The sequence below is a fragment of the Phaethon aethereus genome (assembly GCF_964289735.1).
Source record: "Phaethon aethereus genome assembly, chromosome: 10".
Lineage (NCBI taxonomy): Eukaryota > Metazoa > Chordata > Aves > Phaethontiformes > Phaethontidae > Phaethon > Phaethon aethereus.
In genome coordinates, this window is record NC_138586.1 from 4,191,066 (window position 1) to 4,263,154 (window position 72,089).

The window sequence follows — 72,089 nt, forward strand, 5'->3', positions numbered from 1 at the left end:
TCAAACACAGGCATCTCCAAAGCATCAAGATCTGGTGGGACTTAGCCAGATAGATATTCATCCACAGCAGCTTAGAATTAAGTAGTCGATTTAAGGAAAGAAAAAAGAAAGATATCTGAATGAGTTATTGTTCCCCAACATCTTCAACCAGCTTCAAGAAAATACAGTAGAACCTCACTTTTTTGCATTTACGACTGGGAGATTAAGTGTACATCGTTTCACTGTGACCATTTTGCCACATTCAAGTGCTAAGAATTAAGCCAGGATGATGCACTTCAAGATGTGTTCTGTTCACATCACTGGAGTGTTGTAATTCAGCTTTATTTCCTATCCTCTGATATAAGTGTACTTATATTTAATGGAAAATAAGTCAAAACGAGGTAGCACTGCCACTCTTTGCTGGAATGTGGACAGATCCTGGCCTAATTTTAAATGGCAGCTTAGCAAGATTCTACTGTAATCTACACAAAATGTATAAAACACAAACCTTTTCCAGAATAAGGCCACAGACTTTGCCATTGGCAATAGGCAGTGAGAAACAGCAGTTAAAAAAAAAAACCTCACTTGATTATAGAGGTGTTTTTGAGGCAATAAACTGTGGGGAGAAGTATAAATGCATTGTCCTCTCATCCCTCCTCTTTGTTTTCCAGTATAAGTATCTCTGCTTCCTGTATATACTACTCCGTGGGGAGAAATTTCAGTCTATTTTCTTAGGTGGGAGCCTAAGCAAGTCCACGCTACATTTAAAGATGGGGACAGCACTGTAAAACAGTAGGATTACAAGCTTCCCATGAGTCATGGTCATGACAGTCTGATGTCCAGATGCCCAGATTCGATACCAGGGCCCATAAAAAGGATCTGAGACGGCTGGGCACAACATGTTGTTCAAATTCACTTCTGTAACCTGAGAAAGTGACAACAAATTTATAAATTAACAATATTTTTGTGTTGCACTGATTCAGACACCTAAAATGGTAATTTTGAAATTACCGTAATATTCAAAAATGTTTAGATGACAATCCTTTGTTCAACCCAAGTAGGGCAGCTTTCAGAAGGAAAGCAGATCCAAATTCAGTTGTGCATTTAATAGATGGATTTATGCAGGTACATAACCAATTTATGAAATATTTTACCGATGCTTGTGAGATATGAGATACAAATGTCCATTAGAACATGCAATTAAAAGTTTGCATGCAAGTAGTCTTATCCATATACATCTGGACACTTTGAAAAACTAGTCAGTGGTTTTACTTTGAATGTACTTGCAAGCTATCCATTTATTAACCTGTATTTACTTACCAATCCCAGAATCTGCAAGATGCTAAAATGATACACAAACATAAACCCCGTGGATAAAAGAGCCCACCAGAAATTGCAGAGTGGTTCTGGAGTGTAGATACCTTGAAAAGAAAGGAATACATTAGTATTCAGCTGAATTGCTGTGCCCATCAAACACTCATGAATAATCCTCTCTCCTCTGTGGATGTTAGGGCATCTGGCTTTAGCTGATAACCTACTCAATACCATTATAGTAATTAATATTTACCTCATTAAGCTTGCCTATTATTCACCAACACCAGTGATTTTTACCTCATTCTTCCTACTACCACAGAAGTACTAAATGATTTTAAAATACAGTAATGGTATACAATGAAACTTCAAAAATCAGGTTATTTATACTTAAACACCTGCTTCTTACGGGGGCTATGACTTCAGCATGCACAGACCTAACCTGGGTAGCGGCAGTTCCTGCACAGCACTGTATTAGAGCATAGCCTAATTGCCATTTCCTAATTCTATGGTTGTTTAACAACTATTAAAAAGTAACTTGCACAAGTAATGCCTAGGAACAGAAAAGCTCTACAAAGTAGACAATCCATTAATGACAGATTGTGCTTTTAAATGAAAACTGCTGTGGAGATATTTTCAGATATACACTACAAATAATTTTATAATCAGTAGATATCACAGACACTGTAAAACATTTTTTCTCCTTCAAATGAAGCAGGAGATATCACGTTATTCCTGGGTTCACCTCTTTCTCTCCTCCTGAAACTAGGTTTTGCCAATTTACTGACAAAACAAAATGTCACGTGATCTAGAATGTACCAAGGAAATCAGATCTAATAAAAGTACCCTTAGATACAAGACTATTCTTGGAATTAAATATTCAAACATCATACAGTGAGAACAAAAACAGTTTACAGAGTTGTCAAGACTATTACTAACACAAATGAAAACTTCAGTGTAAGATATAGGGAACAAAAATATTATTTTCTTTGTAATAATTTAACCTAGGGACGCAAAAGGAAAAGATGCACAGTGTCATGCTGCTCAGCTGCCACGAGAAGCTGTAGAGATTCAGATGATTATAAAAATACACTGGCATTTTTTAGCTGCCTTGGTCTGCTCTCTGATCCATTAGATATTAGGAAATATTTAGAATGTGTGTCCAGTACTCGAAGGATAGCTTACAGCACAGAGTGCAACATTCACATTAGCCTTTGCTAGCTAGCATACTCAGTAATTACCAGGAAGATTCAACAGTCTTCAGCATATACTGTACAAGGCTCCTGGGAACTCAAGTAACTACACACATAACTACACAGTAGCTAGCTATGACAGAACTCACCAGACTAAAGCTGGTATGAGTATGCCTATGTATGGTATTGTATGTAGATAAAGGCAAATGACTGCTGTTACTTGCTTTAGCACACCACCATATAATGATGCATCCTGTCTCAGGTCCCTAGAGGACTGGTTTCTCAATCCCTGGTGCCCTTTTACAATTCCTTTCTGCATAGTTCTCTGCCACAGTTTGTACCCACCATGCCAGTTCAGACTGATTTTGCAGTAGCTCCCTGAAATAATCTAATTTAAATATAATTTTGTGAATGTTACGAATTCAAAATTACTTACACTTTATTGTAAAAAACTGTACATCTGCTCATTGTCCAGTCAAAGTAAATAGCTTCTCTGTTGATAGTGAACAGAGAGTATGAGTTGATTGTATGCTTGAATGACAGCAGCACATATGCACCCCGTATATCGCTCACTGACTTTAATGAGCAACAGTATTAATGTAATTACCCAAGATACAACTGTACACCATGTTTTATTAAGCAAGCTGTGACTTGGTGCAACCATGATAAATATGAGCAGAGAAGCTACTTTGAAAGCATAAGGCAGCTTCTAAGATTTCTCAGCCAGTGTGTAGGTGAAGGTCAGAGGAAGTGTCTGAAATATAAGCAAAATCCAAAGGTAAAAGTGAACTCAACATCAGTAACTTAAGTGGAGAGATCTGCAGTTAAAGGGAAAAAAATCCCAACAGTCTAATTCTTTGAACATACTTAGCAAGCATGATCTAAGAGCTGCATCCTATTTAGAAAACAGTACAGGAGGCTTCACTTAAATAGCAATGATATTCATTAAACTCCACTGCCTGAAAACATCAGATACGTGATACCACCTTGAATATGGTTTTTCGTTACAGAGAACAAGAGAAGAAGCAACTAGCCTTGGTGTCAGAGTTCAGGAGACCATGGCTCTATTTTTGGCTGCACCAACATCAATAAGTGACCTGGTCAAGCTATACAGAAACTCTTTGTGCTCCCTCCTAAGCTGTAGGGTAAAGAAGACATCATTTGACTTGCAAAATTTTTTTGTATTGCCTTTGCAGTTTCAGGTGCATGTTTAACCTAGATGCAAAACCCAAAATAACATTTAAATAAGGTATCTAAAACAGGTCCCAGGAACTGGCAGAGCAGTGCTACACCAAATTTGGTTTCACATGAACACGCGTGGTTGGCAGTTGCCTGTGTTATTTCAGAAGTATTCCACAAAGCCTGAGAACAGATGGTAGTAGTCTAAAGAGGTAAACACTCGGAAAAGCTAGACTCCAGAGACCTTCCTATTTGGTGGGCTTACAGTGCAGGCAGCATATAAGCACTAAAATAGACAAGCGAACCCAGCTATGAAACAAGACTGGAGGGAGAAAGCAGTCATTAAAAGACTAAGGAAATTGCACAAGATGACAAAACAGATCAGTGGCATAATTTGGCTTTGAACCCAAGCTTCTCTCGTCCAGCTTCAATCTAGTCAGGGAATCATGTTTCAGAAGTCACTTAGGAGAGCTGTTCAGGTTCCTCCAGCAAAGAATTTCACACTGCTACATCCTCTCTCTCTCGCAAAACTTCAAAAAATACATTAGCAACTCTCACCCTCTACAGACTTTTGATTTCGCTATATAATAGAAAAATCCCTCCTTGCTAGACTTTGCAATCCTGAAAATAATAGTGTGATTTTCAGCAGTATCATTATTTGGACATCAAGGGACAAAAAGGAAACAATGACCTCCACATGAAAACATTTCAGAGAGCTCTGGATTCCCGAGTGTGCTTTGGGAAACTAATTTTAAATTCATACCTGGGATATTTTCTGTACATTTCCATTAGATTAATAATCACTATAGATTTTATTACTCTACAGTCCTGCTATTTGACAGATGACTGTTTAATGGAGCACTGTGGTCTATTTTTGTTAACAGAAACAGGAAAATTGAGACCCAGCTGAGTGGTGGTTTGAATGGCCTGTGTTGGCTTTGGCAAAAGCTACTTGCTGCTTACATAGGAAATCAATTTCAGTAGGTAGCAATGAGTTTCTCTCTCTATTCACTGAGGATCACAGACAACTCTTATATGTTAAGCACTTTCAAAAATTTAATCCAACTGCCAGTCTGGCACTAATCTCATTCTCAAAAATGCCCACACCCCAGACAGATGAGGCTGTTCCAAATCAGGATCATCCAAGTAGACTGTGTATTTGCTCTTGTATTGAAATAGCATGGCAGTGGATATTTCATTGCAAATTAAACTTCAGTATTTCAACAACATTGATAGGAAGGATTTCATATAGATTGAAGAGTTTGGGGTTCATCAACTGCTGCTGCAACAAGAATTCGTTGACCTTGAATATGCCAAGTGATTAATTTTGCCACCTAGGATATGGAAGCATAGCTTCAGAAATCTAAAGATCAACAAAGAGAATAAATTTTTTTTATACTGCTTCCCCACCCCTCCCACAAGGTTTTGTGCTAGTTCTAGTGTTCTTATGAACTATTATTTTTATTTAAAGTCTTCAGAACATAGGTTTGTAAAGATTTGAACACCACTTAATAGAAAGTAATACTCCTTTTGTATTTCTGTGAAAACATAATGCAGGAGAAAATTACTCCTCTGTTTGGAGAATTAGAACCTAAATATAGTACAATTTTTTAATTTAGTAGGGTGTTAAAATAATCTCTTTTCCTAATTAATGTCTTGCTTTTGTTCCCACTACATTTGATAGAGCTTTACCAGTTTTCCAGCCCAGCACACTCTCCTTCAGTAGTCTCACAATTACAGGTAGACCTGCTTAATCCAAGACTCAGAGCAACTATTACAATTCCTTCATTTTCAAGCTTATAAAAATGTGAGGCCAAATTTATTTCCATTTTATTTCCTTTGATCAAAGGGTTAATTCTAGCAGTGTGGCCTACTGAGCTAGCCTAGTGACCAAACTTCCTTTCCAAGGGGAAACAGGAAGAACGTTCTCCAGAGGATGAGCATGAAACCCACTGTTTCCCCTACAGCTGTTCTGAATCTATGTGTAGATTTCAAAATACTACCTTATGCCAGGAGATTTCTGTTTCCCTGAATGCCAGCTACTGTCATCAGAATCAGCTCAGACAGAGGTCTTTTACTACCTGCTCTTCTCAGGAACCATTTTTTATATTCCATAAAGAAGCAGCAGCTGTTCTTCCTCTTCCTTCATATAGTAGTAGTTCTTCCATATACTGGTACATACCCTTCTAAACTGACCTGGGCCTACTCAGAGAATGCCACATTAACTTCTTTGTTTAGTTTTAAGTGTTTCGTAATAGGCCACCATAGTTTCAAAGGAACTGTAACGGCCCAGTGCATAAAGCTCAGAGGGTCACACGACAGAGACATGACCCCTCCTCTTCCTCTCCAGCTCTCTTTAAATCATCAAACCAGATTATCCTGAAATGATCAAGCTATAAGAGAGCCTGCAGCATGAGCCTGCGGCCACAGCAACAGCACACACCTCCAGATGCTGAACAGTGCCACAGCTACCCTGCTGCTCGAGGTGCCATAGTACAAGCACAGCTGGACAGTGAACCAGGCATTTACATCTAATACATCAGATTCAGGAGGTAGAGAAAAGCTGGAATAGGAACATGGAAGCTGCCAGCAGGAAAGTTAGGAGAATAATACACAAGAATCAACAGGTCTCCAAGTAATTAAGAGTTTCAGTGAAAGAGCTGTACTGCACATTATCAAGTATTTCAATAAGGATGGAGATAAACTAGATTTATGACTACCTAACTATATTCAGATATATAGTGGGGGTTTTCCTGGATTACTACTAAGGTATATAATAAAGCCTACGTTATAACTCCATTTAAAAGCTAAGTAAAGATATAGCTAAATACAGGTAAGTGTCACAAAGTGGGGAAGTGGCTTGAGAAAGGGTACAGCAGTTAGAAATGTCTTTAAATATGGTAATTCCTCACTCTTGCCAGCAAGTCCTAACAGCCAACAGAAAGCACAAGTTTAGATCCCCAATTGCTTTAATTGCGCTTTCCTAGTTTACAGCCACAGGAAAAATGATCCTTTTGTCTGTACTTGGTATCAGTGTTCTACATCTTACAATTTAGCCCAGCTTCTCATTAGGTAAGAAACACTGCACTGCCCCTTAGAAAGCTGGCTATACAGAGATGCTTCTGTCCATCTTCTGAAGTGTGACAGAGGCATTCTCCATGAGAGAGGAAAAAAGAAAAAAATAAAATCATCAACTTCTACTGACTTTCTGATAATGCCACAGAACTTCATCTCTTCTGATGCCACTCCTGAAGACACTTGGATCAAAAAAGAAAAGGGCTTTATGACTTGAGTCAGCGAAATAGTTTCTTTATTGCTTATAAAGATGCAGCAGTTGCCTTATAAGCTGAAATTCTGACTCTACTCCTGGCAAACAACTCACCTACTTAATTATTTAGGGTGTATATGTCTGTACATTTGTGCACAGCTGTACAACTAAATCAGCTCTTGAAATACATGGTGCCAGACCACAGGACTGTCCAGAATTTGCAAGACCATTACTATCAGTTTTGGCTCCAAAAGAAGCCAAAAAAATACAGCCAAATCAATTTACTCTCTCCACAGCTTGGACAACCTGCATTCGAATTCTGAGTTTCGAGAATTTGCATAGCCTTTTTGACCGAGTGGATGCTGGAGACTATCTCCCCCTGCAGGCTAAAGTGTCAGAGCCACACAACCATTGAGGGACACCAATACAAAGGCCTCTGATGAAGCACACATGATATCCTGGAACTTCAGGTACAGCTGTTCATACATCAGATTGCTCCTTAAAGTGACAAAATCCTAAAACAACCTCAACATCAACATCCTTTTCTACTTCACCAAATTATTAAGTCAACTAAATAATGCTGAGGATCTCAAAACACAAGAAAGGTGATTTCCTGAACTCCTCTTCCTCTGCCAGGGAGCTGCTGTAAATTAACCCTTATTTCAAACTGTTGTGGAATTATATCATTTGCTCACTGCACTCAGGAAATAACAATTCCACTTTGATTAAATTTCAATACGATTTGAAGCTCTGAAATAAGGTACACATCTAATCTTGTTAAATCCATTCAAAAATGTGACCAAACTAGCTTAAGGACCAAGACAGTCAAGAACTGTGAGTCTCTAAGGCCGATGCAGTCAAAACTAAATTTTTTTTTATTATGTTAAAAGTTTACAGTTAGAAAAACCAGGTTGTCCTGAACACCACTGAAGGTCTCTAATACTTTGATCTTAGAAGGTCAGGTTCATGCACTGTTGAAATAGTTGTGGCCGTTTGAGACGTTATACTTCCTCAGCTGCCATCTGCCTAAGTCTTGTACCAACAATCTGTATCCCAGTAGCATAAAGTGTAATTATCTGAGCATATTCCTATGCTTCAGAAGACCAGTTTAGTTGTAGCTGAATGTGGTTTGAGGAGTTTTTCGATGAAGGGGTAGGTTCTGCAGTCTAAATCTGTGCTGCCGTGGTTACCACCTTCTTCCTTTCACCTTGGCAATTCATCCATTGCACCTCCCTTTTGCCAATCCTAGCACTCAGATGATGCAACAGTAAACCAATCCAGAAGCTACGAAAGCATTCATACATTTTTTCACAGGGAAGCAAGGGTCTCGCCTCCTAAGGACAAGAGAAAACTGACCTACAGCTCTGATTCAGTCTATCCAGCTGTTTCAGGAATGCTGTATCCTGCCCAGATGCATACTATAATTTTTGGCAGGGTTCACAGGTGATACAAGGTGAGATTCATCCCCCCAAAAAGTTGCCAACCGCAGATATACTTCATGTAAGAACTGCTTTGAGTTAGGAATCTTCTATGCTGGCCTGTTATATCTGCACTACATCTATTTTGTATGGGAGCCTCTTATTGCAGCCAAGAAAGATGTGAGCTATAGTGCATAAGCATTTATTTTGTCTAGCCTGGCATGCATGTGTACATATACAGGCATATGTGCACGTGGAAAGAAAATATGTTCAAAAGGGAAGTACAGAAATTTATGTTCCCTCAGTACAGACGGGAGGGAGAGGGAAGAGAGAGAAAGAGGTCTTAATCCCGAAGAGGGAATACATCCTTGAGCTTCCGTGAGTTCACTGTGCAACACTGAAGCCTGAGTTCTGAACATCTCATCAATTGGATCCTAAGCACAATAAAGCCCCCAGACTTACATGAGGGGGATGGGACATGAAGGTGATGCTGCCAGTGCAACACAACCTGTCTTCACCACTGTAATGAATAGCAGGAAGAGAAAGAAAATAAATTATTGCAGCCCTTGCTTACTGTCACCCAGTTTCCTTTCAAAAAGGAAATACTTCAACTGGTAATTCAATGTGTGTTTATGACTGGTATGATACTTGATTAGCATGTCAACAAATTTGGACACGCAATTCTGTGTAGAATGAGCCTCAAATCAACCCTGCTTCAGGTGTTCTGCTCAACCTTCCTTTAAGAAATGTTAATATTATGACTGAGATTATTAAGGCCATCAGTAATACTGACAGATTCCCACTAATGCTGAAGTAGTATATTTTTTCATACACAATCCATTCCTTTTCATTTTCCTAATTTTACCACCCTTCCCCCAATTACTTCCCCCAATCATAATCCATAGATTCACCAATGGAAACTTCTATTTAAAATACAGAAATAAAGCTGCATGCTGATCAACATCAGTGATGAAAAAGCAATTTTCACAAGATATAGTTAGGATAAAGGGTGTGATCTACTCAGAAAATACTTTAAACAAATGTGCTAGTGAAATGACAAAATATTAAAAAGTGTTTTCAGGCTGAGTAATTTTTCCATCAAAAATCATACATTAGGTCTCCTGTGGCACTAGCCATAACATACATAACATACAAAAGTCCATGGGCATTTGGCTAATGACGTTTTACAGACAGTCAAATGATCAGGAGCCAACTGCATAAGAAAAATCAACAGTTATTAGTTACACAGCCTAGGGCAATGGCAATTGATATATTTAACCAACAAAGTTCTTTTAGAATTTTCATTGCTATCATGTCAACATTAGATGGCAGCAAACACCTGTAAATTAATAAAGGACAAAAATTTAGAAAACTGCACTAGGGTGACACCTGTACAACACAAAGCCCTTCAAACTGCAGACATAGTTCTATCCACCCCCGAAAACAGGTGCTGAAGAACCCAGAGAAACTTTACTTCAAAACAAACAAAAAAAACAAATGAAACAAACAAACAAAAAGCAAAGGAACACATCAAGTGACATCCAAGGCCAAACTTTAAAGCAAAAGAAATACATGTCTTAAAATGACATGTACAACTGTACTGGAACTTTAGCATTCTATAACTAGAATTGTAGAAAAATTTCTACAACTCTACTGCACTTCAGCATTATTTGCCAGAATTTTAAGATATCAAAGATGGATTCAAATTAAATGTGGCTAGCATATTTCTCTGGTAAAAGAAAGAAACAGAATGATCTTCTTCCTTTGGGATCATTTTTATTTAGTTTCACTCAGCAGTGAAAAACACAAAGCTTACAAACCTGTAGTGAAGTAAGTGTGGAGGATTGTAACTGACTGGTATGAAATAGAAAAGATTCACCAGAACTGAAGAGGCTGATTATGCTTGTTCTAAGCATTTGCTAAATTGTATCCCATTGCTTGACATCACATTCTCAGCATTTTCCTTAAAGACTACTGAACATCTGGACCATAAATTATCATCGTTTATTTCCTGGATGAAACAATTTAGCTCTGCTAGAAAATGCAGCAGGAGGCATGTCAACGCTAGAGGGGGCAGAGCATCACACCATATGAATACAATACTGCATTCCCTTCTAAGGAGCAACAATTAGAAAGATCACTGGCCAGTGGAACAATTTGGGATTCCCAGCCTCACTGAACTATTACGGTATAAGCGATTGCAAGACCATAATCTTGTTAGATGAAATAAGAAGCAAGCTAGTTCATTCCACTAATATGTATCACTATGTTTCATTAGAGCTTCAAAATTTTAGGAATTTATCTAACCAGCCAACTAATATTTATATGGGGGATATAATAATAATTTTTTTTTCCCCGCTCATTTTAAGTTGCAATACTTCTCAAGAGACATCCAAGAAGGCAAAAGTCTTAAAAATACATCCCAACAACAACTTAGAATGTTGCAAGATGGCAGAGATACTGCTCAAGAAGACAGTGCACATTATGCCAATACATTCTTGGTATCACTTTGGACAAAAGATATTTTTTTTTAATTTGGTTACAACTCCAACATAACACCAGAAACTATTAAGTAACAACATTGAGAAAATAGGCAAAAAAGAGTAAGAGTGAAGGCTGTGGTAACCATTAAGCACAGATTTTCATTGCGTGGGACCAATTCAATATGTATAAAATAAATTGCCAACCTACCTCCTTTCCGCAGCAAATAGATGGGCACAACATAAAGCATCACATGCTGGATGTAATAAATTTCCATTTCAAATGGAAGCTGTAGAATAAGAAAAATACTTGTAAATGTCTTTCATCACGAACAACTGAGTTACAAGGAACCATTCTTACCACCAATGACAATCTCTTCAGTTCAGTTATTTTATCACCTATGTTTATTAACAAAGAGATGACATTAAAGGTCAGTGCTTCACAAGTGCAGCTAACCACCCATTCCATTCCCCTTGTCACAAATGCAATGCATTGCAACACTTCCAAGTAGACAATTCTCAAAGTTAGCTAGAAGCACACAACAAAGAAGGAATAACGTAAGATTTCTCTTTTCTCTTTCTTAGTTAGCATAAATTACCAATAACAATGCAAAACCCTGAAGTAATCAAACCAGAAACTATACAAACCCCATATGATAGTAGCCTCTTTAGAAAGAAAAGATAATTGCTACCTTGTGAGTGATAGAACTCTATAAATGAGGTCTTTTATATATGTAAGTATAAATATATGAAAGTAATTACTGAGAAGGCCTGTGCAAAAATGAAAAGACCTGATTTATAGCAATCTATATGCACCTATGAAACTGCTAAACTTCCCCAAATATAAAATAACCAGTATTTTATTGGTTTTAAAAGGAAGCTGCAGAAAGATGTATGTAAACAAGTCACCAGTTAGTAGTAAATCATGTATTTCTCATCTGCTGACAACTTTTGTGAAATTATAATTAGTCATTTTTGTGTTTAGTTGAATTCATGTTACTTCTTAGAGAAATCAGATAGACTGTGCTAAAATAATACTGTGCTAAAAATAACTTGAACCACAACTATGAGTTTGAGACCCTTAATCCAGACCCAACTAATTCTAGCTCTGTATCAGTTAGAAAAGATAATGCACTGTATTTGAAAGTTATTCCCATCTGTAAATACCTTTCCTATATCTATTTGTTAAACTACAGCAACACCTTTACAAGTGAGCAGTAGTAGGAAAGATTCAAACTCAAAATTCAGAATTCAACTTCTTGCTGCAGCTGATTTAAAAAGTTGAAAAGACATACTTTTCCATTATTTTTCAGAAGTGAAAGCTGGACAACATCATCACACAAGTATGAAATCTCACAGGAATAATGCAAAGCCACTAGCTTGTTTCAAATGCAGACTCATTCTATCATTCTACAGGCTAAAGTGAATCCAGATGCAAGTCCTACCATCATGGCCTATCTGTTGGGAAGAAAAAAAAAAAAGAAAGAGTCTTCCTTTTCTATTACTGTTCTGAGACACTGAAGTCATAGCATTGACTCAGAAACATTACCAAAAAAATCTACATCAACAGAAGTAAGGAGAATTTGAAACAATGTTTGATTTTCTTCCTAAATAGCAATCAATAAACAGCTGGTAATTAATATAGGGATCTTTTAAATTCAACAACAATTCTTATATCCTATTTTGAATGTAAAAGATGCTAAAACCAACAGTTGGATTCTGCTAGTCCCAGCATCTGCCAGCTGAACTCTATCAGTGTCCTGACTGCAACCTCCAAGATAGTCTCCCAAGAGTTGGCTGAACAAGCTTAAAAAAAAAAAAAAAAAAAAATCTTCCATACAATCTGTTGGGTATTTTATTCCAAGTTTTCTGTATGAAAACATAAAACCAAGCAAGATAATAGCATGTAAAAGCAAGAACTTCACAGAAGTTGTGAGGTTTCCTGAATCTGAACCTTTTCTGCTGTCTCTTGTTGAAAGACACAGAGGGCAAAGCGAGGGAAACAAAATTATCTGGAAAGAGGCTAAAGCAGTTTTCCTAACTGGGGAAAAAGCTGTACCTCTCCCAGTTGGAACTGGCACACTTCAGATACAATAGCTCCTCACATAAACAACACAACGTGAGGCACTCACTCCTGCCAAGGAGCATTCTCTATTTAGTATCTGTGGTTTCATAAGGGCTTCTGGACTTGCTGAGTTGTGAGGGTCAGTTACACAAACACTACACTCAGGATACTTCTGAGAACAGAGTAACAGTTGTTTTGCTGCAGTAGTATTGACAATATTTTTTTTGTGTAAAACAAAATATCTTCTTCTCACTATAAAAGATTGCTTGTTCTGAAGGTTGGATAATTATGCAAGTCCATTTCCTGGTATAGAGCTGCAACAGCAGACTTGCTGTAGAACGAAGCACTCAAGTTGTACCACCAGGCTACAACAAACAAAAGAACAAACACAGAAGATGAACTAGAAAGTCATACTGAGCAACTGACTCAGGTAGCTCTAAAGGTCTTGTCTATGAATTGTTTTATCAATAAAAGACTCACAGATAGCAGACAGGTACCTTACATATGCGAAGAGAAACAGCAAGTGAAGACAAGGTAGAAGGGATCACCCATCAACAGAGGATTTAAATAACCTCTTTGTGAAAACAATTAAGCTCTTCAGCAAGCGGTAAAGTTTGAGAAATTAAAAAAAAAAAATCAAAGCAACACTTACTCACAGAACAAAGTAAGTCAAAATATTGAGTTGGGCCCTCTGATAATATTTGACCATAGGCACCCATGAAAGCCACTGTATTTAAACCCAGACTCCAACAATGTCCACAGTGGACCCTCTTCACAGGCCCCAAGAGACTTTTCCTCTCCTGTCTGATGTCACTGTGGAATCCTAGCAGCCACTCTAAAGAGCAGTATTTCCCTAGTAACAAACCAATGATGTTCATGGTACATTTCTTCAACCACACCGGTCCCCAGAGAGATTCAGAATCACTGGATATGTGTTACCAAGATAGACTCATCTGAACTCTTCATATTCGTTGTCAATTTATTCGCTGGGTTTTTTTGTACTAAGCTCCTGTCTCCCGTACCAGCTGCCAGCATCACCCTGCATTTCACCTTGTTTCACTTACTCAGAATCTGAAAACAACTAATGGTACAAGACAAAAGGACAAATCACCTATTTCTTCTACCAACTTACATTCTAGGCTCCCTTAAGAGCGTAAATGAATACAGAAGACAGGCTACTCTGTTACTCAAGACAGTAAGTTCTTCTCCTTTAAAGATTCTTACTGATGGCAAAGCAAATCTGCTTCATTCATTCATAGGTTTCAGCATTGATACAAAATCATACATGTTTCAAAACACACCAAACAACTACTGACATACATAATCCTCTAACATACAAGATCAAAACATGCTAATAAAGTACTCTGGAAAGAAATATTCCAACTATTCACTTTTTACATTTTGTAATGGGAGTTTCTGTTAGAAAATAAATGGTGTTTTGTTCCTCCAAGAAGAGTTTGGCTCAAAGCAAACATATGTGCTTTTAGCCCCCACATCAGCCTGGTATGATACAGATTCAAAAGTGCCACGTTCCCTGAACGCATGCTAAAGGCCGTCTGGAAAGTACCAAGAATAGTGAGCAGGCAGTAGACCTCCACCACAGGAACAGGTAAGTTATATACTGTTCTACTAGTCTAGCTAAACTCCTAGCAGCTGCTTACATTGCTTGTGAGACTGCAGAAAGGAGAAACTGTATCACCAAGGATTAGAGCTCACCCTTGCATCTCTGAACATGAAGAGTCACAGTCATCAACAGCAGTCCTCTGAGCACATACTTGATGTCCTTACTTAAACCAGCTACTGCCCCAAAGAAGCAACTAGGTCTTTCCATTGAATGCACTAAGCTTTAGAAAAAACTCTTCAAGACGGCAGTAGAGTGGAGCCCAAAAGCCACATATTCAGATGAGAGTCTCCCCCAGAAGGGTATGGCACACAGTACTAGTTTAAACTACTTTAAACCCACTTAGATAAAGCAATTGGTTTTCAGTGGGCTAGGAGCTTACCATTTTGCTCTGTTTTCTGAAAGTAGTACTCCTCCCTCTGTTAATTATAGTAACAACAGCTCAAGCACTGTACTGTGCAAGAGCTCTCCCTCCATCATCCTCTACAAAGACTGCAGAGTATGGCAGAAAAGGGAACAGAAGGAATTCAACTCCCGAATTCTGGTCTTTTCTGTACACATCTAGCACAAAGTCCAGTAAACATCAAATGTCATTTTGTACCAGCCACCTTCTTATACATAATCAGTAAGTAGTTTCCTAAACATAATCAATAATCAAGGAAATAAACCAGAAATGTAGGTTTTTCTTTTTACCTGAGAAGCAGACCACATAACAAATTAAACAACAGAGGAGGAACTATAAAGCTATACAATATAAAAATCATGGGACAAACAGCTACTAGGCCCATGTAACAGACTGGTTACTTCTCAGCATATTTAGGATTGCAATAGCAAATTACTTATTTGGCAGAGAAGAAAGAGCTGCCAGAGAAGCTTATAAGAATGGTCTGAAAAATGGACATGAAGACTTAAAACAACACAAAACAAAACCCAAACACAAGTGGCATTTGGAAAACAGAGTATTTCCAGCCTTACCAGACTTTATTTCTCCAGCATATATCCAAATTGGCAAACAGCTGACCCATGCTCAAGTTCTGGTTACACTACTTGGGCAGTTCTGTAACTCAGGCACCATCTTATACATCTGGCACAAATCAGAAAAGACATTCCCAGACATTTGAATATTGGGAAAGAGTAGACTAAGAAAAAAATTTTATGTTAATATTGTTGTTAGTGGCAACAGCAAAGCCCCTTGAAATAAAGGGGTAGCAGGGCTGTCACCCATCTGCATGAAGGTCTAAAGCAGCATCCCAGATTTTATTTGCAACAATTCCTTTTCGTTATATTCTAGGGGCAGTCCTTCAGTCATATTTTCTGCCATACACCCACTTGTCTGTAATCGATATGTATGCACATCGATGAGTCTCAATAAACAATCTCTGTTTCAAGTAGGTGCCTCAACCAGTATCCACCCTCCCAGCTGTTCTACACAATCTAGTCAGTGTAGGGAATTACAATTCCTTAAAGTACTGTTAATTCATCAGTTTTATTGATGAGTTTTATCTAGTTCCCATTTTCAATTATCTTGTTAGGGTTGGGCATATAAAAAGAGGGAAAGAATCAGTATTCACACCTGCTATCAAAGGCAATGCTAGCATACATGGGCTATGTAACTCACGAGAGTTGATAAAAGAGCATCTCTTGTGCTGACAGTCTATAGAGTGAAGGCACCACAGAACACAGGACTAGAAATAATATCCCACTACAAGGGTAGAGAGGACCAGAAACATAACAAGACAAGAAACATATACTATGAAAATACAGTTATGAATTCCAGAAAACCCAGCTAGGGCAAAGCTGCAGGATTCCAACTCATGACTTACCCAAATTCTGACAAGTTTTAAGGGACTTTTTTTCTTGATGTGCTGGTTTTGTCTGGGGTAGAGTTAATTTTCTTCATAGCAGCTGGTATGGGGTGATGTTTTGGATTTGTGCTGAGAACAGCGTTGATAATTCAGGGATGTTTTAGTTACTGCTGAGCAGCGCTTACACAGAGTCAAGGCCTTGTCTGCTCCTCACTCCACCAGCGAGTAGGCTGGGGGTGCACAAGTTGTTGGGAGAGGACACAGCCAGGACAGCTGACTCCAACTGACCAAAGGGATATGCCAGACCGTATGATGTCATGCTCAGCATATAAAGCTGGAGGAAGAAGGAAGGAAGTGGGGGGGGACACAGACATTCAGAATGATGGCATTTGTCTTACAAAGTAACCATTATGCATGACAGAGCCCTGCTTTCCTGGAGAAGGCTCAACACCTGCCTGCCAATGGGAAGTGGTGAATGAATTCCTTGTTTTGTTTTGCTTGCGTGTCCGGCTTTTGCTTTATCTATTAAACTGTTTTTATCTCAACCCACGAGTTTTCTCACTTTTACTCTTCTGATTCTCTCCCCCATCCCGCCAGGGGGGAGTGAGTAAGTGGCTGTGTGGGGCCTAGTTGCTGGCTGTGGTTGAACCACAACACTTGGCATGTCACTACAGAGGATGATGCTCACCAAGAAAATCGGGAAAAGGCATTGTTCTCACCAATGATCTCAACTGAATGCATTTGTTTTGACTTTTATCAGTGTTTTGAGTATTTAACTAGCACTATATTTGATGTTTATTGTGTCTCATAAAAAGGTACCACTGCCTTCTGGTCACTCAATTTGATTATACAAACCAGCTCACATTAATGACGCAGTGGACACAATCAGGCATTTGTAGTCAAGTCTAAAAACAGGAATTATATGAGGTAAATAATACCTATTTCAGAAATAGTAGTTTTCCAGTTCCTCTAGAGATAATATTACGACTATTTATCACCACCAGCAGAAGGTAGATTTACATTACCAAATAAAGGTGTGATCGTAGACTCTACTTACATACCCATACCATTTTAATGCACATAGCATCGGTAATTGCTGAAAGATGCAGAAACCTTGGCTTTAGCACCTACCAACAACCAAAGCACAATCTCTCAACAGCCCCCAACGTGCAACTGTTCGGTTATTTCTCCTTGTGCCAGTTAGATTAAGCCAGTTTAGATATGACATAATGTGCTACCATAACCTATTTCATCTTGCTGTGTAGGCACAGGTATTTCAGGCAAACTATTTAGTACAGTGAATTATTACCTTAACGTCAACAGAAATGCAGTAGGCAATGATCAGAGGCACTACACAGAGCGCACTGTAAGTACTGCTCAGAGCATGATTCTGTTCCTAAAACAGATTTAGAATGCATACCTCTCAAGCCAAATAGTTCTAATAATAGAATATAGCAGCTTCTGGAAACATTAAAACTGCACCATCTCAGCTGCGTGAGCAGAGACAGCAAGTCCGACACCTCTGGGACATGTCCTGGGGTTTTTTTTTTACTTTATCTATATCAACATTTTCAGGACATCAGCTTGCAAAAAACTCCGCTTTTAAACCAGCAGAAAGAGTTTCCTTTAAGATTTGATTAATGCAGTATGAAAGTTCAAACAAAAGCAGTTAGTCTCCAAACACTTGGAGTCTTTGTGGCAGTTAAATGGATTTACTCGCATAGCTAGGTTATCAGGACCTACACTGTATTCCACATAATACAAAAACAGAGTGAAAAAAAAAAACTTTCTACTCCTGTATAGCTTCCTATACCTTTCTAGGCTCCTACTTTATACCCTAACAATCTGATTCCCTTAGCATCTCCTTCTCTATTTACCTAGAGGTCATAAAAGATTACCCTATGTTCCATGTGAATTATTAATGCTGACCAAGAATAATTTGCATATGAGAAAGGAAGGAAATTATGACAGAAAATTTAAATGCACTTTATTTTTTAAATGGTAATAAGAACTTACAAAGATTAACTGAATAAGAAACAAACTGTTTCATCTTTATCCAATGACTATTCCAATGCACAAAAATTAGCTGCATCAACACGTTGTAAATCATTTTGCAAAACTGGAATATTTAGTTGCCAAATAAATACAAATGGGTGCATCTGTTGCTCAAGACTGTTAATTGTTGGCACCTCAACATCATGCCAAGGCAGGAAGATATTTTCTTGGGCAGAAGAGAATAGACTGACCTCATCTTTCAGAACACTTTTTTGGAACACTATTCCAGGTGCCCACTACAGTCCAACAAGATTTTTAACTAGTATAGTGTTACTGAAAGGTTAAAACAACAGAAGGTAGAAACTTTTTACTGTAGTTTCAATTAATATCTCAATTCTCCATTTCCACTGGCAACAGCCAAATATTTAAGAACAGTTTTGAAATGCCTGAAGTCCTAAAAAAATTTAACAGATACTTTAGAAGAAAATGGAAAATATCAAATTATGCTAGAGGCTTCCAAAAATTTCTTTTTCAGGATAATTTAGCATTGAATCATATATGCAAAAAGAATACTTACAATGTGACATAATTGGTAGCAAAAATGTTGCTCTGGAAATTATTTTGAACAGGTTAACACTTAGAACCAAAATCCTGATACCCACTAGTTCCTAAACAAATGTCCATCAGCTGGTGAATTAATGATTATCTTTCATTCTGTGTCTTCTGCCTCTTGCCCCTTTCAGATATTGATACCATCCTGGTTTCAGCTGGGATAGAGTTAATTTTCTTCACAGAAGTTAGTGTGAGGCTATGTTTTGGATTTGGGATGAAAAAATGTTGATAACATGCTGATGTTTTGAGTTGTTGCTAAGTAGTCAAGGACAGTCCAGCTTCTCGTGCTGGCCTGCTAGCAAGAAGGCTGGCTGTGCATGGGAAGCTGGGAAGGGACACAGCTGGGACAGCTGACCCAGACTGGCCAAAGAGATATTCCATACCATATGACATCATGCTCAGTATATAAAGCTGGGATGAAGAAGGAAGGGGTGGAGGGATGTTTGCAGTGATGGCATCTGTCTTCCCAAGAAACCATTACATGTGATGGAGCCCTGCTTTCCTGAAGATGGCTGAACACCTGCCTGCCCATGGGAAGTAGGAATGAATTCCCTGTTTTGCTCTGCTTGTGTGCATGGCTTTTGCTTTACCTATTAAACTGTCTTTATCTCAAACCATGAGTTTTCTCATTTTCACTCTTCCAATTCTCTCCCCTGTCCCACCATGGGGGAGTGAGCGGGCGGCTGCGTGGTGCTTAGTTGCCAGCTGGGGCTACACCACAACAGTATGTACAAATAAAACTGTACATCTAATGTTTTTTCCTGCATCCCACTGCTTTCATCTCCATCATGATACACAGTTTGCTAGCTAGCATGTACATGCCTACTACTGAACTTGCTAAATTAGCAGGCTTCTCCAGGAGGAGACCACTACTCAACAGTAATCAGCTGCTGCCTGGAAGACAACTAATAGGCAATCCACAAGGAAGAGAGAGGTTTAGGAGAGCGTCAGCTGAAAACTACCTACAACAAGACAACATCCAGCTATAGCTCAAATAACCCATAAGGATAAAACACATTTTACCCTATGAAAGGTAATAGCAAGGCATTTCGGTGCTGACAGCAATACATCAATTTGGTACAATCTCTCAAAGTGATGAGAGGCAATAGTCTCCTGCTTTCTAGTTCCCACTGATCTCAGAACTCCCTCTGCCCCAGACAATACCTCCCTCCTCACTTCTGAATTAATAGTTGGGTTAGGCACAAAATTTTTCATGCTCTTTGTGCCACACACTATATATCACAACTGTTTACAGACATAACTAAGTATAAAAAATTTTTGTATGAAACATGTACACACTCAAATATATGTCTTAAAATATCATAAACTTAAATTAAAAAGTTGAGGCATGGAGACACAACAGTTCTTGACCGAAACAAAAGTTTTTAACTTAGATACTACAAACCAGAGCAGAGAGCACAGACAAAATTATGGCAATTTTTTTTATTTTCCTACTAAGTTTTAAGAGACATTTATTGCTTTCAGGACAATGTCAGTGTAAACAACTACAATAACAGTTGCAGAGCAGAATGCATATCTACCATGAGATCTGGGTCAAAGCAGCAGTGCTATAAAACATCACCCACATGATCTTGTGCCAGAAGAAACACTGAAAAGAGAACAGCCTAGCAAGCAGCTGTTAGGCCAAAAATATCCTAAGCTGTATTTATTCCAAAAATATTTGCTCATCTACATTAACCTTTGTCTCTTCTATCCCTAATTAAGGCAATAATTTTATATAAGTAGTCTGTATTTTTCCTGTTTAATCACCACTGCCCTAATATAAATGAGATCTATGATAATGGCAGAGAAAATACAAGCTAATGATTTATTAAATGTCAACATTTTATCCTTAAAAGGTTACCAAGAAAGATCATTTTTTAAAGTAAATATAAACTTTAGCATAACAACTAGACAGTTTGAAATACACAATAAGAAGAGTTCTCCTTAGGAATAAAACAAGTGTTTTTTCCTGATTTGATGCCCCTTCAGCAATAACAAGTTTTACTAAAACATAACTGCAAACTGCACATAAGCTGGTATAGTATAGAAAAGGACGTATGTAGTTACCGGATTAAGAAGGGCAATGTAAAGCTTGAAAGAACTCTAGGGTTATTACACTACTAAATCCACTGAAATCTGAGAAATATAATCCAACACCCTGTGCATGTGTGTGTCATGCTTTATGGAAGATTATTTTTGCCATGTAAAAGCCTACAGATGTATTATCCTCCCTAGTAACTAAACTGTGTCTCAGTGCAAAATTTTATAGTTTGAAAGAGGGGGAAAAAAGAAACCATTTACAAGTCGACAATAAAACTGTCAGTTCTCAGGTCTCCTAGTTACTACTGAGATTTGCAATGCAGCCTGAAGTCCACAACAGTTTTGCTAATAATATCATTAATTCACATGTTATATAGATACAAGTACTCTATCCAGACACCATAAACACGTAAGCAGATAAATTTAAGTGAACTCTATCTTAAAACAGTCATTTAAATAACTGCAATAACAGATTTTTGCAAATAAGTCAAATGACAAAAAACCAAGCAAGCATGTAGGCAAATATGTATATACATATACACAGCCACCCTCCATATGCATGTATACCAGCTCTTAAAAATAATCCTTAGAATTATTTCATATGGCTCTGACTCAGGATGACATTTCTTACCATTACCTCTCAATAAGTTTAAGAATCTTACTAGGGACACCAACAGGCTAATTTTTCCATTCAAGAGACTGGAGTTTCATAGCAGATATGAAAACCTGGATGGAAAAAAGAAACCCTCTGTGCCTAATCTTGGGGGAAAAGGGGGTGACAGCCACCAAATACATCTGATGTTTTCCATGACTGAGGAATCTTACATTTACATGTAGTCTGAGAAGCCTGAAACTGAATTTTGACCACAGGCCACAATGCTAACCTATGAAAGCCTCTTTGAAAGACATTAAGTTTTCCCTCCATTTAAAGGCTAGGATGGAATTGACAAAAGTAGTTTTTTCTACACTTGGAATACAGCAGTGTTAACTTTCCACATTGATTTATAAACACACAAAAAATCCAAGACTGGCATTTTGGCTCCATTGTAGTGACCTGTACCAGGAATCTACAGCCAGGTAAAATGAACTTAAAAAATAAAAAATAAAGAAAAAATCACAAACAAGCAAAGCAAAGGTCTAATATCTTTCCAAAGAAAATATTTTAGAAATAAATAAAAAAGGAGGAGGAAAAGTACAGTACACTCACCAGACGTGTATTAACAACAGGAAACAACAATGCCAAGAGGGCCCCATTCAGCATATGCATTTGCAACCTTAGAAAAGAGATGTGATATTATTTTCACAGATGGAAATAAAATGCAATGTTTTCACATTTTATGTAGCATCTCTTCAACAAAAGGTAGCAAGAGATTTAAGAAAATTCTTTTGGCTTGAATTTGAACAAAGCCACTGTTAAATGCAATAGCCAGGACAAAAACCTCTCTTTATTTTAAATAAACACTTAAATAATTTCCTAAAGTAGGACTGCCTTCTATAATGAGCTCTGCATTCCTAGAAAACCTGGACTGCCCATTTGTTTTAATCCTGTTCATGATGTAAGCTGCTAAATAGTTGGAATTTTGCTGTTAATTTGTCTTTCAGAGCTTAAAATAGCATATTTGATAAAGGTTTTTACTCCTGTCTAATTCTATAAATGTACAGCTTCAAAGTAAAGCTTCAGGAATTTGGAAAAAGTCCCTTAAATAAAAGAATTACATTCATCAGAATGCAACAGCAAGTCCTAAGCAAAGAATAAGGCAGGAAGGTAGTATTATAATACTGTATTTTGTATAGCTTTCAGACATCTTTTTCTGAACCACTGTTGTATCACAAGAACACAAAAATAGGAGCGGCACTGTTTCAGTCTACTTTACAGAAGACACAAAGTAAAGAATAAACTCTCTACAACCATTGCCTGTCATAAACTGTTAAGAATTGTAAAGTAACTTGAGGGGGAAAAAGTTATTACAATTTCAAAACAGCTTTTCAAACATAGTTTATATGCTGTCAGGGTGTTAGAAAACACAAAGGCTCATTCTGAAAAACAACATATATTGTGGCCTGCACTCTGTGACCAATCTTTTGCAAATGCATAGTAAATCCAGGATTTCCCGGACACCAGACATACTTTTCACACTCTCCAAGATGGAGACGCTAACACAGTATCTCTATATTCAGCCTACTCCCTCCCCAAATAAAGAACAGCAGGAAGAAGTTACAGACAGACAGTAGCAATTCCAAAATAATTCATGAGCCATGCCCCCAGCATTATTTTTTCAGTCACTGCCTAGACTAAGACAAGAAAGAGCTAACTGTCACAGTGGCAACTACAGCCATTGCCAATCACCATTCTGCCTGGGAAGTCCCGTGACCCTCCCCACTATATGACTAGTACACTCCTTATCTGCTTACTGGACTCTACTGCACCAGTCCATGAGAGCTTCCTGCACATTAGAAACTCTTGTGGTTCCTAAAGTTAGTAACAATACACAATATTTTAGAAAAGATTACATAGGTGTGAGAAATACCCAAGTCAGCAGGAATTTGCTTTCGCTATTTAACTTACATCCACTAGACCCATGCTGTACGTACAGCCTTCAATGAAGCCCAGGTACTAATTTTTAGTGAGGATAATAAGAAGGTACAAGGCACGTGACCTAAGTTACATACATTAATGTGTAGAAAGATGCCTGCATTCTCATCTGTTACTGAGCTAATTCATGTTGCTGAGTGAGGCCAAAACCACCAGTACAAAAGAACCAAGAGTATGTGGCTCAAGACCCACAATGTAAGCCCTGACCATTTTCAAGGTGTCATTTTTCAAACCAACCAATATGCCTTTCCAACTGGATACATATCTTAATATTTTATGACTTAAACTGTGATTAACTTCTAAAATACATTATGCAAGTAGACAGAAATATAATAAGGAAGAGGCATTACCTGAAGAGAATCATTGCAATCCGACATGGAGGACAGGCAAGAAGAAAAATCTGAAATGTTAGAAACAAATTTAAATTAATGATATAATCTCTTTCATATTCCATTTTATCTTTCTATCTTTCTTTCCCAGTTCTGTATGTGACATATCATTTCTAACCAGAACAACTGTTTTAGAGCACAGCTAGAAAAGACTAAAAATCCTAAACAAATTAAAAGGTCTCACATTACCTACACATAAAAGGATTTAAGCAGCATGAGCAGCATCTAGGGTTTGGCTTCTACCAGTGCCTAAGAAACAAGCCAAAGTCTAGCCTATTTGATACTGTCATTATATACGGTCCCTCATAAAGCAGATTACTGTATTACCAGTCATTTTACTACAGCAGCTTCTCTAGCCCTCAATCATGATAAGGTCATTGCTGTGCTAAAGACCAAGCATTCACAATGACAATACTTAAGACAATACTTCCCTTCACTTTAGCAGTGCACAACCCAGCTCTTGAAGATCTCATGTGAGATGGCTGCCTATAAAAGCCTCTTAATACTTCCCAAAATAAGGTCACCACAGTATCTGCTTGATGCATAAGCTTAGTAGTCATCTTTAACTCTGTCCATTGCCACATTTAGTATTTTTAGAGTACTATAAAAATTTCATCGATTATTAGCTAGCTGTTTCACAAGACCATAAGTAACTGAATACAATCGGAGCAGCAAGCTTGTTTTTCTTTACAGGCCATAATCCTACCATAAATAGGACCTGATTTAAATTTTTATGTAATAAAGTATTGTTGATATGCAACAATGCCCTAACTAAATTTAGAGGAATATGATCTTTTGATACTGCTGTTCAAAACCTCTCACAACAACTTCAAATACTTTGTATCAGCAAGTCTTACTCTAGATACAAAGAGATTACTACAGAAGTGTTCAGTGATAAAAATCCTATTATTTATATTGTCCACTACTGCAAAGACGACACTTCGGCCTACTGCCTGATAAAAAGTATTTCAGAAAAAAATGGATCACATTTTTTACTGCTGTTGCTAAAATAAATTCATAATAGATTATTTCACTACCAACCTACAACACAAATGATCATTAAATCACTTCAAGTGAGAACATCTGGAGAACATGTCTGCTTTGTGGACAAGTCAGATTAGAGAATTCACCAAACATGTTTCTTTGAGGTGTTGCAGGGCCGGGAAGAGGCCCCTGATGTATATTTAAATTAATTACTACCAGATCATGTACTTGCTGCAGCAACAGTAGAATGTGGAAGCCTAGATCATACTACTGAGCCCTTGTGTATAAAAGGGGCTTGCTGTTGTCACCATACAAATAAGTGTACAAATTCCAAATATTTTTACTTCCAGTGCATTTTCTTGGTACACAGCCATTCATTTCTCTGATCCACTTAGACGTTTAATTCAAGTCAGTCTCAATAACAGTTTAGAACATGTACACACACACACAAACTGTTTTTCCCAAGTCATACAGACTCTAATAAAGGCACAGCAAGAAAGGGGCAGCAATTAAATTTAACTGAATGTACCCTAAAACATTTTCTCAGTGAATACTGTTAAAATCCAATCAGAGTTTCTCTTAAGTTTTGTATTTAAAAAATAATTTCAATGCATCAGGGCAGGTTAAAGAGGAAGAGCACATAATAGATGAGTGACGACAATCCACTAATGTATGCTTTTTTATGCTAAGAAAAAAAAAGCATATGCCAGAAAAATCTTATGAGAGGTCTATACATTACCTTGCACATAAGACCCATATGGATTCTGGGAAAAGTGTCTAACACTTACTATGCTTCACTCTTCCATCATTGCATATTTTTACAATAAACTTTGTTTACTAACTGAACTGAAGTTCCTTGAATTGTGGTCTATATTTTCACTTCTTTGGGGACCATAAATATCTTCTACAGGTCTCTTTTAATAACTATTTTTTCACATGCTACTTACATGCATTAGTCAATCTTTTTAAACCTTCCACGTCATATGTTAGCAAAAGGAGATATGATATTTAGAGTCTCACTAGTTCACCCAGTGTTTTAAACTCAGATTATTTTATGATTTCCTTAAATTCAGGAATCTGACAGAAGATATACATTACTTTTGAAGCATAGTTCATACTTTCATGGAAGAAGCTCTACTCTTCCAATATAGATTTTTTTTTTCATTTCCTCCATCTTAAAAAAAAAAGCAGATTGACCTTTTTCTCTATACACATAAAATAATCAAACCAGAAATATGTCTTAAATCGCACCAGTCATTTCTTTTTCTAACACACTGCAGAGTGCTCCAACCACCACATGGTAGAGCAAAAACTGCAATACATGGCTGTGCAGTATCTGAATCTCACCACTCAGGATGAAAAATAGCCAGTATTAAAAAAGGATGGCATTGTTACAAAGACTATTTTAGATTGTTTACCAATCTAAAATACTTCACTACCATGGAGACAGGCAAAGAAGAGAACAAGATTCACAGTTGCTTATTTTTACATCAAATCTACTGCAAGAAACTGATGAGGGAAAAATAAATATTTAATATTTTTAAGCATGCAAGTTCCTCTGTTATGAGTGATCTTTCAGACAATAAGTCTGATTTCGATTTTTTTATAGCAGCAGAGAAGTCATAACTAGAATGTTTATGTTAAAAATTTGGGATAATGGAAGAGATCTTCAAATGTTTCAGTTTTCGCAGTTTAATATCAAGCACTTTCTCTCTAAAATATGTACACACTGATAAATAAACCTCAACTTCTTGAAAAGTACGCTTTACAAGACACCCTTGTATCTGATTTTCAAAAAACTGTATTACCAAGTAGATTCAAACATTACAAAGACTGTCATCATTCAGCTCAGAGTAATTAGCAATCTTAAAATACCTAGTTCACAGCAGACAAGCTCACAAGCTCTACCACAAGTGTTCACATACTTATCCCATAATCATATTACGTTTCACTGTCATACTGGAAATAAAATCCTTTGCCTTGCAGGAGGAAACAGCTATGTTTTATAAACCAAACAATGTCATATTAAATTAGCGGCATGGCTGTAAAGAGTTCCCAGCCTCTTTTCCTGCTGGAACTCTTCAGGTTTTATGCACTCAGGCTAGCACAGATGTTAGCCCCCACTTCGCTGACACATTGCAGAGCTCTAGTGTAAACAGAGGAGCATCTATTTTAAAGCATACTGAAGTAGGCTTCTCCTACTTCAAGACAGAATAACTAAACTTGCAATTTAGAAGAAACACTAAGAAACAACTTAAATATCCCTCCTTATTTTGTCAGATCTGTTACCCTGTTACATTTTCACATGCTACAAATTAAAAAAAGTGACAAAAGAACTAACCAGAAATCCCAAATGTACAAAAGTAACTATTTTGGGAGGGAAAAATAAGCTATAAAATATACATTGACTGATAGGCTGAATTCTGGGCACTGTTTTGATCATTCCCTTCCCATTTAACTTCTCTCTCTCTCAAAAAAAAAAAGGCAGATTTAGAAAATGGTTACAGAGGTCAAGAAGAATGATCAAAAAGTATAGAACATATTCCACACATGGATTGATTTAACACATTAAGACTCTTCAATTTGTAAAGGACTATAGGCTAATGAGAGTGAGAAAAAAAAAGAAGGTACAAAATCATGAGTGGCCTTGAGGAAATAAATAGAGAACAAGTCCTAAGTGGGGACAATAGTGTAAGTCAGGATATCTGAGTCTTTTTCACCAGCACAGGACCAGAAGAGTCTACAGTTGTTTAGACGAGTATACAGTCAAGCAATAAACTGCAAAGAAACTCCTAATCCTGGTCAATCAGCAAACTGCAGTTCACTTCAACCTTGAGGACCCAGGTGAAAACAGAAGTCAGAAATGCTGTCAATCTACTTTGTAATTGCTCTGCAAGACCATAAATATCATTGTCCATCCATGGGAAATATTTTTGGCATGAAGAACTGCATGGCCAGCACTCCCCTGCATAAGCCCAAATACAAAGGTCACACCACAACACATGATGGATCAGCAGGGCTGTTATCATTTGGAGACTGTAATGTACAGGATTGCACTGCTCAGCTACTCCTTTACTGAGACAAGATCTTAATGAGACTGAACTCACGGTTGTTCTGAACTAACCCAGGACTGGGCTGCAAATCAGAGTCTTCCACATTCTTTTCTTCTAACCCTGCACTAAGAAGACGACAAAGCTTCAAATGATATCTACAGGTCTGGAACAGACTGGAAAGCAGAAGGAAAAGGATGGCATTTTTCCACCTGTAGCAATATGCTTTTAAAAGTTTTCTAAAAGAAACGTGTGTAACCCTGTCATTCAGTACTTGATGGAGTTCCCAAGAAACTTCTTGAGTTCAGTAAACTTTAGAGATCATTATTTCCTTAAATCTGATTGTATTACTCATTTGTGTCAGTGTAGGTAGTAGAAGACCGTGTATGTAAAAGGACTATTCTGCTGACAGTAAGAAGGTAACATTGCATTAGTTTATTCAGAAAACTTCTTTGATCACAAACAGAATCATGTGAAAGACTACAAATCTGTACAGTGTTATTCTTAATCTTTTTGTCCAAGAAGATGTGACCTAGAGAAAAATATTTCTTCATTTGGTTCTAGATAAACTCTTCCCTTTAAAAAGTGAATAGAAAGAAAGCACAGAAAGCAGAGAGAGATAAAAGGCAGTCTTGTGCTATTCCCATGGTATTGTGTGAGAGGTGGCATTCTGTAGGGCTTCAACAGTACTTGTAACTTTTCATTTGCCAACTAATCAAAAAACAATACTTCCAGGCTATGCATTCCCTACCTTTAGGTTTCCTGGCAGGATGAACAAGATAGTAATAGGGAGATATCACAAAGTATTACATTGGCCCTCCACAAATCCCTGTTAAGTTCACTCCCTTTTTAATCACTAAATGAAAGCATAGCCAAACAAGGGAAATGTTACTGTTAGAAAGGAACTGGGTATCCAGGAAAAAACAGATCATTTTTCATAAACACTTTTTTTAGAAGTCAGAATTTACCAAAAAAAAAAATTATACACCTTGACATTGCAACAGTGTCTGTAGGCAAAAGTCAAACTCACATGCATAGAAAAAAGGTTAAATATTAACCAAAATAAGCTGGTATTTTGCAGCAAGTTAGTATTTTTTATTGGTTATACCTGTTTGCCAAGTGCCAAAATATGACAAGAATAGGTCCCAAATTTCAGAAGTGTGGAAAAAATCCAATACTGAAACAAACACCCCAAAATCCAGAAAAGACTGCAACATCATGAAACCAAAAAGAACTATGTTAACTTTAATCTGGCCTCCCTTTAATACAATCCAGTTTCCTAATCTCTATACACTATGTTAACCCCTAATAGTATTTTCATTTTCTTGCGCTTCAAGCATTACAAGTGTTGCAATTATCACATTAATTTGGAGATATTAGAGGTTTCCGTTATTTGATTTTTTTAAGTTCATACAGAAAGATTTTTATTCAAACAACCTCTTTTTGAGGTTTGCACATCTAGACTTCAGCAATGGGCAAGCACATCAGTACAAAAAGGTGGGGGGAAAAAAAACCCCACAGACCATCAAACACATCTGGTATCCTATTTTTCCATTTAACTGTGTTACTAGATTGAAAATGGTAAGAAAGGAAAAGGTTTTTGTTGTTGTATAATTGTGTTTGTTTAATCCAGCCGTGCCTCTCCAGTACATTTGTTATAAATTACTTTTTTGGAGAAGAAAAGAAAAGAGGTCATGAGGTAAGCAGATTTTACTAAATCTGCCTTATTACAACCCCAACATAGTCAGATATTGACAAACTCAAACTTCAACATACAGTCACAAATATATTAGTGAGCTACTACCTATAGTACTTAAAATCTACCATACTAGAACACCTGCAAGCCTTTTAGCCAGCCTGTCATCATGAGCCATGACTTGCCTAAAACAGAGATCCTAAAAACAGTTGATTAAATACCTAAAATGAGAGGCTGTGGTACATGCTAGAGTTATGCCTAGGAAAATTCTCAGATACTGGCAAGGATGTATATATATTTATGTTATGTTACAGGTTCCAAAAACTTTGAGAGCATTGCCATAAAATAATTTGTCAGCTGCAAGTTTTCTCATTTGTCTAATGTTTCCTAGTTTATTTGACATGTAAGCATGCCACATTCCACCCCTAGTTTTAATAATCAACATTTCAAAAAATCAAGACTAGTAAAAATCTCAAGAGCTATTCTCTAAAAATACGCACCTTTTGTTCAACAAAAGATGTGACTGAATGGTATAACAGCAATATTGTCTCTGAACTGAAGTAAAATACCTCTTCAAACACCTAAGCCAGGATACCATTCTATTCCTTGAATGTTATTGCCTAACACCATGAGCAGTCTATAAATAGGGAGAGCTCACTGATTTTTTTTTTTTTTTTTTGTCCTATGACTTGGCTGGATCTCCAGCGTTTTTTGATTCCAAAACATTCCAAACATGTACAAAATAGTACACCTAAGAGCTCCCTTCAGAAGTTTTTTAATGATGCTATTTTTCAGTTAGTATACTGAAGCAGAGAGTGCAGTCAAGACTTGTCATGAAAGGCTTTTCTTCTACCAGTCTTAGTCCTGCTGAGACAGAAATATGCAGAACACAAAGACCATCTTGTTTGATCAAAAGCAAACTAAAAAGACAAAAGACAACAATTCAAAAGATAGCAGGGTAAGAAAAGAACAAGTCACACAACTCTAACCATTCCAGATTAAACATCACACAAACTAGCACTTAAAAATATCAATGAGAACACTTACAGATGTCTGAGTAGAGTTGTTTCTGGCAGAAGAGAGCTAAGCATGCTACAGGCCTTTGACACGGTCCCCCACAACATTCTTCTCTCTAAACTGGAGAGATAAAGATTTGATGGGTGGATTGTTCGGTGGATGAGGAATTGGTTGAATGGTCACATCTAGAGGGCAGTTGTCAACGGCTGAATGTCCAGATGGAGATAGGCGACGAGTGGTGTTCCTCAGGGGTCTGTATTGGGACCAGTACTCTATAACAACTTCATCAATGAAATAGACAGCGGGATCGAGTACACCTTCAGTGAGTTTGCAGATGACACCAAGCTGAGTTGTGCTGTTGACATACCTGAGGGACGGGATGCCATCCAGATGGACCTGGACAAGCTCAAGGAATGGGCCCATATGAACCGCATGAGGTTCAACAAGGCCAAGTGCAGGGTCCTGCACCTGGGTCAGGGCAACCCCCGGTATCAGCACAGGCTGGGGGATGAAGGGATGGAGAGCAGCCCTGCCAAGAAGGACTTGCAGGTACCGGTAGATGAAAAGCTGGACACAAGCTGGCAATGTGCACTCACAGCCCAGAAGGCCAACCGTATCCTGGGCTGCATCCAAAGCAGCATGGCCAGCAGGTCGAGGGAGAGGATTCTTCCCCTCTACTCTGCTCTGGTGAGACCCCACATGCAGTGCTGCATCCAGCTCTGGAGCCCTCAGGACAGGAAAGACAGGGACCTGCTGGAGCAGGTCCAGAGCAGGCCACAAAAATGATCAGGGGGATAGGAACACCTCTCCTATGAGGAAAGGCTGAGAGAGTTGGGGTTATTGAGCCTGGAAAAGAGAAGGCTCCAGGGAGACCTTATTGCAGCCTGCCAGTACTTAAAGAGGGCTTATAAGAAAGATGGGGACAGACTTTTAGCAGGGCCTGTTGCAACAGGACAAGAGGTAATGTTTTTCAATTGAAAGAGGGTAGATTCAGACTAGATATAAAGAAGAAATTTTTTATGATGAGGGTGGTGCAACACTGGCACAGGTTGCCCAGAGAGGTGGTAGATGCCCCATCCCTGGAAACATTCAAGGTTGGGCTGGACAGGGCTCTAAGCAACCTGGTCTAGTGGAAGATGTCCCTGCTCATTGCAGGGGGGTTAGACTAGATGACCTTGAAAGGTCCCTTCCAACCCAAACTATTATGATTCTATGTTTCTAAGTAAAACCACTGCATCTCACATATGCAGCACAGATTTCATTTACCTTTCAAAACAGCAGCTTGTCTGTCCCTGAGCCGCCTGTTTGATTTAGTATCACGTTGCAGCAGATTGGAAACATATCTTTATTTTCAAACATTCCAGTCATGATCACTTAACCAGGTCATAAATTGACTGGTTTAGTATACTATTTAAAAATTAAAACTTCCAAGAAGTTAGACTTTCATTTCTACTTTCAGAGCAATGTGAAAAATTCATGGAAACTGGATTAATCCAAAACTGGAATGAGTTTCAAAAAAAAATAGAAGAAAGGGAAAAAAGAAAAAAAAAAAAAAGGGACAGGCTTTGGTCAATCTATCTGCACTAAAATAAAAATTTTCACCTTTTCTTAGGTGTATCAAAGTACCCTCCAGAGCAGAAGATTAAAAGGTACATTTAAAAGGTAAGATACAGTGGTAAGGTTAAGTGTACTTTACTGCACAGGTGAAAACCATCCATTCTCCCCCACAATGGTAAAACATAAAGCAAGGAACATTTAAGCAGCTGGGTAATTTAAAAGATGTAGAAGACTATTAATTATCTCTAAAACTAATTTTTTAAGTACGTTCAAAATGATCACCCTATCCTTTATCAGAAAGTAATGGTTTAACAACTCAGTCATACAGCTTTGATTCAGGATGTAGGTATATGTTAGATGGCAACTGTTTTTGTATAAACTATCAATTCAGCACAGAACAGCCACATCACTTAAAAGCCATCTGTTTACCTTCTAAAAGGTAACGTTTTTAAAAAAAAAAAATCATAGCTGTGGTTTGACAAGTTCAGACTTTCAAATCAGAAAAGAGAACAGAGATCAAAAGATGCTACATTCTCACTGCTAAATAGCAGCAATTTGAATGTATGTAATATTTTAGCACAAAAATCACAGCTGCCTTACTGCCACTGTCAGACAGGTTCCAGGATTAATTCATGTGTCCTGTGGAATTGTTAATCTAGCGTTAAGAATCCTTATGATTCAAAGCAACATTGCTGGCAGAGCATTAAGTAATACTACAGTAGAAGTAGTTTCTGTGTTATATAAACCAGACTCTGGGAACATACGCAGCTGCCTGTCCCTCTTTCCAGCCTCCCAGTTTCCCAGTTCTACCCAGGGATGAAAGAAGCAAATTGAACAATTCCCATCCTCTACAATCTAATGTCTTGTAAATTATATATGTCCATTGGGACATTCTAGATTAGTCTGCCTTCCACGGGCTTAGTTTGTTACTCGACAAGCCTGTACTCACCTTCTTCCCTTTTACAGTCTTAGGTGAGAGATTTCCAGACTTCCCATATTTTAGGATTAATTATTAACATAAGACTCAGGTCTTTCTATGTGTGCAGTAGCATTAGTTATCACATCTTAGGAATTAGTATTTCAGAGAAAAAGTGTCACTGAAGTTATTTTTCTTCCCTTTTCTCTAATCACTATCTGCACTAGCCCTTCACTAGTAGTGGGTTACTTCCTTCCTCATTTCTAGCTTAATGCTTTAGCAAAACCTGACAATCAAAAACCTATCTGGGGCTAAAAGAACAAAAAAGGCTGAATTTAAAAAAATAAATATTCAAAAGTCCATTTTCTTAAGAAAATTTAATTTGCACTGAATTTAGATTAATTTGCATTTACATCTGTCAGTGACAGGGTGGAAGCTTACATGAGTTCACAATGAGATTGTCACGTGCATATTCATACGCATTCACTTTTGTTACTTTTTCCCCCCAAGCATGACGTTTCCTATGTTTCCTACAGAAGCAAAACCATCCTAGAAAAATCCTGCTCTACTCTGCCTCAAGTCACCAATACCTTTTTCTTGTCACAGTTCACAATTCCTCAATTTGTAGGATTTTACAACAGAAATTTCTAATCTTTAAAAACAGCAGGATAATAAATATCTAATAGCTTTATTATTACAGATAATTTTTGCCAAGAAACAGAAATAGTTACACAATCCATAAAAAGCTAAGGCACATTATATTCCCTGATAATTTAAGTTGGCATTTCACTAACTACCAAAGTATTAAAATATAAACAATTAAATTCACTTGGCACTAAATACTGGGCAATCTGAATAAATCTAAACCCTTACCACATCTATCTAAAGCCCTGAGGAAGTGTCACAAGAAACATGAGTCCCATTACACTCTTCGCAGGTTTCAAATTCATGGTACAGAACTTGTTCTCGGTAAACATCAGCACAGTTCAAACTGCCACAGTGAATGTGGCTGGTGTACAACCACTGCAGTAGAACTCATCATCTGTGACTAGGAGTGTAAACATTTACAGCAGTGCAAAGGAGACAACAAAGAAGGGGTTTTTAGAATGGAAATCATTAGATGAAAGTCACCCCAACCCCTGGAATTTATAAGGTGTCCAATATGGTTCCTGCTGCTATTTGATTTAGTCCACCACTCCACTGAAGTTCCTAAAGGCCTCAGGCAGCTCTTCCTGAAGCATCAGTTTAAGCTGCTAGCAAACAACCTACATGGAATGGTGTGCAAAATTGCTAAATAGGTTAAAAAAAAATCCTAAGAATATATTACTGCCAACAGTGATACATTACAACACTGGAGAGTACACTGAAACAATTATTAATAGCCCCATTCTCAAAAAAAAAAAAAAGAGAGAGAGAGAGAAGAGGAAAAAAGAACTGAAAAAAGGCCTGTCTCCATAACATGTTGCTCAAACTACATGGTTACACCTGCATCGATATTTGCTTTAAATCTATGATGATCCATCAAAACAAACCAATACTGATTACTTAATTATTCACCTAATGGCCTTCAGATAACGACCCTCAGCGTAAATATTTGGGGTAAGAGAAAGTTAAGGTTTTTTTACCAAGAACTTCCAGTCACGTAACTCCTACTCCATTTTAGAAAGTAAGATTACTTCTTGTTAATTCCCCACTTTTTACATACTTTTCTCCTAAGAATATACAAAATAAAAGGGAGAATTACCAAAGTATGCATTCTATCCTCAAGCACAGCAGGTATTTCCAAATTCTAGCAACTTCAAAACAAAAGCTTAGCCTAGAGCTTTAAACTCAAATTCCTTAACTAGAACATTCACTGGCAGCATGACATATTATCATGATCCCCGCCACCTTGACTAAAGCATGCACGCTTTCAGCTCAAGATAAAGCATGTACTGGCCCAATCTTGTCTTAAGTTGAAGTGGCTGAACTATCATCTCTTCAACAAAGAAAACAGAGTCACAACCTTAAGATATAAAAGGAATAGCAAATATACTAAATTAAAAATTACTATTATTGCTGAATAAGAATCCTTGCCTTTCCTCATACTAGTATTTCTCAATTTCTCTACTATATGCTGGCATTTACTAAAAATAAGCAGAATGGCGAAACAAACTATATACAGTGTTAAAATCATCACATAAAAGCTTTTCCTCAGCTCAATAAATAATTATTACATTAATTACAGTATCAGTTAAAGCCTCCAAACTTCACCGCACACTGCGATGAATTTCCTCTCTAGCAACCAGCTTTAAGAGGAAGTATCACAAGATAAATTGCAGTTGTAAGAAGAAAGTGTTCAGAAACAAAGCTCCAAGAAACCAAATTAAAACCAATCAGCTTCAAGATCCAACTCACAAACCTAAAATTCAAACTTTAAAAAGAAAAAAAATAATCATTGTGTAATCATTAACGTTCGACAGGACCTTTCAAGATCACTTCACCCTACCACTGTTACCCACAAACTCCGATTTAGATGCCTTCACATAATAGTTTTCCCCTTACATTTTGTTTTCCAAATTTCTCTTTTGCTCTTTCTCTAATTTTATCTCTGGTTCCTGGCTTATATTTGCCTACATTCAATCCTAGTTGCCTGTTAACTCCAGCTTGATGTCTTACAGGACATCAAGAGACGCCTGTGTTTATGCATTTTCATTAATTTACATTGATTGTGAATTACAGCTTGCAAAATATGTGTGTCAGAAATTACAAACTGGGGGTGCAGGAACAAATCATGAAGAACACAGAGTTTTTGACAGAAATTCTAACTGCTACTTCACCGAAAGTGAAATGGAGGACTGCTACGTGAACACGAGTGTTTTGATTGAAAAGTTTAAAACGTATACTTTAAAGAATATAGAACAGATAAACAAATTGGTTTTGATATAATGGGTTTTGACATTGCAAGGCATGAAATTTTCCTTTCCTTTCACTAAAGTAATGCTGTTAAGTATTTTGATGCTCATACACAGGGAGACAACGCTTACATATACACTTCTGAACAACCATGCTCTGGATGTTGCTAAAAGTCTCCTTTACAAAACTTGTAATGAAATCAATAGTGCTGTAATTGGCTACTGGGTAAATCCTCTCTCTTACACTGCTAAATCAGAAGCTTAAAAGATTTCCTTCACACTTTCAATTTCAATACCATAGTTATGGGTCCTAAAATACTTTAAAGGATTAATGTCTTGAAAAATATACCACTTGGTCCCCTAACATATGCTGAATTTTTTCCTGCTCTGCAAAGGAGAATGGGTTTGCAACACCCTATCGGATTTAATGTTTCCCTTTTAGTATACCCCCTCATGCCAGGTTTACAGCAGTATCATTGGTCCAATCATACATATCCTCAGTCCTAAAAAAGAGAGGTTTTTCTTGTTTGGTTGGTTCTTTGGGTTTTGGTTTGGTTTTGGTTTTTTATAGAGGTATTCAAATAATTTTCAGTAAGACCACTCTTTATGTAAAGAAAGAGCTTAGTATAAATTCCTCCATAGACTTCTCCGCCCCCCGCACCACACACTAACTAAATATTGTACTGCACAAAAACACCCCCATCAGATAGCTGGCAAAGAAACCACAGAAGTTACCATTCACCTTTGGCTTAAAATATAAATGTTAAAAAAATTCAAGTATTTATCTCTCAATGATGCTGCACTTACATCACTGGTAAAGAAACAATATTGCTCTTCTTGCTCCAAAAGCTATGCAAGAAGCCAAGACTAGGGCTTGCAATGAGTCCTACTGTTTCTAGATAATTCAGCTAGGTGACAGGACGGCAGCAGATTCTCTGAACCTGATTAATCATGAGAACTGTTTGGGCAGTTTTAAATATGTTCATTTGATCGACACTTCACCCATGTGATGACACATCTGAACTAGTTCTTTCCACTTACGAAAAAGTTTTGATTTGAACACAGGTTGGCATGATAGGCAGAAATTAGATACCTGATCAAAACAGACTCATCTGTAGACTCACCAGTACCCATTACATTACACAGTTTTGTCCGCCCAAATGCATCACAGGTGTAATTCCCATTTTATTTTGTGACTTCATTTCAGTCTTACTTTTTTAAAAGCGGGACTTTTCCTTTTATGCAGAGAAAATACGAAGGATAATTTCCAGTTGAAAATATTTTTGGCTCAGAGCCCAGAACCTTTGTTGCTCTTAGGTGAAACAGTCTCAGCTGAAGAAAATGAAAACAGGAATTGAGCAAGAGAAGAGACCTTTACCAACAGCTCCTGTTGGCTTTCTTCTGAAGTCATCTCGATTGTTGTAGCATGTTTCATCTCTCCACCTCCTACTTTGTTCATCCTAATGTTTAGGTGCAGCAGCAGGATTATGTACAAACTACTGTAAGAACAGAAGTGAAGGATATTCTATTTTCATATATTTGATCTTGCCAACCTGTTGCCTTCAGGAAATTCAGGCCAGAATCTTGCTAGCAAGATTCCAACTACTATGTATTACTTTTCTACTGATGGAGGTCATTGGCTATCTTTGTACAAAACCTGTTTTCACTGCTGAAATCTGTTGGTTTTGCAGATATTTTCATTCTCTATGTTAAGCCCAGGCCTATTTCTAATACATCTGTTTGAGGATGAAGAGGCATGACTTCTGAATTTTGCTGACATACCCACCTTCTCAATTTCACAAATGCTGGAACACCATTTCTAATGAGTAATTAGCACAGGATTTAAAAAAAAAAAAAGCTTCACAATTGGTCTGAAAGAGATTAAGAACTACCCATGCCTGACTACAGATCTTAAGTCTCTGTCTTCCTGGGGGAGAGCATTAATGAATGAGGTAAGCAATACAAGCTCCCCTCTTTATGTATAAGCAGTAGTTTTTACTGAATACTTACCGTAACATCATATTATAAAACCATATCAAGACAACTGAACTTTTAAATCATAATGGTAACATATCCTCACCTTCTTCACAGAGAACTAATAGGAAAATCTTCCAGTAAGCATTAAGTGTTGCCAAGAAATGGAATGTGGCTGTATTATTTTATTTTAATTATTTCTACAGCTCTTGCATACCTTCTACTTTCCCTTCCATTACCAATAGTGACTGACTGATTGCACGGCAATTGTTACCAATTCATGGGAAGCAAGTGTCCTATGGTGTAAAATACTGAACTAACGTCACATCACTGCTTAGGAATTTACATAACCTACTAATTAAGCTCCAGAACTGTCAGTTAATTGCTGTAAAGGTCTTGAGTATTGCTCTAAGAGCTTGTTTTTCCCCTCTTGAAATAACACACATCTCCCTAAAACCTCTGGTACAACCAGAAAAGATGTTTCCATTCCTGTTTGGAAATGCTCTCCAGGAGTGAAAATAACAACTGGCTTGATCTGACAGAGCCCAGATCACTTTGCTTTCTGCAAAGGGAGACGAAGAACAGCAATGATTTTCACCCATTACTGAGCTTAGACAGATGCTGTTATCATGGCAGCTTTTATGAAAGCCTTTTTGACATTCTTCTATTAATTCTTAAGCTTAAATTGTTGTCCAGTGTGGAGGCTACAATATTATCAAAATTGAACATTAATAATTTTTGACACCTCCCACACTCCTCACCAAGCTCAGGGAAACTGACAGTTAAGTGCACACACAGGACTACTGACAAACAGAGCTTTTAAGCTTTAGATATCACAGTTCAGTAACTGCTCATGAATGTTTCCATTATTTTGGAAGCTACACAGATGGCACATTGTCATGCATCAACAACCAGCCACAAATCATTAAAGTACATAGTTTATCCACAGGTATTAAGCCAAATTGGTTTGTTCACCCCATGTACGAGACACAGGTAACACTTGTTTCCTTACTGTTCAGCTTCTAAAATTAAAAGGTAAACCAACATTGTCTGCACAAAATAAAGAGTAATTCATTTCTTCAACACCTTCACAAAATACATTCACACCCCAAAAAGCCATTTGTTTGAAGAAGTTGTATGTAAATTACATAGCCGCTTTAGCAATAACCTTGTTTTCATTAAGGTTGGTGCAAATTTTACCCCTACTGTCAGTGGAAACAGTATTTTCTATTCTTGAAACAACGATTAGGTAAAAGCAAGTGGTGAGACAACCTTAATTTTTTGCATTTTCAACCAGAGATTTGGACATTAATCATAGCTACAATTTCACCTTTTCATTTAACTTGTTTTTTTTAAATAGATTTCAATTCAACTAATTAAAAACTAAGTCAGTTTTAAAATATTTCTACCAATTCTTGGCATTTATACTTTTGCTATGCACTTTTGGCCCACAAACCGACTATGGGAAAAATACTGCTCTTTGCAAGTACAAAACTAGAGCAAACTTCCTGGTGACTGTACACAAGCCTTACCTGCATCATAGTGACCACATGACAGGGATTCAGCAGGTAAATGACAGTCCTGGTGGCGAACTTGAACCCCACTTCCAGCCCAAAGATGAGACAGAGCACCACCAGCAGCACATTCTTGCCCAAGCTCTCCTGCTTAGTCTGGGGCTGCTGCAGCAGATGACCCTCCAGCTCCCAGAAATGCAGCTGCCTCAGCTTCCACAGGGACAGAAGGATCTCCACGACGCCCACACTGAGGAAGACCAAACTTTCCAGAAAACGTTGCTGCCCAGAGAGAAAGGCCGCGCACTCTGGCCCTCCATTACCAGCAAAGCTGGGGTCCACGCCCCCATACATCCAGTCCAGGAGATTATGGAGGCTGTAGCGAGACATGGTGGGACGGAGCTTCTTCTCCTCCCCGTCACTGTCCAGGAACAGGTCGGAGCAAGACGGAATCAAAGCCAAAATGCTGTCGGGCTGACGAAACATGAAATGCAAGGACGGCCCCTCGGTAGTCCCCTTCCTTCCCAAGCTTCAGGAGAAGCCAGCAGCTCAGCTGGGGGCAAGGCTAATTTTTAAAGGCTTTTCCTTTCGATGCTGGGACGAGACCCGCAAGCAAGCAGCCTGCAAGAAGGGAGGAGCCACAGATGAATGGAGCCTGCGAGCTGTGGCGAGAGCCCCTCGCCTCAGGGCCCCTCCTCCTCCCCGCCCGGCACTGCCTGGCCAGGACCCGTCGCTCTCCCCGGCCGTTACGGGGCTGCCCCTCTCCGCCGGACAGCACGACAAGCTGCCTCCCTCCGCGGCCGCCTCTCGCAGCCCCGCCGGGCCCCAGCCTCCCTACCCGCTCTCCCTGCACCCCAACGGCCACCGCTCGCGCCGCAGCCCCCGCGCCCCAACGGCCGCAGCCCGCGCGCCCCAACGGCCGCCGCTCGCGCCGCAGCCCGCACGCCCCAACGGCCGCCGCTCGCGCGCCCACCCCTTCCCGCCGCGCGGCGATGGGCCCGGTACCTCCGTCGGCAGGGACGGGTATCCGCTCCGTTAGGGAGCGCGGCGCGGCCGGGAGGCGGCAGGCCCAGCGCCCCCAGCCATGGGGCCGACTTTGGCGAGGGAGGGGAAGGAGGAAGCGGCGCTCCCCTCAGCGGCGGCGCGGGCACGGCTAAGAGCCCAAGCCTGAACCCCAGCGGGCTGGCCGCTCCCCGCCGCCGCGTCCCGCGGCTCTCCCGGCCCCTTCCCGGCGCCGTAGCATCACCCCACCGACGTGCCTGCCTCACACCGAAAAATGGACGAGCCGCCCGGATTGGCTGCACCCGGCCGCCCGCTCCTCCCTCCGCCCCGGCTGCTCCCGCCTCCCGCCGCCGCTGTCGTTCCTCACTGCCTGCCTTTGCCGCCGCGGCCGCTTCTGCCTCTGCGCTCGCCTCTCCCTTGCTCTCCCCGCCTCGGCTTCCTCCCGCCTGTTGTCTCTGCTTTCGCCCGGCTGCTCTCCTTCCTCTTCCCCCTCCTCCTGCTCGCAGCTGCCCGCGGTTTGTCCTGGCGTCCCTTGCCGCCCGGCTGCCCCCGCTGCTGCCGGCGGAGGGGAGGCCGAGGGCCAGAGCCGGTTCCGCTCTCCGCGCCGCCCGGCGTGCGCGTCCATCGTCGCCGTGCTATTTGCCGACCCGATTCAACAAGCAGCGTTAACTTGATAAACTAGTTTCTCAAGTGCCGTTGCAGCAAGTATTAGTCGGCCAAGAAATTGCAATGGCCTGCGTCTTCACGGCACGCCATGAAAGGCCGAACGCGAGAGGGGCTGCAGCTCGGCCTGCAGCCTGAATGCGGGGTACCTGCGGGCAGTCAGCTGTGCCCTTGTGCGGTACGTTGAGTGCAGGCCCCGTCTGCGTGCGCTCCAGCGTGATTTACTTACGTACGTGTAAAACTGAGCCCTGTGCAGTGGAGGCCACGTTGGGTTCCAGGAGGCAACTGGTTTGTGGCTTTGTGAAGCGGTTGTATGGCAAATAGGTTACCCTGTTTCTGAAAGGCAAAGGTAAGTGGAGATCTAGATAGAGAAGTGGGTTAAAGGGATGTTGTCGAGGCAGTTAGAACCATGAACAAACGCACCCTGAGAGCTGTCTCGTACTACTGATTTTATTTCATGTACCGTGCCCATGGCACACCGCTCTGCCCTTCCTGACCATTACAAGGCTGTCCTTCTCCACAGGACAGCATGACAACAGCACTGTCACCAGCCAAACTGTGTGGCCTGCTTAATTGAAAACAAAAGCTCAATTCCACAAGTAAGTTTGAAAAGAGCAGGCAGATACCTCTATTGGCTGAGTCGAAGTGATTTCCATATAGTCAGAGAGGCAACCACACCTGGTCTGTAAAGCTGGAGGCACTATGTGCCTGCCATTCTGCTGTGAAAGAAATTATTCCTTTTTTGGGGAAAGCAGGGGGATCCACCAGGCTTTTCCAAGATCCTCAAGGCGCCTTTCCACAATTAGAGCCATCAAGCCATACCAGTGAGATACTTCTGATCTGACTGAAGGAAACAATCTTGCCAACAGTGTGGCTAAGGCTGCATCCTGCTAACACCTGGATGCTATTCCAGAAACTACAAACTGACTTTGCAGATATGCTTCCAAAAGATGAACAAAAACACCTACAGGTTATAATGGAACAGTTACCCCGTTGTGTAGATGCATTCCCTACCTGAAAAGCAACTGTACTAATGGTTGTTAAAGCTTTACTAAAAGATACCATACCATGTTTTGGAGTGCCTGAGGAAGTAGACAGTTAAATGATCATGTTTTACAGATGAAATGTTAGAAAACCTGTATAAAGCTTTAGGAATGTGACAAAGACTGCATACACCTTATCACCCCCAATCTTCGGGACAAGTAGAGGATGAGCTGTACTCTAAACTGACAAAAATTTGTAGAGAAACTCAATAAAAAGAGACAGAAGCTTTACTATTAGCACTATGGGAATTAAGGCAATGCCCAAACCCAGGTCATAAATTTTTGAGATTTTGTTCAGAAGGCCAGACAGAATTCCAGGAACTTTTGTTCCACCATGCACAAGCCTTCTGGCAGGGGATGAAACAGTTACCCAATCTCTCATATCTACAAAACAGTTTCAAAAGAAACAGTATGAAGCTGTAATTACACAAACTTTACCTTAAGGAGACTATTCGCATCAGTATCAACCCGGAGATTGTGTCACAATAAAGATCTATAAGACTAAAGATGCATTACAACCCAGATGGGAGGGTCCTGTGCAAGTATTGTTATGACCTTACTCTGCTCTCAAAGTTACAGGTAAAGATACATGAATCCACCACTCTCAGGTGAAAGCCGCACCAAACACCCAGTCATGATCCTTCTTTTGCTGATATTGAACACAATCAGAGGAATTCCCTTACATCATGTAACCTTGAGTTTGAACTGGTGGCTATTATTAGCAAACACTGCCTTGAATAATTCAGCTGAATTTTGTGTACAGTCTGGGTCAGATATCACAAAAGTTGCAACTACACATTTCATAGGTGTGAGAACGCCCCTGTCACTAAGACATAATGGCTCAAACTTGCCCAGCTTTAAGGTGAACCTAACCTACAGTCAACATCCCAATATGGGAAAAATCTCAACCCCGGCTGCACGGACAAAGCAGCTCACTATGCAATTCCAGGTTCTCAGTGTAACTCCAGCTGGATCTTGTATGCATACGGTTAATGCTACTGCACCATCAGTAAATCTGAACAACAGTGACTTAACCTGTAATACAACAACAAAGTTTTCCTATTACTCTGCTGATATCTATCTTCTAAAAGGATGGTTTCTATTATGTGGACTCCAGGCCTATAATTATACACCCAAAAATGCAGCCGAAGGTCCATGCACATTTGGAAGACTCACAGGCTCCCTGCTAAAAAGAAATAACCTCAATTAAATAAGACACAAAAAGAAGCAGAAGGCGCCTATCTGAGGCCCTACCAGTGAATTGTGACTCAAATGCAAATTTGTTGAGCAAAGTGGAAGCAGCAGCATCAAGCACATCATTACTGGAAGGCCCTGCACTAGCACTAGGTGCCAACCTCCAACTGAGAGAGCTGGCCTGTACGCTAGCAAAAACTCTGAATGCCACCTCCACTTTGATTCTATTACAACAAGAGGAACAACATTCAAACAGGGAAGCAATCTTAGAAAATAGAGCAGCTATAGATAACTTGTTGCTTAGGGCTAGCCATGGGCGGGGAGATTTTGAAGGATGCTGCTGTTTCAATCTCACGGGTAACAATGAACCAGTAGAAGCCCAACTGAAAAACTTAAAAACTTCAGTCCAAAACATAAGACAGGATCTGAAAGAAATAGAATGGTGGAACTGGTTGTCACATCTAATTTCCTTCTATTACCCCAACACTGAAACAATTTATCAGTTCAGTATTAATGATATTAGGAGTTTTACTTGTTTTAGGGACCACATTCTGCTGTTTTGCTCAAGTATGGTCAACCTGTCTTGCTCAAATTTGTGGGCACAAATACTATCCTGCTCCAATCTGAAGTGTGCAAGTATGCATGAAATAAAAGGAGGGAATGTTACATAAAAAAATGTTACATAAAAAAAGCTACCATGTAAAGACGACTTTGAAGATACACTTGACCGACAGTGACCTCACCTGTACAAGAGGGTCTGCTGTTAGAAGAAACCAGACCAAACCAGCTGAAAGCAGCAAAGTTGCAACAAAATGGTGCAAACTCAGCTAATAAATATGCATTAAGCATGCTTGCATGGGAGGTTTGCGTGAATACTCAAAAGTGAATGGTAACAAGTGATATCATGGCCGAAGCCAATAAATTATGTAAATTGTAAAAATTAGTATGTGAGTAGGCTTAAAATTGTGTATAAAGAATCAACACGGGGCCTGTCTCGGGCTCCTGGCCAAGATGCACCTTACTGCCAGCAGTAAAAGGGGTTTTGGCTGGTGTGTATTTCTGCTGCCTTCTTTCCGGTACCGTGCACAAACTAGAAGAAAAGAGGAAAATGTGAGCAAGTCCTTTCTGCTAACAACTGACTGCGGTAAGTGCTGATTACTTGTTTTGTTTTACTGAGCAAAAACTGATTGGTTTTTATTTCCATTTTTAAACAATTTTATTGTATTTCAGTGAGAAGGCAAGAGAATATTAAATGTAGCCTTCAAAACTATTTAGTTTCAGGAAAACCTCCAACCATGAATGTTTCCTTCACTGTTAGTTTTGTTAAATGTAGCACACTCAAATTGAGCATGAGGGAGGAGAAATACCAGTTCAGGAATAATTTTCCAGTTTTTGTATATAGCTTATAAAATGGCATGTTCAGAATAACTGTTGGTTGTTCATTCTCAAGTTTTGGCAAAAAAATCAGCACTCTTCCTCCTCGGGCACAAGAAGATGCCTCCCAGAAAATTGGTAAGGTCGTGTTTTTTCTGCTTGTATGCCGATATCAGCAAGTGAACTAATGAAGAGCTAGCGGTTATATTGTCATTAATCCTGAGAGTAAATATTCCCTCCCCCCCCAAAAATGAGATGCTTATGGATATTACACTTTTTAATGTTGAATTATCCACAGTTCACCTTTTGAAAATTACATTTGCAGACAGGAGTGCCTATAGGGCAACAACCTGGGAAAATTCAATCTGCTAAGCCACTCAGTACAGGGCGGCTTTTTTTGTTCTTATTTTGTGGTTTGGGTTTTGTTTTTTTTTTTTCTTGCTACAAATCTAGGTTCACAGGGATTCTTCCATCAGTTATTCTGTCTTCCTTCTGTTTAGTCAGTTCCTTGCATGTATTTTTTATGAATTTAAAGAAAGGCTTGTGGTAGTGTAATTGCTCATTTCCTCTCAAGGAATTTTCTCGAGAGAAAGATGAAAGGCTGTTGCATTTATCATATCTCTCCCTGTCAGCTAATTTAGCTAGAACGTATGCTAGACAATACTGAAAAAAAAGTTAACGTCAACTTGAAACATTCAAAATAGGAGCTTAAAAAGCACATCACATTTTCATGTTTTTTAATCTGATGGACTGAAAATAATTATATAAAGCACCAACGGAAACTTGTTAGATGACAACTGTGTGAACCAGCTTTTCATTGAATCACATTTCTGTCATGTTTGCAGTATCTGACTTATTTTTTTTCTTACATAAAAAGCTGCAACATTAATATACACAAAAGCAGTTGGATGTAAAAGCAGGGAGAAATAAATATCATGAATGTGCGAGGTTTGATTTGAGATAAAGAAAATCATAGTTAACAGTTCATCTGCATATTAATTACTCTACCCATGTTGAAGTTAAAAGGTCCAACAGTACTGTCAGTAACTGTAATACAGGTTCAGGATGCATCTGAGAAATGGTTCATATATTCATAGGCTAAATGAGTAAAGGCATTCTCTGAAGTTGTTTGGATCTTGGGGAAAAATATTATTCTTGAGTGTGAAAAAAATGGATCTGCTACAAAACATATGAAATATGTTCTTCAGAAAATTAAAGTTTCCATCCAGCTGTTTTTTACGTGTTCTTCTTAAACTTGAAGTATCTTGAGAACTAACAGAGAGACGACAACCACTCTGTTCACACATTAAACTAAACATTTTATGCCTTAAAGTGCTCAGTGACATTCACTCCCTTTTGCGTTTGCTTCCTGTATTGTTTATCTGTTTTTCAGTTTTCACAGTATTTGCTTTGTTTCATGTCCAGTGCTAGCGCCGTAATATTGCTAAGTATAATAAAAGGCATTTCACAAAGAACCACCCAAATTCTTTTTCTTGGAAGCTCAGCCTTAAGAGCACTTTTCTGTCTGTTGCCTTCCAAATCAAATATTATATTAATATAATACACATAGATGCTTATATCCACAACAATTCGATAAACTTCCTAACAACGCTTAGCTAGTCTTTCAATGAACCAGACCCCGATGAAAGGTGATCTCTGAAATACCTGTAGGTAGACTGCAAGATACTTTTCATGCTGATGTCTCAGAAAAATAAGTGAAGTCAATGAATGAAATCACTGATGAATTTGGTCGCCATATTAGTTTTACAAGAATTGTTAGCCTGGTTCATGTTCATTAGAGTTGAAGATAGATGTATAAATCTACATTATTTTATAGAATTTCCTGTCTTTAGAGTTTGTTTTAATAAATTATTGAGGAAAAATGCATATACTCACGTGTTTTTGGTGCAAGTTCATGCATTTCATAATGTGTGGGAGCCTCACACAAGACAGAGGTCACGTTTAAGTTCTTTTATTGAAAGGATTAACCATTTTGTTAAAAAGACCCTGTGGAATAATGAGCCCTCTAGTGGTTGTTCACCCTCTTAAATTCTCGTTATAATGCTCTATTAACCAATACAATAAACCCTCCCTTTCCTCTTTAGTAGCAGCACAATTTTTGTTGGTTTGTCTCTTGAGGATGTTGTTATGACTACACATAGGAAATAAATAGTAAGAATTGGACTAGTTCTTTTCTAATGATATGTGACACACCTGCATGATATATTACCCTCTTCTATCAGGGATTTTTACTTTAAATACCAGGAATACACACCTATTTCTGCAAAAAGCGTGATGACAGGGCATTTGGTCACCGAGGGCTTGGCAGGGGCCTAGGCACATTAAGCATTTTTTAATTCTTCATACATTGATAGAACAAATGTTGGGAAAAGGTGTCAATGTTTGCAGAAAGGAAGGCGGGAATTGTATCCTCTCCTGTTAGAGCTGAAACAAGGATATAGGTTTCGCAGTTCTCTAACGAGATGGGGTAGGAAGGAACCAGCTGCAGCAATCACTGGACTGAAATTTAGTGATAAATAACTTGAATTAAGTTTTCTTGAAATGTGTAAGGATTGCATTGTTTGGAAAGGAGTTGATGTGTAAATGTAAGAGGGTGTTTTGCTTAAGCCAATGTAATGCACAGTGTTTGAAGGAAACAAGAAAATAGGTATCTTATGCAGGTTTAATATCACGGCTTATGTTCTCATCTCAGTATTCAGATGAATCCTGCAGTCGATGGCTCCTTTATTCACACTACACCAGTGGATGCTTGCTAACAGTTTTCGGTAATAGAACAAGGGAGGCAAAAGAGCTTTTCTTTTTCAGGTCTGTGATTTCCAGATAGCTCAGCCCATTTTAGTCTCTTTCATAAGTCTTAGAAATACTTAACCACAGAGCGCTCTAAATTTATCAGGATTCATGGCTTATGTATAGGTGAGCATTTTAACAACTTGGCTGATGGTACGCATCATGCTTCACAGCTAGTTGTTTTTTGTTTTCTCCTCTGGCTGATTGTTGGGAAGACTTTTTTCACAATCTCAATCTTGACACTATCTTTTTGCTGCCTGTACAGGGGCTTGGGGCTATGGGACTCAGTACAGGTGTTTTACCCAGCAGATCATATTGGACTCAGTAACAGATTTTTCTGTTTAGGAACTCTGACAAATGGTGAAAAGAGGTACCCAAATTCTGTCCTTAAAGCCTTTTTTACTAGAAACAGAGAAAAAGGGATAAGCAGGAGCTGTAGTGTGGGTGCATAGCTCAAAGGAGTGGCCAGACCCCCGAAAGCATGTAACTGAAAACTTTACCCAATAAAGGGGGGAAAGAAGTAACAAAAATATTTATATCCCAGCTTGAAACATTTCAAGTTATTCATGTTTTTCAGATCTATTTGCTGCTGTTCATAAAGTCCAAAGAGCACAAATGTCAGCTACATAAGCAAAGAAAACTCTAGATGTTCAGTCACACAAACAGAGTAAGGTACAACTTTCTCATTAAAAGATTCTTCAAAACCTTCACCTTCACCAGTACGTGCCCTTTCCTATTTCTGTAATGCTATGAGACATCTACAAATTATGGAAATGAAACAAGATACGTTTAAAAGATAACTGGCATCTATATAATTGGTATCTTTATCTATATAATTGGTATCTTTATCTATATAACTGGTATCTTTACCTGTGAAAGTATTTTCACTGTTATCTTGTGAATAGAGAATACTACCTGCTATTACTTGACGGGGAGGTGATATTAGTATGGAAGAAAGTGCAGCATAATCAGTGCCTGTATTGGTATTATCAAAATAATTCCTTGTATTCTGGGAATTATTTTGTAATATGTCGGAATCTAGCTTGGTTCCCCCCCAAAAAACTGGCAGAGGTGAACTAATAATTTATTTGAGTGGTGCAATATCAAGTTCAAAGTATTCTACTGATACAGAGTAAATTCTAACAGCAGTGCAACTTCCGTACCAAAGCACTGATTTCTGTGTTGAGATCTTAATGTCTTCCCAAAATTCTTTAATATCTTTTGGTTGGATGGTTTTGCTAGCTGGCAGGTCTGCTCTGGCTCCCATTAAAATACGAAGCAAAATTGCGCTGTGACTTAAATCAGCCACCTGAAACATGTAGCCTGTCTGAGCTTTTGAAACCTTCATTGGAAGAAGATTCCGAAAACAGACTCCAGGTTAGGCAGTACTGTATGCATATTATCTGGGGAGATAAGCAGGCAAAAGAATTAAGAAGGGAATATGTGCCCTGTATTTCATGATACTCCATCTGTAAATGCAATGTGTACATTTAGCATAGAGCTTATTAAGAATGATTCTTGACATTAGTGTTCTAAATTTTCTCATTATCTGCACTCTTGCAGAAATGTTTATTTTCCTGTAAAAAAGGCCTATAAAAGCCTAGAGAAGAAGTCATCTGGAACTAGGAAACTCTCTTTGTGAGAAGATCTTAGGACAAAAGCAACTGTTTTGCAAGGCAGAGAACTTGAAAAGGCATCTAGGTAGAGCTACAATCCTGGCTAAAAAAAATATCAAAGTCTGGACTAACTACTTTATTCATGCAGAAACTATGGGGTTTGGAACTCTGGAAAAAAAGCACTGAAGAGGAATTGAGATAAGATATTCAGCAGTAGTGCTGAGCACAAAAAAGCTTCTTTGAGACTTGCTTTTTCTGCTTTGAAATGTTGTGAGCAAGTGGGTTCACTCAAAGGATCTAATTAAACCTGTCTTGGGTAAAGGGGGGAGTTCTGAAAAGGGCTTCAGGTCTTTCAGTGACATTAGGGGAGAAACACTCATTCACTGAGGCGTTGTCAGCAACAAAATACCTTCTGCAAACACGTGCTATTATAAATGGGGTGATTTTTTTTTTTCTGGGAAAAAGATCTTGCAAATGTTTTCCAAGTACCCACTTTGTATTTTTAGTTAGCGTTTGTCAATATTTTAGGCAACTCACCATTTTTCCCCAAAAGTTTTAATAATAGTTGTGGAGAATATAGGGGCACTAGTGATAAGACGGAGAGAATTGTTGTATCTATGTAATGAATGCAACGTAAATCTCAACAGGGTAAGTTTTACTAGTCTGCTTTACCTCCAGAAATTTCTGTCTGCCTCCACCCCAAGACAGTATTTAATTTTAATATATTGCACCTATCTAGAGTAATTCTCATGAGGAATTAAAAGAGCTTTTGAAAGTGACAGAAGTCTAGTATTCCCCTGATTCATTAGATACTTTTGAATATCAGTAACAGATGGGTGGAAAAGTTCTGAGAGAGACAAACATTTTTTTTCCATAATGGGCTACTTATCTAGTAACTGAAGAAAGTCTGCTGGGAAGCCTTATACAGCTGATGTGAAAATTTCTTAGCTGAGGCAACTTACCTGTTTTGTGAATAAGGAAAACCCACAAATCTTCTGCTTTTCTTTAAAAAAACAAAAAACGGGAAAACCCCCTCAGTCAAGCAGATGAGTGCAATTTAAGATGATTTACATTTCACCAAAACTGTATTAGCTGCAGGGTTAAAGATAGATAGTTCTTACACGTTCATTCGCATACTTTCTAAACAGTTCAAATGTCACTGGTAGTTGGTATTTTGAGACTATTTATATTGTAGAGATTGAAGTATATTGTGTTGTAAACATGTGGATAGTACGCACGTAAGCTAATGTCACAGAGAAGATGTGTGCAACCTTCTCAGCTGAGGCATCTACCTGCTTGATTTTGCATGAAAACACTATGGGTGCACACCAGTAAACACACCTATGCTTCAAGACACATTTTTCTCCATTCCCATATGTGTCTAACTCCTCCCTTCTAGAGGATTTTTTATAAGAGAAATTAGGCTTGACATCTGCATTCTGAAATCTTTTGTTGCAAAATAGCTTGCATTTTTAATTGAGAATAAAAAATAAAATTGCACAGCAGGTGGCATCACAGATCCTGCTTGTTTTTAGCCTGGTTTGCACCTCTGAGAAAAAACAGTCAGGCTTCCAGTCTTGTAGTGGTTACTGCTATTAGAGATGTCCTTTTCTTTCTTTGAAGCAGGGGATTTTTAGCAAAGAAATGGAAATTGCCTGTGCCACTGGTCACTGCCATAATACACAGGCAGAGTGGGAAAGATGACTAGAAAAAATAGATCAGTAAAGGATGCAAGCAGCACAACCCTCCAGCAATTTGGGATAGAGCTTGCTGCATAGATACAAGTTGTGTCAATAGAATGTCAAAATAAACAGTAAATCTAACTCTTGATAATCCTGCTTGAGTACTGCTACACAGACACCTAGATACGTCTGCCTATTAGCAGAAGCAAGAGGCTTCCACAATGTATTTTTGGATGTTGAATGGCCTGAATAATCTGAAATATTTTGGCTAAACTGTAAGGAGTAGAGCGTAGTAGTCTAAACCTTGTAGAACCAAGGATTTGAAAATTCTCAATCAGATTCTGAAATTTAATTCCCAGGTGCTTCTTCCCTCTCCTCTCTTCTCTGACCCTTAAGAGAGGTGTGTGTTAGGGAAGGGGGAGGGTTCATACCTTCTTTGCAAATGGGGTAGTTTGCTTTGAAATATCTTGAAGCAGAATTCTCAGAAAGTCCATGCATCAGCTGCAGCATTTGCACCCATTCTGTCTCCAGACAGGCCTAAAAAACTTCATCTTATCATTGAATATTAAACATCCTTGTTCAATTTCCTCACCTAGCCTGTGGGGAAAAAAGCAGGAATCCTTCTGGGAATACGTTGATCATTAGATAAAAACTTGACAGCACTTAAATTTAAGATTCTTTTGGGTTAATGGCAGGCATCTTAATCTTGGTCTGCTAAAACTACTTATTTGCTTATTTGCCTGAATTGCACATGTCAGCATTTGGCTAAAGTATCACCTAACGCCCAGGGGAATGTCTTAGAGCTATGGATTTATGAGATTATTAGGCTTAATTGGCATTATTACTGTAGACCTCCTGCGGTATTGAATATGGCTTGCTTATTTTAAACTTTGTAATCCAGTATTAAGAGGAATTGCCATTAAGTTACACCATAGAAATATAATTAGTCTAAAATTAAATCCTGGGTGGTTGGTTTAAAACTGTTTAAGCCTCCTGCTCATCACAAATCCTCTACCCTTTTTCCTGAACTCCCTGGTGTTGGTGCCAACACCTTCTATAGCATGTGGGCCAGACTTGTGCCCAGTGTAGCACCAGAGAAGTCACTGGAGTCATAGTGGAGATTAATTTGATAATATTTGGTAATATTTCAGCCCTCTAAGTTGCTGGTCTCTTAGTAAGGACAGAGCCCTATGCTGCTGAAGTGAATGGAAGCTCTCTAAGTGCCTGATCCAGTTCTCACAGAGCCTTGTTTTTGTGGAAATATCTGTCCCTGTTCTCTGCCTTGTGTGATAGCTTCCCCCAGGTTTAGTTATGCCTATTTGCAAGACAAAAAGTCCTAAATTTTTTGCATAGGGTATAAAGTAATAGGAATTGCACTGAGGTAGCATTTGCTGGTTTTACTACATAAAAAAGAGAAAATTAAATAGAAGTCTCATAAATTACGTGATAAGCTTACCATTAAATGAGTAGCAGATGTAAAAGCAAATGTTTAGAAGTATCATCTGTTAGCAGTGCTTCCCCTGTACTGCAAGTACTATATGCATTTCAAGTGCTGTTTTAGCATATAAAAGAGGCGTATAAAAGTATTTAACATTTGAAATGATTAGTGGGGGGAAGAAAGACACAGTAGTGTTAATTATAAATCTAATTTTGTGACTGAATTTGAACATGGAGACTGGTACTTTAGTTTTTTTCTTACCTGAGATTCCTACCTGAGGCATTAGACAAAGTTGCTTTCACAAGATAACTCGGACTGACCCAAGGCTTCACTATAAAAGCTCTACGAGGAAAAGGTATCCCACCTTATAAGCTTTTTATTGTTTTTAACCTTGTGCATGGGCTGAAGTTCATCAGATAACTTCTGTACAACAGTATAAACAGCTACATATGACTGACTTCGCTAGTTAAAGGCCTGAGAGTGGTTTTAAACTTGACATTAGTTTGCTTTTTTGAAAAGAATTTGATATTGGGTCAAAATATACAGGATTTGCAGTGCAGAGAGAGAGACGCAGCAACCTGGTTTGGCACGGAAATGTTGAATAACATTGAATGATCTTGTATATTAACAGCACAAGTTGTGCAATGAGAGGTCAGTCCTTATTAAATGTGGAATGCATGGAAGAAACAGCTAGGAATTTAAATCCATTAAAAAAAAAGTAGGCTTCATTAGATCTGCTGTTGATAGGAGTAATTGTTTAGTCTGTATAGCAATATTTCAGTCTATAGGCTTTCTCTCCCGTGGTCAGCCATTTCTGGGAAAGGAAGGGAACATCAGTGTATCATTGAATAAGGATGTAGCTTTTAATTCCCTGCTCTTCAGCAGCATTGTGTCAAATGCTCAAGTTGAAGTTTCAGAAATCCTAATTGTGGTACAAAAGTCAGATGTGTTTCAATATTTCCACGTTCTCTGTACTTCATGGGCTAATACTAAGAAGCATTTCAATAAAAGATGGTACCTGGAATTACAAGCTATTGCAAGCACTGCTGCGAAAACATATAGTTAAATGTTTGCCTGCCATCAGTACTACTTTGGATAGACTGAATGAAGGCATGAAGAGAAGGCCAAAATTCAGTAGCACAGTTTATGCTAGTATCATTTGGACTGGTACTGGAATGGCACATAACTACCATCAAATCAAATGAGATAAAACCAAATTGAAAACAAAATAGATAGCTACTGAAGTTCTGTAGTGTTCAGCTATGTCAGCAATGTCATTCCCCTTCCAGTCATGAAAAATATTTCAAATTTACCCTTCAAGATCTTAGAAGTAAAATACAATGGGAGGATTTTGGCAATCCAATTTATCTCATTGTTTTTGTTGATTTGTTTCTACATTATACTCGGCATGAAGATATTTGAGTACTTTTGTCTTCCTGAGTGTCTAAGGAGCAAGGCTACCTGGCCAGCTGTGTAAGAAATTCACAAGAGGGGGTCTTCTCCTCCCCAGTCCACGTTGTAATAACCACTTTATGCATCTTTAAATTGTATTATTAACATTAGCTACTTAATTTTCACAGCATCTTTGAGCTACCAGTACCCCTAAGTTGAAAGGATAAGCAGTTTATTTTAGTGGCAGAACTTAGAGGTTACTGATGCCAATCACTACACTCACAGCTCATTAAAGCATGGTGTTGTTGCTACCCTCATTCCTTTTCTCCCTCTTACTGGGTAACATAACAGGGATCAAAATATGAAAGCAATCTAGATTCGCAGTCTGTGACGAGAGGAAGTTGAATCTGGAGGTTCTCTGCTCTTTCATTTCTTTGATATTTCTTCCCAGGGGAATATGAATTGCATTATTTAATTTTAGGGAATAACCCCGCCTTGGCTAGATTAACAGGTAACTTTGAAAGTAAGCCAGCCTATCCAACACAAAGGTTCCATGTCCCAAAGAATGAATCATTGAGTGAAAGTTTCTTAGGAGTCAAATGTGACGCCAAAATTACAGATGGATAAAGATTGGTTTATACTATGGAAAAATAAATGAAATGTAGGTTGCAAAGTCTATCCAACATACATACATACTACCTAGAACCAATGTCTGTATCTTACAGATCCTCCAGGTACTGTTTTCTAAAATATTTCCCATTAAGATATCTGAGAATAGACTCTAGTGATTTGACATTTGCATTTACTCACTGATAGTAGTCCAAATACAACTCCTTTCAGAGTGTGGATGACCTGTGTATGGCTGTGGGCTCAGACCCGTTTCCAGTGGCGCTTTCATGGGACGGGAGCCTAAAACACCTCTTCTGCTCCTTTATTCATATTTGAAGGTTTCTAATCTAAAAAGACATTGCTGAGCTTCCTTTTTCCCCTTTACCCATGGTCTCTAGTTAATGCTTGCTTCATTGGAGTTCATTGAAAAACAAGCAAACAAACCAACCAACCCAGGTTTCTTCTGTCACTGGACAATGTGACATCTTCTGTCCTGCATAGGAGGAGCCCTGGCCTGGAGCTGTCTGCTGAATCATGGTCTTTCCTGATTAATTGCCTTGACAAGCTTTCTGCTTAAGGTGTTTTAACACTTCTGTAACATTTAAAATCATCTGTTTGCACTCCAGCTGCACAAAAAGCATTGCAAAGCTTGTGGGATGTCTGGGGGGGATAGTCTGTCCCCTCCTTCCAGCCAGCCAGGTTTGCTTTGGCGAGCATGGACACAAAACACATTCCCTATGATGGTACTGGAAGGTTGCAGTTAAGTTCAATGGAAGCAGATTGCAGGCTGGATTCATAAAGAAAAAAAAATAGAGTAAATGATTGTGTAAGGGAGTGTGTTCAGATATAAGCCAAGCTTTGATAGACAGCAGAGATAAAAAGGGGCAAGAGTGACTTTTCTCCTAAAGGGTGTTACTGTAAATACTGATCAATCATGCTTAAAGAAAATAGCCATAGTGCTGTCTGTAGCCTTGGCAATCAGGAGATAAGCAAGGGAAGGTTTGTGAAGAGTAACATCTCTTGTAGGCCCAGTGATACAGTTGGAAGAAGTCATGAAAACAATATTCAAGAATGTGGTCAGAGATGAAATTGCTCAGGCTGTTTGTCTAGTGAATATAATGTACCTTTTGTTACCCTGTCTATTTTTGCACTACCTTTTAATTTTCTCAAGCTGCTACAAGTCTTGTATTTGAGGATGCTTCTATTGTATATTAATGAAGAAGTTAAATTACCTAGGCAACATAGGCTAAAGCTGAAATTCCCCGAGCATCACCTTTCTTAACTATCATTGTCCAGGAAGAAAATAGGTCTGTAAGTGATACTATTCATCTGAACAAGAAGAAACTGTTATCGTGGTATTTGTCATTTGTAATACTGATATCTGAGCTGGCCTTCGGAGCCAGATATCATTACAGATAATGTCATGGTGTCTACTTTCAGGCAGTTTTGAGTTCTGAGTACAAGACCAGCAGGAGCAGAGAGCACCTCAGAATGTTGCCGTTCCCCACCCCAGCTCCAGTGTCTGCAACTATTTGGAACTAGGTTTCATTCACAAGCATTTGCTACTTCTATAACTGCTACAACAATAGCGGTAATTTTTGCAAACAAATACATATTTTTATATATAGTGTCATGTGAATAAATTAAACAATTGACTCCAGAAATCAACTTGTAATAGAACTACTGACAGAAATGAAAGCATAGTCATTAGAAGTATTGTGCAAATGAAGCATATTCTACTAATATTTCTTGCATATATGACGTTAATTGTAGACCCGAGGAACAGCATGTACAAGTAAGTAGCAGCTACTGATATGACAAACTGATTGTGTAAGTAGAATTCCCTTCTGTTGTGACGGCGAAAGGGAAGTCAATGTCACAAGTGCAAGCATTTAAAACAGTCACAGTTTCGTTAAATTTACCACAATGTTAAAGATTGAAGTTCACCTGGACTCTTCATTAAAAGTGCTTTTACTCTACAGATCTGAGTGCTGAGTCAAATCCTTGACCTCATGGGAGATATTTTTTAAGGTAAGAATTCAAATAGCTTTTTGAAAGACACTGTATTAAGGTGTACTTCTCATCGTTATATGTCCTTTCTGTTTTTCTCATGGATAGACATTTTGTGTACCACAAGTGTTTATGAATGGAAACAGATCAATTTAGACCCAAAGATTTTGACAATGAAGTTACTATGCAAAGGAAATGTTGACTCCCTGACTGAAGAATGCTACTAAGAATGTAGGAACATGTTACTCTGGCAGCTTTGTCCATGTAAGCAAGAGCCTGTATATACATGTGTGGATGGGAGAGATAAAAGTGTATGTGGGGAATGTTTTGTGGGTGACTTCTAAAGAGTCTGAAAAAGATGACCAAGGAAAAAAAATCATACATATTTATTACACTGTTCTGTGTAATATGCGAAATTGCTGAGAGGGTCGGTACCACTACCGCAAACTATCCATAAACACCATTTTAAAAGGCCTTTCTCCTGGAATTTGTGTTCTTTTTTCCATGGTCCACAGTGCTATAGAGGCGATTCTGTTGGACTGATGGGAAACAATGCAGTGATCAATCAGCCTCTGAAGAAAGAGGTTGTGCTAGAAAAAGCAAGATACACTGAAAGTTTTGCTGCTAAGACAGAATTAAAAGAATATAATTTGAATTCTGGCAAAATCCTGACATTTTGACAAGCTGGGTAAATGCAATTCTTATAGGTACTTATAGGTCTTGTAAATCATGACAGAAAGGATGGAAGCTGCAAGACTGTCTTGTAAGGACTCCCTTACAAGTTCAGGAGCAAGCTGAAGCAGAACTTCTGCAGCATGTCAGGGCAGACTGGCAGCTTGCTGTAATTTAGACAGGGTGTGTAGAATATTTTAAGACTGGAAGGCTACCTAGTTGCTTTAAAGCTTACATAATACTTCTGTCCTTGGGCTGGAGTTTTGTGTTGTGACTCCGTAATTTTACCTTCTGGGCACAGCAATCTCTGAAACAGAAAGGAAGTATATCTGATGAAAGCAGGATCAGTTTGTACTGATTCTTATAGGGATATATAATCATAGAAACAGATGTTCCAAGAGTCATTTACAGTTTGTTTAAAAAAATCACACAAGGGAGTTCACAATAACAATAAGATTTTATAAGACTTGCATAAGTAGCTTGCCAATCTATCACCAAATAGTTTTCAGAAATTTCTCCTAGATGTGATTTTACATGAATAAGTATAGAAAAGAGCTCATAGTCTGTCAGTGTTAAGGACTACGAGCTGATTTACGTTCATTGCTTTAAGAAATGAAACCTCAATAAACCAAGAAACACACCATTTAATCTTTGCGTAATAGTTCAGTTTTTACATAGGAAGCCAGTTATTCTAAAACGAGTAAGTGTTCCTTCACACATGAAAACATGTTTTGGACACAAGATAATGTCTGTCCTTCATGCAAATCTGCTGATGTATATTGGCCCCCAAAACTTACAGGAACGCCTGCAAACAGATAAGCAATAAGTTGAGTCATTCTAATCTTACCACCATTATTTCTCACGCTACAAATTTGGAGGAATACGTACGTGCACATGCAACTGCTCCCTGTGAGGACTATTTGTATGGGAGTACAACAGAGGATATTGTTTGTACTTGCCTGTTACATATTCCTCAGAAATGTACTTGAAGTGGCAGCCAGCCCACAGACAGACATGATTAGGACTTGTGTTTTTTAATCGAGTATCATATTTTTATAAAAATTGAGCTCAGATGACAAATTGGAACAAAGTTAAGGTGAACAAGTAATTTTTTTTGCTCTCTGTGTTCTAAATAAAAAAAAATTAATTGGGGAAAAAATATCGATTAGGAGGTTGGCCTTGCTGTTTCTGTCAAGACAAACTTCTGCTGTGGCATATGTAAATAAAAAGACTATTGAGGTCAAGATCCTCACTCAATTTTAGTCTTTCCACTAACGAATTCTCCAAACAGTCTAATACTAAATTAGGGCACCATAGTGTTTAAAAGGTTATGATTTCCTTGAAGGAAATTGTAAGGCTCCAGAGATCCTGATGAGAAGAGTGTAGAATAGATCAGAAGAAGACAATTATTTAGACGTCATCTATCCTAATCTAACGGGCTCTTTATAGTAAGCCTGGCCTGTTATGGCTACTGCTAACTGTGGTTGTGCACTTCAGACTGGATCTTGTGAAAAATTAAGAAAACATTTCATTTTTATAGCATTTTATTTTCTTTTGAAGGTCTCTAGGCAGCACTAGAACATATTTCATTATGTGTGAACTACTCAAGGTCCTCCTTGTAATGACTGTTCAGAGGTCCCTCTAAAGTCCAGAGAATTATGTTTAGGTACTTCATTTTGTACAGTGATCTAATGATTACACAGTTTCATATGTTCTACTAATAAGACAGGTAAATGTTTGGACCAACAAAATTAAATTTAGAGTGCCAAATCTTTCCCTAGATTTATTGTGGTATAGATCAGAAATATCTCTGTCAACACTGCTTTCTTTCTTAAAACTTACATTCTTCAGTCAGGAATTCCATGTCCATACAGGATCCTATTTAATATCTAATACTCTCAAGCTCTGCTCCTGATGGGGCTTTTCAGTTTTGTCATCAACTGTGCAGTAGGACAACACTGAAACTGCATTCTCCTCTGAGTTCATGTAGTGTGCAAACCCACCGATCTCGATGGTACTATCTATGAGATGCTGATTTGACCCAAGATCAGTAAATAACTAGGTGCCCATGTGGGTGAACGAATCAAAATCCAAGCACAAAAACGTGAATATCTGTGCTATCATAGCTATGGTACCTTGAAGCCTACTGGGCTGTACATGATATGGAGTGCAGCTCCCTACATCTGATGAAGTAATTGAGTATATCACAGTCTCTGAGATGCTGCAGATATTTAGGTGGTGTGGGGCATAATAGGTGTCTGGGTAATACCACAATAAGTTGTCTCTCCTGCTGCCTAAGCAGGCAGAAAGTTACTGTCAGGCATTACCTCTGGAAAAAAGCTCTAAACTGCACGGATCTGAGCAGGTAATGAATGGGATGTTTTTACAGAATGCATATGTTACGTCTGCAAGCAGGTACACGTTTCTGTTTCATGCGTGGAATATGGCTTAAACCAAAACATTTAATTATGTAATGCAAGTATATGTTCAATGCTTGCAAGTTGCTGTACATTTTTTTACATAATGACTCAGAATGAGAAGTCTTATTTCTGTAGATTAGGGCAACAAAACTGATTAAAGTTTTTTGTTCAGAAGACCTGTCAAACTTTGTCTCTACTTTCCCCTTGCTCTTTCCCCAAAAGGCCCATCTAGTAAATACTAGATGTGATAAGGATGTTTTTATTCTTTATATAAAATATAGAAATCGGTTATTTTATGGCAGCTGGTATAAACAGATTTGCAGATAATTTTCCAATCTGGTTTCATGTATTAAGAGTAAGAAGGGAATGGAACTAGCTTGAACAAAAAGCATCAAAGAACAAAGCAATTCATACATTTGGACGTAGGCCCCTTCTCTTAAAACCCCGCCCTTTACTCAACAGGCCGTCCCTCAAATCCCCACTACTTGAAATTCCTCCTTGAAATGCACATCTTTGGCGAGATCAATAACACTTTGTGTCACCAAATGTGTATGACTGATTGCTATGTTGTTTTTGTTGTGTTTTCTTTGAAATCCCGAGAGTCAGTTTAAAAAGGTCTAAAGCTGAGCAAAAGTATGTTGCTCCCGATGAGCAGAGTCAGTGTGGAGGTCTAACACGCTTCAGCTTTTTTTTTTATGGTGTGCTCTAAGTTTATTGAGAAGTAGCAGATTTACAATTAAAAAAAAGAAAAAGGAACGTATTAAAACCTCACCAGCCTGAGACAAAACTGAGGCAACTTTCTTTTGCAGAGTGCTTGCTACAAAATGGCAAAGTTTGTGTAAAAAATTTGTTTTCTGTTGTCTTGATTCTAACTGTACACTCTGTGAAGAAACGGGATTGCATTAAAGAAATAGTTGAATTCATCAGTCACTGCTCCTAATATTAATAAACAACCCACAAGGCTCCAAATATTGATTTACGACTTAGATTAAAAGCGCTCAAATTACACAATCCCTTTGCTGGTATCAGGAATGAGGTGAGAAGCTGTTGACTATTTCCAAGCTTGCCCTGAATCATGGGTGAAAACCAGAGACCTTCTAGACTGGCTTTGGTCTCTCCCCAGCACAACCTTTCTCTTGCTTCTTTTTGACCTCTGCAATAAGGATGAAAATTCGTGTCGGTACAGAACAACTGCACTGCCTGGGAAGGTCTGTTACACTGATCACATTCCACACAGATCATTGCTGGGTTTTATTTACTGGAAAGATATAAAGCAGTTGCAACACGAGGGAAAACGAGAATCCTTTCAGTCAGATGTGGTTTTAAAGATAGCGTGACATACTGTTATAAAAAGGCAGTTTTAATTTCTGTTTGTGGACTCCTAAAACATTTGCAAAGGCCTTTGCAATTCACCTCTTGCAGTGAATGTAAGCTTCCTGACAGTAGGCTTGCTTTTCTTAACTACCTGTTTTGAAGCCTTTGGAATTATTCCACTTATCCTCAGGGTATTGCTAATTGACCATAGCTTTATTTATAGAGGGCAAATAAATCTGTTTCTGCTTTGCTTTCAAACAAGGATGTTTGAGAGCTTTCAAAGAACTAGTTTAAATGTAACTATTTCTTATGACAAAAAAAAGAGCAACCACTACATCAGTAAATCCTACGTAATTCAGCTAGGCATTTGCCTACTTGTAGCTACAGGAAAGGTTTCCCGTAGTGCTGTTTCTAAAGCCTCCACAGAACAAGGTATATTCGACTCTTCACTTGGATACTCTGTCTGTAGTTTAGGACTCATTATTCTAACTATAACCAGGCAGATTTAGTTTTTTATGTTTTTTATATTTTATATTTTTTCCTTAAATTGCAATTAACTGACATTTGTTTCCAACTTTGCCGAAATCATTAATTTGACTTAGATGAATCATCCTTCTGAAACAAGCAAAGCATTTTGTTGAGCACCCCCGACAACGCCACTGAACCTGGATGTCATTCAGCGGTGCCCGGCTTGCGGAGGTGAGTGAACAAGGCCCGTGGGCACCAGGATTCCCCATTCTCACTATGGCATGCAAGGCCAGCTTGTGCGTGGCCAAAAGGGGTTGATGAGGAGGTCCCATAGCTTGGTGAGGTCTCCGATAGGGCGGGAATGAAGGAAGAGGTGAGGGGAGAGTTACACTCAGCAGAAGTGCACAACAACTGGAGCTCTTGAAATCCATGTGGGAGCAAGAACGTGCGGTCTGAGGCAGAGAGATGGAAGCTCCAACTTGAATTTGTTGGAGGTACTATGAAACTGCACCTGGAAAACATTAGACTTGTCAGCCTAGAAGAGGGATGAATGAGGTAGTAGTGCAAGGATTCTGTGATACAAATCTATAAAACAAGGAGTGGCATGGAGACAGTTAAGAGAGAATGACAATTCATGGTTAATTAATGCAAAAGTCAAGGCACATCAAATAGAAATACCAGACAGAAGGTTCAAAACATACAGAAGTGATTTTCACAGAGCATGAAGTTACGCTGTGGAACTACATCAAGCATAGAAGCCAGAAGCTTATGTGGATTAAGAAAGCGATTGGATTTTTCTGCCATTAATTTGCCTATCGAGAGCAGAAATAGGCTACTTCAGCTAAAAGTCTGTTCAGCTAAAAGCTGCAGAATTCATTATCATCCCAGGAGACGACCAGCCACCGTTGGAAACAGCACGCTGTGCGAACTCGGTGGCTGTTGGGACCCGCTGGGGCCGTGCCGGAGCTCTAGCTGGCTTACGCACGAGACACGCTTCCTTACCCGCTAGCAGGAAACATCACGGTGAATCCAAGCTCAGTTAATTCAAAACTGTAGGAAGTATAAAATAGTTGGAACAAATTAGAAGTATATTCTCTAACCCATTTACTGTTTATGAGAAAGATTTAGAAAATAGGCAAATGTGTCAGTGCTTTAGTTGAAAAAAAAAATTGTAGCAAGTTTGTTTGCCTAACCTTTCCTAAATACTGGGAGGTTGGATCAAAAAAATATTTAGTCTGTATAAAACAGATGTGCCTTTGGGCATCTTGCACAATCCGGGCCCTTTCGTTAGTGATGATTTGACATGAAGCAAAACAATGGGGTTTGAAACAAATTAGAACAAAGTGAGAGTAATAATGGGCTGCCCTAGAATTCATACAGCCCACGAAACCGCACGGTGATTCAGCGCAGCCTCCGTCCAAGGAAGTGATGCGCTTTTCGCTTCTCTGAGAATGAGAACTATCAAATAGAACATCCACGTCGCATACGCAACTGTCGCCAGAAAATGTTAGCCTCCTGCACAGTGTTGCCTTTTATAGGAGCGAACTTGTTGCCAAATATAGCTACGGCTTGTTTTGTAATTTTACTTTTTTCACACGCTGTCCCACGCCATACGGGGCGGGGGAGGACTGCGCCGGACTTCTGCGTGCTGTGTCTCGTCAGAAGGTAGCTGCCGTGCGCTAGCTCTCTTCTGAAAAAGCCTCGGGCTCCAGAACGTGTAAGACCATCTGGCAAACTCCTGCGTGAATCACCGGGATATTTGTGGCCTCTGGCTTTCTGAGCCGCGCTGCGACTACTCCCCGTCGCTCTCGGCCCTGCCGCGACGAAACCCGGTTCTTGTGCTCCGAGCGGAGACCGGAGGGGGCTGCGGCTCAGCCGCGCGCGCGGCCGGCAACCAGAGGAGGGGGCCGCGCTGCCGGGGACTGTGAAGCGGGTTTTGTCGCGTGCCGTGGGTCAGGCTGCCCCACGGCTCGTGCAAACCCGCACTGGGAAACCAACGTCGCGAGCGCTCAGCGTAGCACAGCGGCGTAACGGGGCTCTGCCGCAATCACGTTTGCAGCCCGGGTTCCCGTGACATCCCCCTCCGTCACCAGGCGGCAAACCCCCCCGCGGAGAGGGGACACTTGGTGACGTGTGTCTCCGGCCCCCCTGGGCAGCGCGTCAACAGCCGCTGCCGCGCACGCGGGCCGACCCCTCGCCCCCCGCGCGGGGACACCGGGCCGCCGCGCTCCGCCCCCGTCCCTTCCTGCGCGACGGCGCGTCACCGGACGGCGGCGAGCGGATTGGGCGGCGGAGCCGGCAGAGCGGGGGCTCGCTCCGCCCCCCCCCCCCCCCCGCGCGCTCTCGGCCATTTTAGCGGCCGGTGGAGCCGCCCGCCCCGCTCCGCGCCGGGACCAGGCGGGGTGAGTGCGCGCGTGGCGCGGCCCGGGGGAGTGAGGCGGCGGGTCCCCTCGTTGCCCCTCGGCGGTATCTGGGACGAGGCGAGGGGCGCGGGGCTGGCGCTCCCCGCCGGACCGTCCTCCGCCCCCGCCGGGGGTGGGACCGCGGCCGGGTCAGCTGAGGGAAGGAGCCGGTGGGGGGGGGCGGGTTACGCGGGGTCGAGTCCCTCCCAGCATCCGCGGAGCCGCGGGCGCATCCACCCCGGTGCCAGGAGGGGGAGCGCGGTGGGCCCTGGGCCGGAGCCGGCACCGGCCGCTGCCCGGGAGCAGGTGGCGGGCGCTGGAAGGACTGCTTGGAGGTGCGGAGTGCGGGGCCCTGGCTGGCAACGCAGGGCAAACCTGCGCAGGAGCCTCCTTCGCCGCGGTGAGCTCCCCCGGTGCCGGGGAGCAGCCCGCTGCCAGCTGCCGGAGCATCGCCCGGCAAGGGGCCGCATCGCCGCTCCCCGTCCTTCTCCCGGCCCCCCGGGGCCGGACGCCAGCGCGCTGCCGCGCAGGGCCGGCAGCAGCCCCTTCTCTTGCCGCATCCCTGAGCGCGCATCGCCGCTTGCCCGGGGCCCTGCCCGAGCGCCCGGCGGGGCTCCCTCCCGCCTCCCTGGGGCTGCGGGCAGGAGGCTGCGCGCGGGAGGTGGCCGGTGCCGCTGCAGCAGGCGCGGAGCCCCGCGGCAGTGCGGTTCGTCACTCGACGCCACGCGCGGGGCACGTTCTTCTCTCTCGCGTCATCCGGGCGCCTGCTCCAGCAAGAAGCCGGTAGCATGTTTTTGTTGTGCTGTTCCTCTGAGACAAGGTTCACGTTGTGGCGAATACAAAAATACCCTTCTAGGCTTTGGGGATTTCTGAAGCTTATTGGAAGACCGGCGTCCGTGGGCGGCGTGCCGCCCCTGCCCCGCGGCCGCGGCCACCGGCGCGGGCTGCGCAGCCCCTGCTCGCCTGGGCCTGCTGCTGCACTCACGCTTTCGTGAGATAATTATACCGCCTTTCGAACTCTTTCGTACGAGAGCACCTTTTTTTCTAACATCAATGTTTCATATTTGATTACCCGCCATGACGGCGCTCAGATAGAGGGGGAGGTTACAGCGAAATTTGGTGTAAATTAAGGATTGTTTCATGTAAACTGGCAGCTGTGGTCCCTGATGGTCGTAGAAGACGATCGTCAGGTTAAAGATAATCGCTGTCTGTCCTTTGTTGCCGTTTTCATCTTGGACAGTCGTAGCACGAGAATACGAGTACGACATGCTTTGTCATTTACTCTTATAGACAAACTTGTATTTGTAGCCTTGCCACTTCGAAGTGCAAAAATTAGCAAATAAAGCTACAAATACCAGTTAGAAACTTATGATCTTTTTCTTTTAATTAAGTTCTACTTTTCAAGTCTTTCAGACTAACTGCAGTGATTAAAGACATGGATTTTTAAATTTTCTTTTCCCAAGATGTGAAAATCTTACTTTTAAACAACTAAATTGCCAAACCAGTCTTTTCTCCCAAACAAGAGACATAATTAGCAATGTTCCACAGTATCAGAAAGATTGTTTGCTTTCCTTTTTTCCATGCTCTTCATGCATGGATACCAAGCTTGCATTTTAATACAGTTCTACAGAAGCCTTAAATATTTCCACCTAAAAGTTATTTTAGAAAATATTTCATAGAATCACTAGGTTGGAAAGGACCATCAAGTCCAACCATTAATCCAGCGCCACCATGTTCCCTAAACCATGTCCTGAAGCGCCACATCCACACGTTTTTTGAACACTTCCAGAGATGGCGACTCCACCACCTCCCTGGGCAGCCTGTTCCAATGCCTGACCACCCTCTCGGTGAAGAAATTTTTCCTAATATCCAATCTAAACCTCCCCTGGCGCAACTGGAGGCCATTTCCTCTTGTCCTATCACTGGTTACTTGGGAGAAGAGACCAACACCCTCATCGCCACAAGCCCCTTTCAGGTAGTTGTAGAGAGCGATAAGGTCTCCCCTCAGCCTCCTCTTCTCCAGACTGAACAACCCCAGTTCCCTCAGCCACTCCTCATCAGACTTGTGCTCCAGACCCCTCACCAGCTTCGTTGCCCTTCTCTGGACACACTCCAGCACCTCAGCATCCTTCTTGTAGTGAGGGGCCCAAAACTGTATTTTTAACTTGCTTCTCAGTTCCGTGTATTTGCCAGTTCCCCTTCATTGTTGTCTTAAACTACAGAATTGTATAAACTTGAAACAGGCAAGACAACCCCCCCTGTGGTAAGGTTTTCATGACGTGTTCATTAGTCAGGTATTTGCATCTCAGGCAAACTTTACTCGTGTATTAGCTTTAACACTATCTGTAACACATACAGTGCGAACAGGTGACAGGGTGGCCCGTTGTCCACTGATTGAATAGTCTTAACATTTATCAGCAGCTATAAATTTTCAGCGTAAGAAGTTACCCGTGTTCAGTGGATGACACCTCCTCCTAACACGAGGTTTGTGCTTCAGCCCTTTTATAAAACTAGAGAAGCCACTCTTGAACAAATCACTGAGGCAAGGTGTTAGATACAAATATATTTCGAGTGATGTCAAGATATGTGTCTAGTAAAATAGATGCCCCCTATTATACTGTTTTAAATTAAGTTAATACCCAAATGAAATATTAAACAGTAGCCTGAGCCAAGTAAACATGCAAAATCTATTGAAGTTAATGATTAATAAGTAGAGTTAGGTAGTTAGCATGACAAATGAAAGAGCGCTTGTTTATAAGAAAACTGTTCTTAATAAGGAATTACTTCAGCTAAAAAAGAGTTGGAGTTAATTATTAAGGGAAATCTTCATTGTATATGCAACCAAGCATGTGGTCACTGTGCTTCCGGACATCTATTTTCTCAGAAGAGAAGGAAGTTTCATGGAGGAGGGAAGCCATTTCCTGAGAAACCATATTTACAGTTTTGTTCCATTTGTTCATATATTGGATCGTTATTTAGATCGTGCAGTGTCTTCCCCTCTTTTTGGGGAAGGCACATCTCAAAAGTTGGCAACCCTGTTTAATTTTCCTGTGTTCTACAGCAGCTAGAGAATGACTGCTCTGGTGTTTGTCTTCATTTCCAAGTTACTTCCTTTCCTCCCCGTAATGGGGATCGCTCTCCGTCACCTTGCCATTTGGAAGGTGCTCATGAGGTAGGCTAGCTGTACGGAAGGGCTCAAGGGAAAGCTTAAGAGGGTATTTCTCCTCTGCTAGTAGAGCTGTGCTTTACAGTGGATAGCAATTATTAATACTTTGCTATTGCTTTTCTTTTGGTTCCTTGGCTTTTTGGTTGGAGGTGGGAGAGGGAAATTAATCCATAATCCGCCGAGACTCTTAGTAACTGCTTGTTTCCTCAAAATCTTGAACTCGGTAGATAGGCACGTAAAAATGGAAGCTGAACGCAGCACTAGTTCTTTCTTCCGTGGCCACTCGCTCAGAGTAACTTGAGTCGCGCTGAAAGTAAAACACACGCTGGAAGTGGTGTGACGGGTTTCTGTAACGATCTGTGGTGGACACGAAGCCTGCCAGCGCCAAGGCCCTTTCTCAGATTGCTGTTCGTGGCCAGAGCGGTGGATGGGGAGAACCTCGCCTTAATCCCATATATGCTGGAACTGCGAGAAGTCTTCACTTGTTTTATATGAATGTGAACTAAAAGATGCTCTGTGGAGTAAGACTTGGGCTTGCAAAGAAGATGACTTCTGGCCAGTTGCCAGACTTGCCCAGGAAATGTGGCTTCAGTTTTCTTTTCTGCAATAGGTACCTGGTGTGTTCCACATTGAGCTGCTTGGCCGATGTCAACAAAAATAATTGGACAGAATTTAAACTACAGTAGATCTGCTTTCCCTGCTCCGCTGCTTCTTAGGGCTATCAGTTCCTACCTAATACTGCATATAAAGTGCACTTGTAATGAAGATACGGCTTTAATCGTGTGCCAGAGGTGCCTAACGTTGTTTACCTGGCCAAGTGCATGATACAGAAGTTAGGAATGAGTGGTGGGGGTGGAAATTCCTTATGCTGCTGTTGCTGCCCTAGATAGGAAGCCTCGCTGCTGTTCAGGCTACCGTGCTGCTTTTGCCCTGTCCTGCCGTAGCTCTCAGTGGCTTTTGATTCAGGACTAAACTTCGTGCTGGCTTGAACTTGATCTTCTGCAGAGATTAGACCTGAGGAGCGTCTGTGAGCGAGGCGTGTTGGTACAATTGGCCGGAGAGTTATTTTACATTTTGAGATGATCCCAAATATAGTAGAAAACTCAGAGGGCAGGCTGAACCATTTTTCAGTAAGGAAATAAATAGCACAGGCAGTCTTGGGAAATGGAGGAGCAGAACAAGTGAGGAAAGGTGGTTGTGGGCATGGGGCTGGGAGGGGTGGGAAATGTTTTCCTTTAGGCAGCGTGTTGCCAGAATGTCAGTTTGTATAATGGATAGTTTGTGTATGTGAGTTGCTTATGATGGAAGTGAGATTCATGCTAATGCTACCGCAGCAAAAACTCAGCATGCATTTTACTTTTGGATTAATAACTGTGTGATGTGAAGGACATGAGGAATTGTTTCCCTCTTTCTTTGCTTCAGATAGAGCTAAGAATTTGGACTTTCCATTGAAATCAAAGAGTACTTTTCACCCCAGTGAACCCTTTTGTAAGGAATCCTAAATCTTGAGAATTTTTTTTTTCTGTATTTAAATTTTGCATGTGTTTTGTACTACAGTTAATGCCAAATCGATGGATATTGTGCAGCTCGGAGTTCACTGGGCTTCAAGGTGAGATATCTTTATCTCCAAGGTAGAGATAAAGCGATCAACCAATTATCACAGATTTGAGCCTTGGATTTAAAGTGATCCAAGGTGGATCCTCAGTTATCACTTTAAATCTGAGACTCTTAAATCTGTGGTACTTGAATACCACTGTTCTTCAGTACGGACAAAACTAATGATTTAGGTTTTCCTTCAAGGTATATTGATGTGACTATTGATTCCCTAGAGTATGTTGCTGCTTTGTAAGTTGAGCATCTTCTTCTAAAAGCATACTTGTAACTTGCCTGTTAGGCAATAGATTTATATATTTTTTTAATTCTTATAAAGTCATTGGTCTGACAATAGCAGCTGTTAAGTATCAAAAACCAGAACAGAATACCTGTATGCACATCTGTTGTACTTCAAACTGTGTGCTGACGCTGCAGGTCATCTCATGATTTTTGCTCATCACTTTTGTTAGTGTGTAGGGAAAATGTCTGTATTTCCATACACTGATAATCAGGAATGTTTTATAGCATAGGTGTATGATGCCAGTTAGAATATTAATGTATATATCAATTAAAATAGCTAGGTATGCTTGAAAGCCGGTGAAATTAGAAACAAGTTGACATGACAAGGACAGACTTAAAATAGCACATCACATTCCAGTACTTATACTCTTAAAATATGTACTAATTAAAGAGACACTTAAATTATTATTTCAATAGCTCTGAAGTGGTATTCCATTTTGATTCTCCTTACTATAGAAAATAAGACGGTAAGTGAGTAATACCAAGACAGTTAGAGAAATGCTTGTGTTAAGAGGATTTCTTTAAAAACTTATTTAAATAATATAATAAATGTATAATTTATCATTTAAAATCTGTTAATGACATGTTTAGCCTACCCCATGGTGCTTTGGTCATCGTAAGCATTGCCAACATGTAAAAAATTTTTCTTGACATCTATCTAATGGTTACTTTTTGCAAAATTGCTTGTTAGATCTGTATAGCAGACCTGTTTTTTGTTTTTTTAGCTATTTTATGATACTGTTCAATGTATTTTAAAGTGACAATAGTATTAGTACAGTATACTCTGATCCTTGTTCTACTTAGCTAGGTGTTTTACCTAACTGTAGCATTTTAAATTTAAATAATGCTTAATAAATGTGACTTACATTCTAGGAGACACAACAGTAGATTCAGGTAACACAAAAGGATGTTGGTTGTTTTTTTTTCCTAAACCACTGTTCTACACATTACAAGATACAAGACGTGCATTCTGAACTGCATCTTAACTGAGGTTTTCCTCTCTGCGTGCAGTTACTCGGTTTCGACTGCAGTAACCGCAGTTAGATGTCTAGTTTATAAAACTGCTTGTTTGTGTGTTTGCTGTGTAACTTTGGAAAAGTAACTTGAGGAGTAGCAGTCCCTTTAGCCAAGTTTCTTAGGGAATATCATCCTTCCATGGCAGTCCACAAGCACGCCAGGGCTGGGCTCTGTGAGCAGTAGTGCCCGCGGTTTGACGGCTCTCGGCTGCTGCGGTTGGGGTTAATCGGCGACCGAGCACTCAAACACCTTCACTTCCATGCTGAAATTTTTGACCCTTGAACAACGCAACTCACAACAAATGTCAAGCGTGCACGTGCTGCTGCTTATTTCTTAAGGTATTTCCTCCCATTCCCACATAGTTGTGTTTTTAGCCATGCCTCTGCCCACCGGACCCTTCGCACCTCTACAACTGCAACATCCCTTATACACCTTCTACTCAGCTCCACTGTCAGAAATGGGCAGTAGCCCATAAAATACTTGAGTAACTGTCCGCCTCGGTAAGTGACCCTAAAGCCTTTTTAAGAGTCTTGTTTGCACAAATCCTGCTCATAGGACTAGAAAAATATCAGCACTGGGAGGAACTGAACAAATGATAATATTAAGTATGTGATACCGCAAAGAGAAATAGAAAGATACCGCTCGGTGTCGGTAGTTGTTACAAGCGTGTTTGTTTTGTACTTCCCAATTCAGCTTCTTGGAAAAGAACTATAAAACAAAGAAATGGTTTCTGCAGAGCAAACGTGTGCCCTAAGGCTCTTCTTTCATGGCTGCCAGGAAAATCTTTGTTGCATATCGCAGCAAAAATAGACTTAACACTCGTGTTTGGTTCTCTTTAACAGTCTGCTAGTGCAAGGGAATTTTTCTTACTGTCCCTCAGTTGCACGAATGTTTTTACAGGCAGAAACACTGCCATACTGATACACCCGATAGCTTCTCCTGTGATTATTTTCCACCGTGCCCATTTCTCGCGGCGGAACCCCAAGGCCCCGCAGCTGTAGACAGCCGTATGGCCGGAGGGGCTGACTCTGCGCCGAGTGCAGGCAGCTCCCAGCGCGAGCCTGCCGTGGGCGCCGGAGAGAGCCCGCTGTTCTCCGTTCGATCTTCTCTCCACCCTCCGCAGCACCAAGTGGACACGCCTGTTGATTCCTGTTGTTGACTTTTTTTATAGTAGCCACTCTGCTGTAACATAGGAACTACGCTCCTTGGTTCAGCATGACATGTACTGATGAGCCTGAAACTAAAGTCAACCTCTCGCCGGTCTTTTAAAGAGAAAGCTAAAGGTATGCTGTGTTTCTGGAAACTGAGCAACTGCGTTGCTCATTCTACAGCCAGCTTACTTGGGTCTATAGCAAGCTTCATATACAACAGTATTTGCTAAAATAAGAACCTTCCCAAAAGAAAAATAATTTATTTTTGTGTTCATGTAAGGATTGCTCATCTGGCTACGAGTCTGATTTGATATTTTAAATAAGTCACTATTTTGTAAACTTCATTATGTGCATTTCTGTATACTAGGAGCCGCCTGGACAAGTTGAACCAAAAAGTCTACTAAGAAAGTAGTGTTTAGAGAAACATTAGACTGCAAATACTGAGTATTAATCTAGTGCTCTGCACTGTTGGTTTCTTATACTCGGTGAGACACAAAGAGCACTCACTGTCATATTGAGTTAGGCTACAGATGAGCAGGTACTAGAAAATGTTTATCTGACTTCACGCAATGCTGCAGTTTACAATTCTGCACACATCTATGGCAGGTGGCACATACAGCTGAATGAATCTTTCCACATTTAAATGAGTGCTGCCATCAGTGTGCTGCTGAGTTTGTGGTAGGATTACAAGGAGCCTGTGTTCTGATACTTGCTGATAAGAGGATGCAAGTATCTTGCTTTAAAAAAAAATAGTAAATTGATGTAACTGATCAGATTTACTGAAACACTTCACATTGCCTAAGCAATAATTTTTGAAAAGATCTTACTATGCTCAGTTTACCTAAAGTACAGGGTAAGTAGAATACACAGTGAGTCATTCTCAACAAGTGTTTTGTCTTGGAAACTAGAGGAGTTGAGCAGCCTGTGAAATGTCACCACTTCAAATATGCTAGCTAAGTTTGAGGAGCTGGAAACAGCGTACCACTGCATGTGAAGTGTTGGCTCACAGCAAATAAACCCCAAATTTGTGAATGAGGGCATTTGTTTCACAGCTTAAACTGTCAACCCAGTAGTCAGCTGCTATTTCCTATACCATACAGCCACTTTGGATTAGGAAGGTTACTAACTCCTGACCTTCAACAAATAACAAATTATGTATATTAAAGTATTTTGGAATATCTAAAATTAATCTGTAATAAAATTAA

At 39.8% G+C, this 72,089-nt stretch overlaps 1 protein-coding gene across 2 annotated transcripts; it reads right to left on the reverse strand.

Annotated features, from left to right (window-relative positions):
- Positions 1-697: 697 nt before the first annotated feature.
- TMEM164 (transmembrane protein 164) lies at positions 698-40,036 on the reverse strand (the record flags this gene model as incomplete). Of its 2 annotated transcripts, XM_082004343.1 has the most annotated exons (6): positions 698-904; positions 1,300-1,400; positions 11,040-11,118; positions 22,177-22,243; positions 23,913-23,962; positions 39,572-40,036. In XM_082004343.1, 6 exons carry the CDS (start codon positions 40,034-40,036, stop codon positions 698-700), a joined length of 969 nt encoding a protein of 322 aa, XP_081860469.1. The 2 variants fall into 2 exon arrangements, with proteins under 2 accessions (XP_081860469.1, XP_081860470.1); XM_082004344.1 differs by lacking the exons at positions 22,177-22,243; positions 23,913-23,962 and having other exon boundaries at positions 39,572-39,940.
- Positions 40,037-72,089: the final 32,053 nt, after the last annotated feature.